Genomic DNA, 60,948 nt, shown 5'->3' on the forward strand with positions numbered 1-60,948 from the left:
TTGCAGAGCTTCTGCATGGGAAAGGACATAGCTAGCAAGATCAATAGAAAGCCCATGGATTGGGAGAAGATCTTCAGTAGCCATACAATGGACAAGGGTCTCATATCTAAAATATATCTGGAACTCAAAAAATTAAACCACCCAACAACAAATCTTCAAAGAAACAACTGCCCAATAAATAATTAGGATAAAGACTTAAAGAGAAATTTGTCTGAAGAGGAAAGAAGGATGACCAATAGACACGTGAAGAAATGCTCAACCTTCCTAGCCATAAAAGAAATGCAAATCAAAACAACATTGAGATACCACCTCACTCCAGTTAGAATGGCTAGAATCAAGAACTCTAATAACAACAGATGCTGGAGGAGGATGTGGACAGAAGGGAACCTTACTGCATTGTTGGTGGGAGTGTAAACTTGTTCAACCACTTTGGAAAGCAGTATGGAGGTTCCTCAAAATACTCCACATACAGCTCCCCTATGACCCAGCAATCCCACTTTTGGGCATTTACCCAAATGTTCACAAACAAGACCACACTAATGCTACCAGCATAACTATGTTTATTGCAGCATTGTTTACCATAGCTAAGATATTGAACCAACTCAGATGCCCCTCAGTAGATGAATGGATCAAGAAAATGTGGTATATATACACAATGGAATTCTATGCCTCCATCAGAAAGAATGACATTGCCCCATTTGTTAGGAAATGGAAAGACTTGGAAGAAACTATATTAAGTGAAGTAAGCCAGGTCCAAAGAAACATAGGTCCCATGGTTTCCCTTTTTTGCAATAACTTGTATATGTCTGAGTCAAGCAGAAAAGGTCAGATAAGTTGATGTTAGGGAAATGAACCCTAAGATATGTATTCAAATGTTTTTTTTTTCTTTCATGCGATTGTTTCTAACACATTTATAAGATTATTTCTTTGTTGCTTTGTATGTCCCTCCCCCACGGTATAACCCCTGCTTTCACTGTATTTGATATTGGTATAATTTGTGGAGGGGAAGGGAAAAACAAATCGTTTAAATAGGGATACAGGTGGTCCCATTGCAACAATGAGATGTACAAGTCATTTTGTCGAAAAACGAACTTTACAACTTTGGTGGGGGCTAGGAGGATTGGGTGGTACGTGGGGGGAAAATGGGAAGGGGTGGGAACGGAAACAAAGGAGGAGGCTACAATGCTTGCTAAGAAATGTACTCATTATTTTGCCCATGTAATTGTAACCCCTCTGTACAGTATTTTCACAATTAAAATATTTATCAAAAAAAAGATTTATGTATCAATTATTGTACTAAACATGTGCACTTACACTGCCTCTGGATTCACGTATGTAATGATGCAAATTAACCAAACAATTGATGTGGAGTTAATCCTTATTCTACTCTTAAGAGTTCACTGTCTAACCAAATAAAATTCCAAACCATTTTAAAGATATGGAGCATGTTTTGAATTAGTAAGCAGCATTAAGAGGGTGGCTTTAATGGGACAATCTTCTTTTGAAGCCTATTTCCCAGTTCATTAGTTGAAGATTAGTCCAAGGCTTTGTATTTGAGTCTCCTATATTACATATTTCATCTCCTGGGAGATAATGGTAATAACATAGGAATCATTTTTGAAATGGAAAAAAAACAGTTACAGAACTGAAAGAGATAAAACTCTACTCTCTCTCACTGTCATTTATAAATTTCTCTTCCATGCTTCCACAGAGCTATACAGAGTATAACATGGGTTACACTGCATTGTAATTGTGCAATTGCTTGCCTATTTCTTTGCTAGATTAGAGCTCCTGAATAGAGGTTGTAATTTCCCCAAATTCAGTTCTTAGTCTTTTGCCTGGAACCAATGATGCTGCTAAGAGCTCTAAGAAAGAAAAAGGAAGAGGAAATGAAAGAGTAAGGGAGAGACAAGGGAAGTATTGTGATTGTCATTAGTTGGGTGAGATTACTACACATAGTTGCTTTGATTATCTAGAAACTGTCCCTTTGAAAGTGTGGCTATCATACAGAGTATTTAGAAAGTTGTTAGATCCAGCTACATGGGTAGAACTAGCCTCCAAAATGAGGCCTAGTGGGCCTTAATCCAAACTGATTAGTGTCCACATAAGATGAAGGAAGTTGGATAAATAGAGATAGTACAGGGTACATGTTTCGAGAAGTCATATGAGGATACAGCTAGAAGGCAGACATCTTTATGCCAAGGGTCTCATAAGAAGCCAAGCCTTTTGATGGGATTCTGGCCCTGGTGTTTGGACATCTAACTTGTATAAGAAAATAAAACCCCACTATTTAGACCACCGAGCATACCACTGGGTATGGCAGCCATACCAAAATATTCTTAGCAGTAGTACTTCTCTCTAGCAAGAATCAGAGAGACTAATCATGGGTTTTCCAACTCTTAAAGTTTTAATGTAAGAAATTAATTGGATAAATAAATTAGATGAGTTACAAAATACAAAGGTAAAAAATGTATTATAATGTTAGGTGCCAGTGATTCACATATATAATCCTAGATAATCAGGAGGCAGAGATCTGAGAATTGTGGTTCAAAACCAGTCCAGTCAGGAAAATACCTGAGACCCTTCTGTCCAACTAATCAGCAAAAAGCCAGAGGTATGGCTTAAATGGTAGAGCTCCCCTATGACCCAGCAATTCCACTTTTAGGCATTTACCCAAACGATCACACAAACAAGACCATTCTAAAGCTACCAGCGTAACTCTGTTTATCACAGCATTATTCACCATAGCTAAGATATAGAGCCAACCCAGATGCTCCTCAGTAGATGAATGGATCAAGAAAATGTGATACACACACACACACACACACACACACACACAATGGAATTCTATGCCTCCATCAGAAAGAATGACACTGTCCCATTTGGTAGGAAATGGAAAGACTTGGAAAAAAGTGTATTAAGTGAAGTAAGCCAGGCCCAAAGAAACATAGATACCATGGTTTCCCTTATCTGCAGTAACTAGTACATGTCTCGGACAAGCAGAAAAGTTCAAAAGCTATGTACATATGACCATATAAGATGATGCTAAGTGAAATGAACCCTAAGATAGGGATACAAGAGGTTTTATCTTTCTTGTTGTTATTTTAATGTACTATGTGATTTTTTTTGTTTCTTTTGTATGTTCTTCCCCCATGGTATAACCTCTGTTGTCACTGTATTTGATTCTGATATGCTGCATCTTGTATATACAGTTTTCTAAATGGAGAGGGGAAGGGAAATAACAAAATGCTGAAATAAGGATACAGGTTGACCCATTATAACAATGAGATGTACAAGACACTATGTTGAAAATAAATTTTACAATTGGGGGGGGGCAGGAGGGAGGAGTTGGGGAGGTGTAGAAGGAAGGGATGGTAGGGGAAAAACAAAAGAAAGGGTAACAGTGCTTGATAGGAAATGTACTCATTACCTTACTCATGTAACTGTAACCCCTCTGGACAGTATCTTTACAATATAAAATATATTTAAAAAAGAAAGTCAAGTGATACTTGAATCCCTAGATTCAAGCTCCAATAAGGACAGAGAGAGAGAGAGGGAGAGAGAGAGACACACAGAGAGAGAGAGAGAGAGAGAGAGAGAGAGAGAATATGAAAATAAATGTATTTACAAAGAAATACATTTTCCTGGTCAAATCATACTGGTCACTATGAGACCCAAGATGTGGGGATCTATTCTCAATAAGCACATTGCCAGAGAAAAAAATGGGGAAACCAAAGCATAGTTCTTGACACGCTCAGAAGCAGCCATATGACATATTCATCCAGATTGCATGAGGAAAAGTAAATTAGATGTATGTGCCTGGTAAAAGAGTGGGTGGCTGTATAATTTCTTCTGAAACAGAAAGAGTAAGAAATAAAATCTTTGCCAGCAGTTGAGTGATGATCACAGCCCAAATGATTAAGGATGCTCACAAAATCTGATTGTGTTCATGGGTAAGAGAAATTATAAAAATCCCAATCTAGCAGGACCAGTATACTCTGCTTCAGAATAATGTTTAATCTGAAGAAGAGAAAAGGGAGGAGGAAAAAGGGTAGAAGGAAAAGGAGAAGAAAGAGAAAGAAGAAAAGGAGGAGGAGCAAGAGGAGGAAAGGTAGAGAAGAAAGAGAAAAAGGAAGAGGACAAAGAGGAGGGAAGAGAGGGAAAGAAGAAGAAAGGGGAGGAGTGAAGGAAGAAGAGGAGGAGGAGGAGGTGGTGGGGAAGGAGGAGGAGAAGAAAGAGGAAAAGGAAAGGTAGTAACAACTTATCGTGCAATTAAAATGTAAAATTTAATGGAAGGGGTAGCTCTGAATAGGAAGCACTTAACACTTAGGTGTAACCCTTTGAAAAAATATAGGAGTCTTTAACTCCCATTTTCTGCATAGAGAACTGGGAAGATATCTCTCTCAAACCTGTTATACTAAAATAAACTCCTCCACCACACTCTAAATCCTAAAAAGCTGAAATCCTCTTAATCACGTTAGTTTTTGAGATATCTAGCTTAAGCCCATTTGCCTTAATGGTTTTTTCCTCTCTCTTCTCTGTCTATCTCTGCCTCTGCCTCTGCCTTTGCCTTTGCCTCTGTCTGTCTCTCTCTCCCCCTTCCCTCCCTTACTTTGCAAAGGAAGGAAAGAAGGAGGGAAGGCAGGCAGGCAGGCAGGCGGGCAGGCGGCCAGGAAGGAAGGAAGGAAGGAAGGAAGGAAGGAAGGAAGGGGGGAAAAAAGAAAACAAGGTAAACTTCTGAAACACTTTAAGAGATGGTACAGACTGAAAAAAGGTTTTCAGAGAATGTCCAAATTAATACATAGAATGACTCCATGTCCGTTGAGATGGAAACTAAGTTTTAAGATAACTCAATATCCTAAATCATTGTTTCACTCTGTTGTTTTTATTTCCTTCAATGGCTGAGTGTGCTTGGTTCATGAGATTTAAACAGATAAGCTATTATTAATACTCAAATATTTGCTCCTGTCCTAAGTTAGTGGCGACAACACAACTGAATGCCCAAAGAACTGAATTTTCTTCCTGTATGTACTCTGTAAAAGAGGACAATAAGCTAGACATTGGTGCTAAGTAATATATGCAAGCCCCTTGCAATCTGACATATGTGAACACTGTAGCTGCTCTGAATGCAGACCCTTTTCATGTAGTATGGTGTCCAGGTTTCTGCTCACCCTAAAGATAGAGTGAGCAATGAGCCTTAGTTCTTACTACAGGCTTTCAGGGCCAAGACTGAGATAGTATTTGACATCAAATAATTCTCATTTGAGCAACTGTCACTTGTGATCCTAATAGAGAAAAAGTATTAAACAACCTTTCTTTAAAAAAAATTTCTTCTTTAAAAAATGTTTTTGTATATATTTTTTTATTGTAAAGATACTGTCCAGAGAGGTTACAGTTACATGAGTAAGGTAATGAGTACATTTCCTATCAAGCATTATTACCCCCTCTTTTCTTTTTCCCCTACCATCCCTTCCTTCCCCACCTCCCCAACTCCTCCCTCCTGCCCACCCCCAAGTTGTAAAGTTTGTTTTCAACATAGTGTCTTGTACATCTCATTTTTACAATGGGTTATCCTGTATTCTTGTTTCAGCATTTTGTTATTTCCATTCTCCTCCCCAGATTAGAAAAGTGTATATACAAGATGCAGGCCACCAGAATTAAATACAGTGAAAGCAGAGGTTATACCATGAGGGAAGAACATACAAAAGAAACAAAAAAATCACACGGTATATTATATACACATTAAAAATAACAGCAAGAAAGATAAAACCTCTTGTGTCCCTGTCTTGGGGTTCATTTCGCTTAGCATCTTCTTATATGGTCATACGTACATAGCTTTTGACCTTTTCTGCTTGTTCTAGACACATACTAGTTATTGCAAATAAGGGAAACGATCTTTCAAAATAATATTTAGGGGGCTGGGAAGGTGACTCAGTGGTAGAGCGCTTGCCTTGTATGCCTGAGGCCCTGGGTTCGATTCCTCAGCACCACATAAGCAAAAAGAAAAAAGCCAGAAGTGGCGCTGTGGCTCAAGTGGTAGAGCACTAGCCTTGAGCTGAAGAGCTGAGGGACAGTGCCTAGGCCCAGAGTTCAGGCCCCACGACTGGACCAAAAAAAAAAAAAAATTAGATAAGTGATAAGGAAAGGTTATAAAAGCATACCACAACTTTTCTTTTGAATTATTGCTGAGTCATGCCAATGACCTGTAAACTTGTGCAAATGTCTTAATTTCTGTCACCATTTTTGTAGAAGGAAAGTGTTCTTTAAAAAAACAAAAACCTATGAAAAATGAGTAAGAGAAAGAGACAGAAAGATGGGGAGGGGAATGGAGTGAGGGAAGTAGACGGGAAGGGAGGGGAAAGAGAAGACAAAGAGACAGAAACAAGAGGGGAGGAAGAGAGAAAAGGGAGAAAAACAGAAAGCAGTCGGAGGAGAGAGAGATTATTGAGAGGAGAGAAAGCCTTGAAACATATGGAAGAGATATTTGAAAAGACCACCTGATTATAGTATTGTGTTTTAGCATATAGTATTACATAAGTATATATAATGTCTGTAACTTCCAAACCTACACCATTTGTTTTATAAAAAGAACAAATTTGTCTGTTCATTACTTAGTGGGGAATGGGAAGAGAGTATTTCCTGATTACTGGCCAAGAATCCCCCAAATACTTGTCACCTGCTCCATTACCTACATGGACATACTAAGGTTCAGATAGGTTTAAGTCACCAGTACAAAATCCACTCTGACTGACTTTCCTTACTCACTGCTGCTTTCTGAATCCTCATTTCCCATGTTATTTCTTTCTATGTATTTCATATGCCTTCTTTTTTTCTGTTTACTTTCAGAATGTTGAAATCCAGGGTCAGGGAAGTCCCCAGTGTGCTGTCTTCTCCAGAAACAACTGGCACACAAGCTTTCCCACGCCCTTCACTTGCTTCCTAAGAGGTTCAAAAAGATCTTATTAGTTCATTTTAATCAGAACTCATATATTTTAACAAAACATGAGGTAGTGATTGATTTCATAAAACAAGGAATGTTTCACAGTGGAAGAAAAGAATTTCAGCAAGAGAAAAAAATGCAAGTATGGATAAAGATCTTGCTGGAGTTGTTTGGAAATTCTGCCATCACACCATGCCTTCATTCACAAATGATACTGCTTTGATTCTTTAATTCAGACACCAGAAATTTGCTATTCAAAGGTGGTCAACCTTGAAGAGGACCTAGAAAACTTAAACAGCTTCAAAATTAGAAGCATGAGGAAGAGGATTTCCAGTGTTTAAAGAAAGAGAAATTCTCTGAATCCTCCCATGTTTTATTAGCTCAGATGAATCACTTTGTTGTTTTTATCCCCGCCATTCCCTTAGCCCACAATTCTGTAAATTAAAACTCCTATAAATGTTTCCATAATGACTAGTTTTCCCCTACATCTGGCTGAATCCTTTTCTTCTGTATGTAGAATATGACCTCTTTTAGTTGGTGCTTGGTAGCATTTGAACCCAAGATTCACCTAAGCATGACTACAACTAACTATAACCAAGCCAAATATACAGTGAAACATACAACTTGCAAAAGAAATAAATACCTGTCAGAATTTTCTCAATAATTCAGTTAAAGAAAGTTAGGGAATCAAACAGAAGAGCTACATTCTATTCAGCTTTAATCCTGCCGATCTTTTCATATGGTCTCGGCACAAAGCAAGCACTTGGATTCAATTTCCTTGTTGGTACTTGCCCTGTCTCTTTTTGCCTCCCAATGTTGCAATTGCTTACCTCAGCCTAATCACCCTCTTAAGCAAGCATCAGTGGAAATTTCCACCACATATATTTCTAGAGAATATATGATGCTGATCACTGAATCAGAAGTAACTGTAAGGTTTCTAACGTATGAAAATGCTAATTAATTAACCTTCAATCTTGTATCCATGGTTGTTAATGCTTACTCCAAGTGATTGCACTAAATATATCCCCCATTCTTGAGAGCTTTCCATTAAGTGGGCCAACTTGTTTTCTCCATGTGGTCTGTATCCCTGGATTCAACCAACCATAGATTGAAAATGTTCAAAAAATATATTGTATCTATTGGATAGGTAATTTTTGTCATTTCTTGTCATGCATTAAAACAATTTACATAGCATTCATATTGAATTGGGCATAATAAAAATCTAAAGTTGACAAACTGTATTGGATATGTATATATCCTACTCAGTTGTATATAAAGGTATTAAACATTCACAGATTTTTGTATGTACAAGAATTCTGGAAGCAAGCCCCCACAAGCCCTCAGGGCTGAATGTAATAAGATGTATTAAGTAGCTAAATCTGATAGGTGATTTTAGTAAGTAGATATGACCTTGATATGGGATTTTGCCATGGTTTTACATTTTCAGTTCTCTGTACATTGAAAATCGGTCACAGCTTGACAAATTCCTATAGAAATCACTATGAGCCACTGATATAGTAACATGGATATATAAATTCAAAAGAGGAAAAGACCTTATGCTTTTCACAGTCTGTTGAAGAGAAAAGTAAAATAACTTGCATCCATATTGGTGACTCCAGGAGGCAGACATTTTGCTGGTGTGTTGCATTTCCTAAAGTAAGCATGTTTCTTTTGTATAATTATTTGCCTTTTTTTGTTTGTAATTTGCATGAGTTCCATATGTGTTATTTTAATAAAATGCATTATTTTAATAAAAATGTGTATGAAAATTTCTCATACTAATTACCTAGAGCTGGCTCTAATTCTCCCAGTATCATTTCTAAAAATCATCCAAGTGGTGTTTACTATGTGAACACCTCTTCAGAAACCAGGGGAGAGAAAACAGAAACAAATGAGAGAGTTCCTTATGTAAGGGATACTGTATGTCAGGTAATGATAAAGATTTTTTTTAAGTCACAGGGCAGAAGTTTCTTAACCACCATAACTCTGAAAAATGAGTTTCAAGGCTACCTGGCCTATAGTGCATTTTCTAAAACAAGATTCAAGGAAGATGGAGGTTAGAGAAAAAGAAAAAGAGAAAGAGAATTAGGGAGAGAAGGAGGGATGGAGAGAAAAGGAGAGGGGAAAGAACAAAGATAAGGGAAGGAAGGGAAGGAGGGAGGGAAGAAACTAAAGTGGTTTTTTTATTTGGTTTGGTTTTTTGCGATATTGGCACTTCATTCTTGTCAGGCAAGTACCCTCCTACTTCCATCTGTTAGACTCTTAGAGCCTCCTGTAACATGCTAGATTTGAGACAAAACTTGTATACATTTTAGCCCAATCCTCTCACTTAAGAAGTGAGAATGAACATACCCAGAGAAGTGGCATAGACAACCCTGTTTGAAAAGCCAGGTCAAGGGGCCTGCCTTCTCACTAACTTACTGTTCTTACTACTTAGGGTTTTCGAATTACCACTTAGGGTTTTCAAATTGCCCCAGCCAGACAAAATATTTCATTTTTTAAAAATTGAATTATATACTTTAAGTCTTTTATTTCCTTTTTATAAGTCAGTCTTCTTCTTTTTTTTTTTCAGGTAAGGGGTAGGTTTATTCAGTAGACCTGCTGGGACCAGGCCTGGTTGGCACTCCACACAGCTGGAAAAGGCCTGGGAAAGACCTGAGAAAGAGAAAGAGCTGGGAAAGAGCTAGAAAAGAGCATCTGGGCCTGGGCTAAGCCTTATCTAGGGTATGAGTGGAGAAAGGCGTGGCCACATCAAGTTCAGATGTGACCTCAGAGGATGTAGGTGTGACCTCTTCCAGATATGCCAGTTGCCTAGGTAACGCGGGTACTGGCGGAGACTTTGCTGTGAGGAGGGTGGAGTCTGCTCACCATCCAGGAGTGGACCTTACATTCCAGCCTTTTAATAATCATGAAATAGGGTGCAGATTCTCTCTGGCTACTTCCTTCTGACAAGGAACGTTGACAATAGGGGTAAAAGGCTGGAATTTGGTCCCCTCCCAGAGAAGGCAGCAAGCAGCAGCTGTCCCTTGGTGGTGTGAGTCCTTAGATGAAGTCTAGAGAACTCTCATGAGGCATTGAGGGGCTGGAAAAAAAATACTAGAGAGCAAATAAATGGCAAGAGGAAGGACTTGGGGCTGAAAAATGTTGGTAGAAATGTCCCTAGCTACTTCTGACATCTGGTGACTAACTAGGTAGAGGAGAAGTCAGGTAACAAAGGCAAAATATAAATTCCTGTCCAGTTAATAGGTAAACAGGTATGGACACTAGATGGGAAAGCTTCTTACTTCTATTGACCTCCTCTGGTTAATTTTGAAAGGGCAGGCACAAAGTTGCTGATGTGACATTATTTCCTCTTACTCCTCTCCATGGTCCCTTGTTCTTCAGACTGGCTGAGTCTAGGTGCTTGCTGCTGGGATGACTTGTCCCAGTTGGTATTCAAGGAGGATTGAACTCAAGGCCTGGGCACTGTCCCTGAGCACTTCTGCTCAAGGCCAGCACTCTACCACTTTAAGTTATAGTACCACTTGCAGTGTTTGCTGGTTCAAGATAAGAGTCTTGAGCCATGCTTCCAGCCTGGCTCTTTGCAGGTTAGTTGGGAAATGGAGTCTTAGGAATTTTTCAGGTCAGACTGGCTTTGAGCTGCAATCTTTGCCACAAAAGCCCTTTATTATTTCCAATTAAAGCAACAAGGAGATCAAATAGAATAGAGCTTACCTAGTCCTTATCAAGAATTGACCAACAACTATTCTGCAATGACAAAACTTGTTAGATTTGATGAGAATTTTAGCACAGATAGGCCCAGTATTTAGAACCACGTAGTCAAGTAGTAGAATATACAACACAAAACAAAAAAGGCAAAACTCAAAACCTAAAATTTTTGACAACAATGTGTAGATATCTTTGATAACAAAGCACATCAGATGGTTGGGCCTCACTTACTAGGGCCTGTGAAAAGAGCAACTTGTTAGCAAGGCACCTTAGAATAGATACATGGATTGGTAAGCTTGGTAGAAGGTTAAGGGTCAGATGGGGCCAAACCCTTAACCCACCATGTGGCCAAGATGGCGAACTCAAGATGGCAAATTTCTGAAGAATGCAAAGAAACCCTGAACAAATAGATCAAGCCTACATTGGCTAGCCTTTGAGAGGGAACCTAGAGTGGAGTCCCCAGAACCCAGCCTGCATTGTACTCTTCAGGGTGCAAGCTAAAATGTAAAAAAGAGAAAGGGAGAGATAGGGAAAGTTGGACATGACTGGCAGAGAGAGAGCAAAGAGAACCTGAAAGTAAACAGACTTCTGACCATTTACCATTGCAGTGGCAAAAACTGTCTACATCTGAGAATGGCATAAAAATTAGGTGCTCTGGCTTTCTGGGGAGCGCAGAAGGCATTTCAAAGGGGTTTTACCACTCGGGTGTGATTCGCAGCACCCCCATTAAATGTGTAGGAGAGTCAGTCTGGTGAGTGAAGGAGAGCTGACCAGGCAAAAGCCACGTCCCGACTTCCCCCAGAGCCCTCCAGAGAGAAATGGCCACGCCCCCAAATCCAAGTGTCCTCGGGGCTTCAGAGGTGACTGGCCTTTCGGCTAAAGGCTATAGGAGCTCTCTGGCATGCTACCACGTCTGGACAGAGAATGAGCAACAGAGAACTGTAGAGAGTAGTTTCACTCACCAGAGTAGAGAAGTGGTGTGGACATGGATGTGAAAGCCAGCAATGGTATCGATGTGCTGTGTCTGCAGCAGACAGATGGGTTCGCAAAAGGCTGTCTGAACTGTGGGTATTCCTCAGAGCAAAAAGGGAAGAACAAACCACAAAAGAAAAAAGAGGAAAAAAAATGGAGGAGGAATCCCACCTATCTTGACTTTAAGCCCTTTATCCGAATCAAGGTACCATTTATGTTAGGTTTTTAAAAGAGGTAGCCGAGTAAGAACAGCACCACGCACGAGGTATTCAGGTAAGAGGTAGGTTTATTCAGTAGACCTGCTGGGACCAGGCCTGGTTGGCACTCCACGTGGCTGGGAAAGGCCTGGGAAAGACCTGAGAAAGAGAGAGAGCTAGAAAAGAGCTGAGAAGGAAAGAGTCGAGGAAAAAGCATGAGTCGGTCTTCTTCCTGAGTGACCTTTTCTTAAACTTCTAGCTATTTCTCTTTTTCATTAAAGGTTTTCTGAAGGACTTATCTTTCCTAACCCTTCTCTTGATCAATAAGGAAAAAAAATACTATGTTAATAAAAGAGGGGTTGGAAACTCTAGCCCTGGAATGTGATATAAATTAATATGTAATAGAGGTAGAAAGGAAGTGTCCCAAGCTCCTGAGGAAACTAATCAGCACCTACAAAACAAAGCACAACAAGAACACCTGAGAAGTCTAAACATAAAGCCCAAAACACACTGTTTGCCAAGGAATGAAAACAAGAGGATGGATGAGCTAGCTCATCTGAAATATCTGCCCAAACCATCACTGTAACCAAGCCTACAGTTGGTAGATTCATTCAGGCAGGTAGTTGTGTAACTAATACTTACACAATACATTTCCTTTTCCTTATTATATTTCAGATAAAGGTCTATGGTGTAAAGAAACAAACTCTCAAAAATTTCATGCTGTGTATTTACCGTAGCTAAGATCTGGAACCAACCCAGATGCCCCTCAGTAGATGAATGGATCAAGAAAATGTGGTATAGATACACAATGGAATTCTATGCCTCCATCAGAAAGAATGACCTTGCCCCATTTGTTAGGAAATGGAAAGACTTGGAAAAAATTATATTAAGTGAAGTAAGCCAAGCCCAAAGAAACAAAAGTCCCATGGTTTCCCTTATTTACAACATCTAGTACATGTATGAGTCAAGCAGAAAAGGTCAGATAAGGTGATGTTAGGAAAATGAACCCTAAGGCATGTATTTTAAATGTTTTTTTCTTTCATGCATTTGTTTCTAATGCAATTATAAGATTATTTCTTTGTTGCTTTGTATGTCCCTCCCCCACAGTATAACCCATGCTTTCACTGTATTTGATGTCGGTATAATTTGTGGAGGGGAAGGGGAAAAACAAGTCATTTAAATAAGGATACAGGTGGAACTGTTGCAACAATGAGAAGTACAAGTTGTCATGTCAAAAACGAACTTTACAACTTGGGGGAGGGGGAGGCTTGGGGGGGAGGGAGGATGGGAAGGGATGGGAAGGGTAAACAAAGGAGGAGGCTACAATGCTTGATAAGAAATGTACTCACTATCTTGCCCATGTAATTGTAATCCCTCTGTACAGTATTTTCACAATAAAAAAAAATATCATGCTGTGTGCCTATAGCTTAAGCCTGTAATCCTAGCTATGCAGGAGACTAAGATCTGAAGATCCTGGTATGGAGCCAACCCAGGTCAGGAAGAAGAGACATCTTCAATTAACTACCCAAAAAGCCAAAAGTGGAGCTGTAGCTCAAATGGTAGATAGCCTTGAGTCAAAAAGCCAAGGAATCGTGCTTAGGCCCTGAATTCAAGCCTGGTTACTGATGTAAGAGAATTTCACTTTCAGAGACAAAGAAGTATTAAAGAAAATGGCTGGATTATTTGATCATGTAAAAGTTGTAGGTTTATGGTTGGTATATAGTAACTTCATGAGATAGCACTTACCTACAACGCATGAGGCTCCAGAGTCAACCCTCAGCACATCTAAGAAAAGAGTGGGAAGTGTTGGTGACTAGGTTTATTTCAAAGTTTTCATAAGAATAGGGGCTTTAAATAAAGTTCAAACCTTGCTTCTACTTAAAGAGTCAGAGAAAACTGCTTCACACACTCTTTAAACCTTGTGATAACTATCCTTCTAATTCCCCTAGAAGTTTGAGTATGTTGCTTGAACTGTGTGCAGTAAAGAATCTTACATTCCTATTTTGACTTCTACTGGAGCTGGGCAATGTATTTAGCTAAAAACTACTCAATAGGGTTATGAAAGGCTCTTTTGAAATGAATACAGAAGTCATTTGAGAAAATCAAAGACTGATTCCAAACTTTATGCTTGTAACCCTCATTGTCCTGGACAATGAAACTTATAGTAATAAGATAGAAAATACACCTAACAAGAAGAGGGACTCATAAATCCAGGAACATGGAGGAGACTGGAAGGAAGTACTCTGAGATTACCACATCCAGGTCAGTACTCTTGGAAAATGCTCTTCTGATTTTTCTGTGTCTAGATGAGCCACTCTTCTGGGGGATTCTTGGTGTGTACAGCTGCGAATTGCTACAGCTCGCTTGTCTGTGAAGCGGTCGTGAAACGCCTGTCATCCTCTCTCTGCCCTCAGAAAGTCTGTAAAATTATGAGAAAGACCACCTCAGAACAAGGAAGGTGATTACTGGTTGAAAATGGTGGCCTGATCATGCAGACCACCAGAGTGGCTGAAATACAAGCAGACTCAGTGGCAAAGGCTGCAGGACAGAGGGCAGCTGGGATTGAAGTGGTGCAGGCAATTCTAGACACTTGACTTTACAGTAAAACTAAAATAAAAATGCTGTTTTGATAAGATCAGTAGTCTTCATATCAGTAGGAATGTCTATTAGAGATTGTTGAACTAGTCCCAATATTGTTAAAAGGTTCTAAGATTCACACACATACATACACATTCAGTTTTCTTTAATTAATTAATTAACTAACTGATTTATTTATTTTGGACATTCTTTTTTCAAATTATATTTTTATTACTTTTAAGTGCTTGTACAAATGGTTACTGTTCATAAAATCAGTTTATAAGTACAATGCTTCCTGTTGTCACAGTTGAACTCAAATATATTGGGAAGTTAATTGGGTATGTCACCAACTGGTTAAGTATGTATCAAAAAGTGTCTTTTGCTTAGCCTTGAGAATTTTGCTTCTCAGTATCTAAAATTTCTCCTAAAACAGTAAAATATATTTACTGAAAATATAATGCACTCTAACTCTCCCATAAGTAAAAATAATAAAAGAAACTTTTTGTGACTGATAAGAATTACCACAGAAGCAAAAATAAGGCCTGGGCATGATGGTGCATGCCTGTAATTCCAGTCACCAATGAGATGGAAATGGTAGGATTGTAGTCCAAGGGTAGCCTAGGCAAAGTACATAAAATATAAACAAAATACTGAGGAGTGTTTTAGGTGCTAGACTCGACAAAGCCCTGAACTGAAAAAACTAGTAGAAAATGTCCACTATTTGTAGCATTGAATTATGAAGACACAAGATCCATACCTCCATGAGGAAATCATATGCAGGTGGCTGTTCTCTGCCACATATTAGCTGAATTCTCTTAACTTACAAGTTCTCTTGATGCTTGTAGCATTACTGGACTAATAAAAGTCATCACTAATCTAGTACTCAGACTGGGTTTCAATGTCTTCCCCAGCACTTAACCAAATTCTCCCGTTGGAAAAGTTTTGCATTTTTTTTAACATCAGCTTTTCTTTTCTTTTTCTTGATTTTTAAAATTATCTTTAAGTTATTGTACAAAAGTTTTTAATTCAACAAGCCATTTTATTAGTACCATACACCATGGTCAAGGTCACTCTCACCCTACCCATACCCTCAAGTCACATTTTCACATCTATCCAATGAGCATTCCCATTTCTGTAATAGGTATACCTTTCTACCTATTAAACATTGTTATAAAAATTACAAGGTTTAATATATGTAATGTAATGGGGTAAAAAATAAGCACCTAGAAAGTTATAATAATTCTTTTATCATTGTGATCATAATTTTTACAGTCATTGTGAGTGAATAGAATGTAATTCTATCCATTATAAACCAGAAATCTACATACCTTCAATTTGATCAAAACTTAATAGATATAGAGACCAAGAAAAATTATTTAAGATCTCTCATTTGAATTCCTCACTTATAAAGGTTTTGTTAACAACTAGCACAATTAATATGACCAAATGGCAAAGTTGATCCCTTAATGACATATCACACCTGCATTCAGCCCATGTTGGGAAATCCTTGTGCTAGAGATGAAAAAATTAGCATCCAATTGATTGGTCTGTTATTTTATGGTAAGTGACAGCTCCCTGGGACCAGCATACCATTCAGAGGTTAATCACATTACAGAACCTGCAAGTTTTTAGAAAATTAGTGACTCCTGTTTCTCCACTTCAAAACCTCTGCCCCCTCTTTTGGTTTAACCTGAATAAAACTATACTAAAAATAAACTATATTAAAATAAACAAAATATAAATTAGTGAGTTACATGTTTTATTCCTAAGAGGTGAAACTGTAGTTAGAAATGTCTTGTGGACCCATTGGTGGATCCTATAATTCTAGCTGCTCAGAAGGCCAAAATCTGAGGATGGAAGCCACATAGAGTTGGAAGTGAGACTCTCATAACCAATTAATCTGCAAAAAGCTAGAAGTGGAGGTCTGGCTCAAGTGGCACAGTTCAATCCCTGCACCGAGAGAGAGAGAGAGGGAAAGAGAGAGAGAGAGAGAGCAGGGTCTCATGAGTAGAATCCAGGTTGGGGCTACTCTGGCCTTCAGTTTTTAAAGAACAGCATCATTGAATGAGAATCTGACTCTCCATCACTCCTCTCCTCTCCTCTTCATATTCATGTCCTGTGTGTTCCCACATTTGCTCCAGGCTGATCCCATCTGTACTGCCTGCCATTCTCTGATGACTTCATGATTCTTCATGCTAATACCTTTGGGTCACCCAGTCCCTGTGCCAGCGATGTCAGGGTACCCCCCCCTCCTTGTGTACCTGTGTACCTTATACAACTCAGCTCAAGTGCCTTTTCCTCTGGAAAGATTTACTTCACCCAATCAACATTGCTCATCTGTTTCTCTGTAGGATGTCTTTTCTCTATATACATCCCAGGCAATGTGTGTGTGTGTGTGTGTGTGTGTGTGTGTGTGTGTGCACACGCTCACTGGTACTGGGGCTTGAACTCAAGTCCTAAGCACTGTCCCTCAGCTTTATCACTCAAGGCTACAGTTCTACAACTTTGGCCACAACCACAATCCTAGCTTTTTGGTGGTTAATGGGAAATAAGATTCTCATGTACTTCCCTGCTGGCTGGCTTCAAACTGTGATCCCCAAATCTCTGTCTTCTGAGTAGATATAATTACAAGCATGAACCACCAACCTGGGCTCAGGCAACATATTTTATTCTGCATCTCCTGTCAGTATTAAAACTCTTTGAATGCAAATACTTTCTCTTATTTGCCTGTTTAAAATTTTGTTGTTTTTTGAAAGTGAACTTTATCTCAAATGATAAGGCTCAGCTCAATTGACACTATCATTTTTTGTCAGTCTTGGTCCTTGAACTCTGGGTCTGGGTGCTGTCCCTAAGATCAGCTACTACCGTACCACTTGAGCTACAGCACCACTTTCAGCTTTTCTGTGATTAACTGGAGATAAAAGTCTCACAAACTTTCCTTGGCTGGCTTTGAACCATGACCTTCAGATCTCAGTCTCCTGAGTAGCTAGGATTACAGGTGTGACCTACCAGAACTCAGCTCAACTGACACTATTTTTGAAGCACTTCTATAGTAAGAAAATATATAGAATTAACAGTTTCTTTTAAATCGCAGTTCTTCAGCTGGGCATGGTAGCATATGACTGTAGTCTCAGCATCTTAGTCCAGAGGCTACATAGTAAGACTCTGTCTCAAAAAAAAAAAAAAGAAAACAAAAAAAAAAATCATTAACCAATTTTGATGTTCAATTTGATCATGAATTTTAAGGATTTTTTTTGTAAAATTGACTAAAATAGAAATAATTTTGTTTTCCAGAATAACTGTAAATGTTTGCTATAACATGTAAAGAACAAAATATCTAGTGTTCAATAAATGCTTAAAATATCGAATGGTTATTTCTCTTCTGTTCAGAATTTTGTTGGTACTTTCCTTTTACCAATCCTTTAACACATGACCATATTTTGCCTTGTGTTATTGGTCTCTCCTTGTCTGTGATTGTGATGCTGATCACATGCTCTGTGTGTGTGTGTGTGTGTGTGTGAGTGCACACTTATGCACGCATGTGGGGTGGGTGGGTGTAGGTGTGCATGCATGCCAGTACTGGGGCTTGAACTCAGAGACTAAACACTGGCTTTCATCATTTTTGCTCAAGGCTGGCACTCTACCACTTAAGTCACAGCTCTACTTTTAACTTTTTTATTTTAATTTATTTGTTATTATGAAGGTGATGTACAGAGGGATTACAATCACATGAATCAGGTAATGAGTACATTTCCTTTTGTACAGTGTCTTCTGTTCCTTCACTCTATCCCTCTTGTCTCCCTCTTATCTCTACCCACCAGTTGTACAGTTGTGGTGAACTCCACAGTCCAATGGAGCTCGATTGTTGCACTTCCAGCTTTTTGTTGGTTAAGTGGTCTCATGGACTTTCCTGTATGTGCTCACCTCAAACTGTAATTTTCAGATATCAGCCTCTTGAGTAACTGGGAGACATGCATGAACTTCTAGCACCCAACCCAGATGTTGTATCTTAAATACTCTTAGTAGAAAAATTCACTCATGACATAGACTCAATACAGGTGTGTTGAGGATCAACTCAGTAAAATAGTAGCAGAAGGTTGAATCTAATAAAATAAGTACCAAAAACATATAAACTTTCAACAAGAAATTCCTTCTATATTACCAAAAAAAACAATTCCTACTCTACAGTTACTATTAAGTGCTCATTTCATAGTTGTTGTTGTTTTCTATTGCTTTCCTTCCCTTAGCAAACAGGCAAAATGATTCCCTCTCAGGGGAAATTATATCCATTAGTCATTTACTACCAAAAAAATTACTTGATGAAACAAAGTAAAATGCTGTAAGTATCTCTGTTTTCTACATTTGATAGGGAATAGTCCATGGTTATCTGGCAAACACAAATAGAATCTTCAACATTCAGTACTGGAAAAGAACTAGACACAAGATTCTGACTAAGGTCCATAGCTCAAAATTGGAGCCTTCACTGAACACAAAGTCACACACATGGCCTTGTGTCCCCCCCAAACTCCTTCACTACAGGAGGTGATTATCTCTGTATTAGCATTTGTCTCTTGCTTCTAAATTTATTTTTTAGGAAGTTGATTTGTAGCTTTGAGGTTGTTGATCTTTTTGTGTTTCTAAGAAACTAAATATTACAGTATTGTTACTATCTAGAATAAAGAACTGAGGCTAACATAAAGAATAAAGACAGCTAAAAATGTTTTATGCCCTCATTTTTTGGAATCCTGAAGTTAAAACTTACTGTTAAAAAAAATAAAAGAGCTCAGGTTATGACCCTGAGTGGAAAATACTTCTGTCATTGCCTTTTATTCTATTTATCATTTAAACTAACACGGAAAATAGGTCATTTCTAATTACATAAAGATTGGGTGAGACTGAACCTTTCTGGGTTTAGAGCTCTCCCCTTTGCTCTAGGAATTATTGCAAAACAAATTATGGGAGAATCCCAAAGTGTTTGTTTCTTTAATAGAGATCCTGATAGCCAACAAGAATACATTTAAGACAGTGTGTCTACAAAGTGCTACCCCTCCACATGTGTAAACTGTCATCATTAAATCAGAATAATGAACTGTTAAACATATACTATATATGAGACACATTACATATAGTTGTTTTACAATTATACTTTGATTTATAAACAATTGTGCCTTAAGTAGGCATTTTCTCTGAGTGAAATTCTCTGCCCCTTACCCTACCCCATTTCACCATGTAACCTAGGATGGTCTTGATCTCTGAAATTCATGGTGTGGCTCAGAATTAAAACTCAAAATCTTCCTGCCACAGCCTCTTATATGCTAGGATTGCAGGCATGTACCACTATGCCCAGATTAAAACTAATTCTCTAGTTCTAGTGGACAGACATATAAATCAATTACCCTTCTAGGTACTCATCAATTTCCTTCTAGGTACTCATTTAAGATCTCTGTGACACTCTCTCATTCATTCCCTCAGTGTCATTCCTCTCCTTACTTTCCATCCATGGATGTATCAAATTGGCAAAACTAGTAGAAAGTGTATATTCCATAAAGTTCTTAAATTATGAATTTCCCTATAAGATGCAAAAGTCATGTGGACTCTCTTCCCATGGAACTTCCTTTTTAGTAGACAGATTCAAATTAACCATTTAGCTCAAAACTTATTTAGCTATATGGGAAAAAATAAGCTGCTGTAATGAGAAAATATTGTATAAGAGAGAATTCAGAGAGGTCTAACTTAGTTTGGAGGTGTGGGGTGGGAGACTGAGAAAATGTGAGTGAGAGGAATTTCAGGAAAAGATGCTAAGGAGTTTGGAGGTTGATCTGTGTGTGTGTGTGGTGTGTGTGTGTGTGTGTGTGTGTGTGTGTGTGTGTGTGTGTGTGTGTGTGTGCAAGGTGGGGCAGGGGAACTGCTTTAGGAAAGTCGAGGTAGAGAGGAATTTCCCAAGAAAGACTCTAAGGATGAGTAAAGATGAATAAGGTTAGGCCTGAGAAACCAGGGAGGGCTAGAAGAAAGAAGCAATATCCAGCTTGTACAGTAAAGAAAATACAAAAAGCAGAAGGAAAAGAAAATATCTTTTAGTATTGGACACTTTGAAGAAACTAAAAAGTCCTCTAGTAGTTTTTAACGTTCCACCCTGAGATGCCCTCCACTTTCCAGGCAGCTCCGATCTCCCCCATGTGGTTACAGGACCCACTCCATCCAGTTCTGCTCCAGTACCCTGGGCAGGCCTCCGACACCATCACAGTAGCATCGCCCCTACACGTCTTTCTCCACTCTTGGTCTTTGCTGCCCATTCCTCACCGCCAACTTCTCCTACCAGCACCTACAAACATGGACCCTATCTGGGATCCAGCTAATGTTGTTGGATTTAATTGCTCAGAAAGGAGAAGAGAAGTAAATTAAAGGAGAAAAACTAAATGCAGACAGGAGAAAGATGTAGAATGGGAAGGAGAAGAATAAAGATAAGAATGAAGAGAATGAAACATAGGTAAGGAAAACGTCCATTGATTTGGAAAGTAAGTGAACTCCTAAACTTAAAAAAGACCTGAGAGAATACACAGTCTAGTAATCGCTAAGTCTGATTGGATACTGGAATCACCTGAACTTTTAAATCTAATAATTACAAATGAGCTGTTGTCTTTTTATGGCATGATCTGATTTAAATGTCTATTTTGGTATTATTTTTATTTGTATATATTAATTGTACAAAGTGAAAGTTTCATTGTGAAATTTTTATGCATGCATGTTATATACTTTAATCCATGTCACACCTTTGTTTCTCTTTCTTATCTCTCTCTACTCACTAAACTTATAATTCTAAATGGGTTGTATTATAATATTTGAATAAGTACATACAAAGTATTTGATCATATTGTCCCCCTCCCTCTCTCTTTTTCCTCTCTCAACCTCTCATGCTTTTATAACTAGGCTCCCTTTTATTTTTATGTGTTGTAAAAAATTTTGGACCTCAATTATGCATATGAGAAAAAAATATGTGGCTTATTTTTCCTAACATGATGATTTCCAGTTCCATCCTTTTTCCTGCAAATGCCTTAATTTTATTCTCTTTCAAGGGCAAATGGGGGTCAACCCATCCTTTTCAGGTCTCTGCAGTTGCCTCAAACTTGAAAAGATTCTGTGTGTGTGTGTGTGTGTGTGTGTGTGTGTGTGTGTGTGTGTGTGTGTAATACACACACATTATCAGGAAAAGGATACCAATGAGTATAGATAATGAATCTCTCCCCATTTTCAGTACAACTAGGGTAAAATAAAAGTTCAAAAAAATTGTATTTGGCCTCCATGAATTATTTCGGCTCTTCTCCTTGAACACTAACACTGGGTGAAAGCATTCTATTGCATTATTTGACTACTTCTAATTACTCACAAAAGAAGTGACACATCAAAAAGACACAGTGACTAGTTTTAAATGGCTCCCCTGGACAAATTTGAAAAATCCAAAAACATGAAAATATGATAGAAGAGATTATAACTCCAAATAAGCATCTTTGAGACAGACTGTCATCAAACAGGACATTGAAAGGGGCTGCTTAGTAACACAGGTCTACAAGCTCTGCCTAGGTGTGTGAATGGAAAAGCAGCATTTGGACAAATCTCAGTGTACCCTACGGCCTTCAGGGTTGCTTGAAAGGAGATGATTTCCTTTTGCTTGAAGAAAGAAAGGCATACTGAATCTCTGTGCACATGATCTTCCTAAGATTGAAGACAACCAAGAAGTCTCTGCTTGTATCACAAGGTGTATACCCAGTACTAGTCTGTCATTGAAGAAGTGGTGAGAGTCTATGTGACACAGGAGTTCAGGCTTATGGGCAGTAAAAGTAAAACATAAATGCTAAGAGAAAACCTCTCATGTTCAAAGTTATGCATTAAAAAGGGGTAGTGAGAGCCCACTAGTAGGGGATTTGATGCCTGTGGTATATGGAGGGCTTTCTCAGAAAGGAGAAAGCCCCAAACCAGTTCAACCTGTCTTATCTTTTGCTAGTTCCTTGAAATGTAAAGTTAACTTTTTTTTTTGGGGGGGGGGGGGTAGGGGTCCGGTTGTGGGGCCTGAACTCTGGCCCTGGGCACTGTCCCTCAGCTCTACCACTTGAGCCACAGCACCACTTCTGGCTTTTTCTTTTTGCTTATGTGGTGCTGAGGAATCGAACCCAGGGCTTCATGCATGCAAGGCAAGCGCTCTATCACTGAGCCACCTTCCCAGCCCCTAAAGTTAACTTTTTGAAGGAGCTCTTTCTTCTTCATTAAAGTTTATTGTTATACATGTCCCACATTTTACTAGCCTATATTATATCACATTGGTTAAAGTATATTGTGTGTTCATTTACAATTATTTCAATTTTTTTAATTTTCTTTTAGATTTTACTTTTGCTTATATTTTATTCAGTCAATAATCCAAGACTGCATTATTTAATGTCTACATACTTGTGAAATTTCAAGATTCCCTTCTGTATTATTTTCTAATTCCATTTCACTATGATTGCAAAAATAATTTGGTGTGATTCTAATAAATCTTAATTTTTTTGAATTTTTTGTCATGACAATATATGGCCTGTTCTAGTCACGGTTCTGTGTGCAGTTGAAAAAGATTTGTGTTCTCTTGTAGTTGGGTAGACTGTTGTGACCTGTCTGTTATTCTGTGTGTATTAGAACGTAGTTCAAATCTACTTATTCTTCAATGACTTCCTATTAAAAGTTCAACTTTATTTCATTATTGTATCACTAGTTCTTTCTTTAAATCTGTCACTGTTTGCTTTACATATAGGTGCTCTGATATTAGGTATACACATATTTCCTGTTGAGTTGATTCTTTAATCATTACATAATGACATGTTTTGTCTGTATGACTTTGACTAAGTATAGTCATTGCTATTTGTGTACTTTTTTATTATAATTTCCTTTTGCTTCTGTTTACTTTCTATATAGTGTGTTTTTATTCCTGAAATGAATTTCCTGAAGACAACATATGCTAGACCTTATCTCCATTTATTTATCTGTTTATTTGAGCTCAAGGACTTATGCTTGTTCATCTTGCTAGCTCCCCTGGCACTCTTGAGCCATAGCTCCAACCTTGGGTCTTATTTTTCCTCCATTCTGCCATTCCCTATCTTTTTTTTTTTTTGGGGGGGTCCGGTCATGGGGCCTGAACTCTGGGCTTGGGCGCTGTCCCTCAGCTCTTCAGCTCAAGGCTAGCGCTCTACCACTTGAGCCACAGCGCCACTTCCGGCTTTTTTTCTTTTTTTGCTTATGTGGTGCTGCAGAATCAAACCCAGGGCCTCAGGCATGCAAGGCAAGCACTCTACCACTGAGCCACCTTCCCAGCCCATTCCCTATCTTTTCATTGGAAAGTTTAAACTATTTCACCCCTTATTAGCTTATTTGATGTAATTCTTAATGTTTTGGTGGTTGTCTTAGTGACTAAAATAAACATTTGAACACAACAGAAGGTTCACAAGGTCATGGGAAGTATATGCTCACAAGATTATTACATTATATGTGAACTAGAATGGTATTTAAACATTGGTACTAATAAACACATATATGCTTTCAGCTAGCATTAAACAATATTAACACAGTACAATGCAAGTACTGCCTAGTGTTGTAGAGATTAGGTTTTTGTTTTTTGACTGTTCTAAGACCAGTACCCCAATGCCACTCTGAGTAACAATGTACCATTTGGTTTTACTTTAATATTATTATATGCCAAACTTTGTCCTATCAGAATTTGTATGTTGAAACCATAACCTCTGACATAATGCATTGATGTCAGAGCCCTTGGAAGGTATGTAGAATTAAATTAGGTTTTGAGAATGAAGTCTTCATGATGGGATTAGTGTCCTAATTTGAAGAAAGAAAAAGAACACTTTCTCTATCTCTGATTCTTTTTAAAGCAACAATAGGAATTACAGATGTAATGCTGGTGAGATACTATTTGTAGTACTACACAGAGAAAAAGTCCACCAGCAAACTTTCATTTTGACCATGATTTGGGCAGGTAGAGATACATATTGTCATTTATGTCCCATACAGTAATTAGCATAGCATTATTCACATTTAACAACTCATTTCATATATTGATTTGATTTGATGTTATTCTTTACAATCACATGGCCTTGTATCCCTTTGTAAAAACAGAGTACTGGGCTTTACCTGGTGAATATGAGTATCAGATGCAGGGAGTAAAATGGAGGGGTAAAAATGATTGAAATACACTGTTACCATGTATGGAGATGTAACAATAGAATACCCCTCCCTGTAACTGATATAATATATACAATACATTACATGTAATAGATAACATATAATGTATATAACTGATTTAAATTTTTTAAAAAAGCTAGAGCTGGGAAGGTGGTTCAGTGGTAGAGTGCTTGCCTTGCATGCATGAGGCCCTGGATTCAATTCCTCAGCACACACAGCAGAAAAACCTGGAAGTGGCACTATAGCTCAAGTGGTAGAGCGCTAGCCTTGAGCAGAAGAGCTGAGGGACAGTGCCCAGGCCCAGAGTTCAAGCCCCACAACTGGCCAAAAAGAAAAATCTTATCAGAACCACGAGACAATAAAATGAACACAAACTTAAGACTTTGGTTGCGTCTATTTTGGAGATTATGAGCAAGTCTTTTCTCCTCTTTGGAGTTCTGTTTTAGCTTCAGGAAAGATTGGGGTTGCAAGGTGATCTTATACAATCATATATTTATTTTTTTACAGTGACAATTTATGAGCACCTACTCTCTTACAGCTACTAAATTGGGTACTACTAAGAAATTCGTGACTTTGTAAAACTCAAAAGCTCTCTTTTAATTTAGTTCATTCCATACAATCAAGAACCTCTCCATCTTTAAATGCAGTCTATGTTGAAAGACAAGGGCAGTGGTATGTAGGGTTCTGTAAAGGCTGGAGTGCTGAAAAATCCCATTTTCCAGATGGTTGAAGATGGATGTGTTCATGTTTCACCCATCAGTTACACACACATGAAATTTGAATTTAAGTTGGATGAAATAGGGAGAAAGGCCAGATGTGAGGCATCTGTTTTGCTGGTGTGGATGGCAGAGGATTGTAACTCATAGAAGCAGTGGCTCCATGATGGAAGCAGTGCCAAGGAGCAAGAGGGTTCTGTAATGTGATTTTTGGGAGACTTCATTGCTGTTCTGTCCAACTGCCTGTTATTTAAGTTCTTCTTTACTTAATATGAATATATAAATGTTTTCTTCTGGAATTAGTTTTGGTAGATCTAGTACCCTGCAAACAAACACTAACAATTCACTGATAAGAAGAGAAATATATCTAAAGTAGTTGAGACATAGTTTACGGTAACATTTCCCAGATTGACCAGAAAGAAAAAATACCTGGAGCAGGTATTTTGTACAAGAAATTTCTTTTCAGTTATGTTTCTCAAAAGCCTTGACTGGTTAGTTTGTGTCATAAAGCACACTATGCAGCATTTTCCAGTGCATCTGAATAGGAAATTAACTGTTCATTTCAAAGGAAACCAGTTATCAATTAGAGGAATACAATCTGAGTTTGGAAAATATTAGTGGTAAACAAAATATCTAGAAACCTGAACCAATGGTCTTTGCTTTTTTCCAAGCAAGATTGCTGTAGATATTTGGTGTCTTGCAATATAAGGTAACTTTTTGTATAAGAATATTAATACTGGGCTGGGAAGGTGGCTCAATGGTAGAGTGCTTGCCTTGCGTACATGAGGCGCTGGGTTCGATTCCTCAGCACCACATAAGCAGACAAAAAAAAGCCAGAAGTGGTGCTATGGCTCATGTGGTAGAGTGCTAGCCTTGAGCTGAAGAGCTGAGGGACAGTGGTCAGGCCCAGAGTTCAGGCCCCACGACCAACAACAACAAAAAAGAATATTAATACCAAACGTGTAGAAAAATTAAGCATTAATACATTGTAAGTTGGTGATCTGTTATTTATTCAAACAAAATAATTCCTCTTTAGCTAGCATAACGAAAATCAGATATAAAAGCAATCCCAGTATATTTTATGGGTCCAAAGAAAACACATTGAAATCAACAAGATTATTAATAAAGTGTGTCTTTATTCCCCAGTTTTTTTTTGTTTGTTTGTTTGTTTGTTTTGGGTCCGGTCGTGGGGCCTGAACTCTGGGCCTGGGCACTGTCCCTCAGCTCTTCAGCTCAAGGCTAGTGCTCTACCACTTGAGCCACAGCGCCACTTCCGGCTTTTTTCTTTTTGCTTATGTGGTGCTGAGGAATCGAACCCAGGGCCTTGTGCATGCAAGGCAAGCGCTCTACCACTGAGCCACCTTCCCAGCCCTATTCCCCAGTTTTTATGTAGAATTACATGAGACCAATGGGGATTAAAGTTTTATAAGAGCCAGAAGAAATTATGGAAGAATTTGAGGTGAGATAGATAAGACAAACTTCTAGCCGCTGGGCTCAGCCTCTTTAGTTGTAAAACATTAATAACATTACAGTGTGATCTGCCAAGTACTATAATTTTCTGAATAAGAGAAGAAATTAATTTAGACTACAGTAATAAGGAAAGGCATTGCAAAAGAAGTGATTTGTAAGAGATAGAAAGCTTGATTGAAGAGGCATGGATGAGGGAAAAGTGGAATTTAAATAAGATAATTGGGGGGGGTCAGTGTGATTACAGACATGGATATAATGTCTACAGATATGAATTCTGAAAGCATGGTTAAGTTTACTACCTAGCTATATGTCATGATGTCAATTAAATATTTGGTAAAAGGAGATCTTATTAGAAAATAATTATTATGATTATCTGGAATAAACACAGATGTTTAGAATCATAAAATTATAAAATATTAATATTACAACTAAAGAAATTCTTTAAAATCTATTTCCATCCAAGTACTGTATTACTCTGTCCCCCTTACAGTTCAGATTAGCTATGAATATTGTGTACTGAAAGCTGATCTTAACCTGCTGCCCTCACCCAACTGCTGCTATATTGGTGTTGTCTATGACATGTAAGTCCTTCCTTCTCTAAATAACTAATCCCCCTGCTCAGAAGGCTAAACAACTGAAGCCAATGGTCTTTCCTCATTCTTTGGATATTGGTCAATATGCAACTGATGATGCAGAAATACCAGAGGCCAGCTTTGCACTTCTAGGGACATTTGAAAAAATGAGATGTACAAGTCATGATGTGGAAAAACAAACTTTACAACTTTGGTCGAGGGGAGGAGGATTGGGTGGAGGGGGGGGGGGGTGGAGAATGGGAAGGGATGGGAAGGGGAAACAAAGGAGGAGGCTACAATGCTTGATAAGAAATGTACTCATTATCTTGCCCATGTAATTGTAACCCCTCTGTACAGTATTTTCACAATAAAAAAAGAAAAAGATACTAGGTTTGTGTTTCATTTTGTTTTGTTTTTGTTTTGCGTGTGTGTTTTGTTTTTGTTTGTTTGTTTATTTTTTGGACTCTCTTGACATACTGTGGGAGAAGGGTGATGCTAAGTATCCAATTGAGACAATATTTTCTTTGGCTCTTTTCCCTGACCATCTCCCTTCCTGTTTATCTCCTTATAAAACAGCAATCTTTGTGAGACTATGGAAGACAATGAGGATTGTATAAACTTGCACTGCAGAATGTTCATTTAGATAGTGAGGGAAGTGTCTGTGAGGAGGGGATATTTGAGCCTGGATTTGAGCCTTTTTGCTTATGCAAAAAGGAAGGATTTTGAGCAAGAGGAAGACAACAGGAAAGTGGAAATTTTACTGCATTCAAGAAATAAACATGCCGGTGGTATTGGAACAGCACAAGTCAAGAGGAAAGTGAGAAGCTGTGAGTACAGTGGTAGTCAGAAATCCCATATAGATTGAGGGCATGATAAAAAGTGTAGATTATATCCCAGATGCAATTAGAATTAGATGTGATTAGATAGCTTTAAATGGGAAATGACAGTCTGATCACAAACACACACACACACACACTATATGTATATATACGTAATATATGTATGTGTGTACACACACATATGTGTGTATATGTATGTATATACATATGTATATAGTATATACATATATGCATATATACATTCCATCCTCTTTTTTTTCCTGGGTTTGAGACTGGAACTCAAACTTGCACCTGATGTTTTTGCTCTCTTGCTGGAACTCTACCAACCGAGCCATACTTTCAATCCCATATGTTCCATTCTCTGTGACAGTAGTGCCCAAAGCCACAGGAGTTGAAGCAGCAAGACCATTTAGAATGGCTTGGATTACATTCCTAGCTACTCAGAAGACATCCTGAGGAATGAGCTTCAAGGTAAGCTCAAACATAAAAGGCTAACAAGATTTCATTTTAACCAATAAAAAGCTAGGCATAGTCACACACCTGTCATCCCAGCATAGCAAGATCAAGGACCAGGCCAGTTTAGGTATAAAAATAAGAAGAACCTATTCAATAGTAGAGTATCAGCCTAGCAAGCACAAGGTCTTAAGTTCAAACTTAAGTACCACTATAGATGTGGGAGGGAAGCAAAGGGGAAGGGGGAGGCAAGGTAAGAGAGGTAGGGAGAGAAGGAGGGGGGAAGGGTGTTAGAGAGAGAAAAAGAGAGAGAGGGAAAGAGAGATTTGAGAAACATCAACGTGCAAATAACTGTGAAAGCCCTTGGACTAGATGATATTTTCTGTGGGGAAATGTAGCTAGAGCAGAAGGAAAACTCCAGCCTGGATCACATCAACACTTAGAGATTGAGGAGGGCTGGAGCCAGAAAGAGACTGAGAATGAGTCCTTAGTGAGGCAGAAAAAGAATATGTTGTGCCAAAAGGCACAAAAAGAAAATGCTTCAAAAAGTGAAAAATTGTTGTTAGGAACTAACAAGAAAAAAGCCCTGATTTTATGGCTGCCTTAACTAGAGCTTATTCAGAACGACAGGAAGTAGGAGGATGTTGTGGAGGAAGATGGATAGAAGGGATCATTGAGTCCATAAAAGATTTATTCTGTTTCTTTCTTTGTTGTTACAGTGAGTTGTTACTACTAGAGTGTTTAGGCAGGATAATTTAGCAGAGTGAGATGGCTAAAGAGGGAAAAGCAATAGGTCAAGAGTAGAGAATCTGTGGACAGAATCAAGGGATCAAGAGGGAAATGGGCCCTTGATAAGAAGGATCATTCCTCTTTAATAAGTGAATACCAGTATTAATGATAATTTCTAAGTTCTCATTGCTATCATTATGTTTTATATATTGACATCAATATTTTCTTTTTGTTTGAATAATTTTTAATGGCCTAACTTCTAATTTAATCTTCTTTTCTCATCTATTTCTAGCCTGGTTATAAACTTCTTCACCTGAGATAGGATTTTTTTTTTATTTCTAGCATTTCTATTTGATTTTTTTTTTACTATTTTCATCATCTTTTGATTATTTTCATTTCCTCATCTGTGCATACATGATCTGCCCTTTGTTTCTTACTTCTTTTAATGTATCGATAATAGTTATTTTAATAACTTCCTGTGTGTCTCTGTCTCTGTTTGTCTCTCCCCCTACCACTTGGTTGTAAGTATCAACCATTTCTGAGCCTAGTTCTTGTGCTTTCATAATCTCAACAATACAGTCATTGTTTCTTGCTCTTCCATGTCTCAATAATAATTTTCCTTTGAGTATTTGTCATTGTTTGTAAAAGAAGAGTAGGGACTGAGGTAAGCATTATTTGTGCTTGGAAATAATGCACCTGTTCTGAGTTAAATAAGAATCAAACAAGATTTGGTAATTATATTTGCTATGGTTAATCCAACTACATCTTACAATTGAGTTCCTCCAGGGTTGGGATATTATGTTTTTTGTTTAAACTTATTTTGGGGGTATTCAAAAATTGTTGTCTGTACTGTGCATCCATTATTCTATATCTGTATCCCAGAGAGGATGCTCTCTCTATCTCTTATCTCATCTCAAGTAGTCAAATAATGCTGTTTCTAAACTAATCTAACAATTAAATGAAAGTACAAAAAGTAAAAAAGTCCAATATTCTTTCTGATATACTAACTCATTCAAACCTTAGTTCCCTTTCCAAATCCTCCTTCCATCAAAGATTTTATATAAGGAAAACATATCAGAGTGTGGTTATACTATGAAGAGATGTACAAAGGGCTAGGTTAATACAAAAGAGCTAGTTTTTCTCAACTGGGGATGAGGTTAGAGGAAAGCTGGCAGAGGGAGATAAGCCTGAAGTGCTATAAATCATGTAGCTTAATCTGTCTCCTAGAAAATGAATGATAGTAATCACACTTTATTGCTGACTTCCTTCAATCTTCTCAAAATATTTTACTCACATTAGCAGATGTAGCATATAAATGTCTTGATGATAGTTTGAAAAAGTATTAGGCCTTGTAGCAGAATTTTTTCCCATGAGAAAACTAATTGGTTCTGACTCAGAACTTTGTATTCTGCCATCTGTAGTAATAGAAAGGAGACTGACTTCTCCTTCAGTTGTCTCCTCTTAAGGAAATAATAGCCCGGTACTGGTTACTCATTCCTGTAATCCTTGGAAATCAAGAGACTGAGATCTGAGGATTATGGTTTGACGCCAATCCAGCAGAAAAGCCCATAAGACTTATCTCCAATTAACCAGCAAAAAAGCTGAAAGCAGCATGGCTCAAAGCTCCAGCTTTGAGTGGAAAAAGCCAAGCAAGAAGCCAAGGCTCCTACTTTGAGCCCCAGTACTGGTACAAAATAAAAATAAAGACAGTTGGATACCAGTGGATCACACTTGTAATCCTTGTTGCTCAGGAGGCTGAGTTCTAAGGATCGTGGTTCAAAGCCAGCCCAGGCAGGAAAGAAGAACTCAGGGACAGCACAGTTCAAGCCCCACAACTGACAAGAAAAGAAAGAGAAAGAAAGAAAGAAAGAAAGAAAGAAAGAAAGAAAGAAAGAAAGAAAGAAAGAAAGAAAGAAAGAAAGAAAGAAAGAAAGAAAGAAAGAAAGAAAGAAGGAAAGAAAGAAGGAAAGAAGGAAAGAAAGAAGGAAAGAAAGAAAGAAAGAAAGAAAGAAAGAAAGAAAGAAAGAAAGAAAGAAAGAAAGAAAGAAAGAAAGAAAGAAAGAAAGGAAGGAAGGAAGAAAGAAAGAAAGAAACTAATAGATAACATTTCTGCCCCTCTTATATTTCTTTTTTATACTGCAAAACATCTCTAGGTCTTTCAACCAACCTTCTGTTGTACAGTTTAAAATTCTAGAATTATTCACCATTGTGCCAGGCTCTAAATTCTCTGTTCTGGAGAAGCATGTAGAGAGGAGAGACAAGTGAAAAGATGTTTTCTCAGGAAGCTGTGGATTTCAGACCCTCCTTCCTCCAAGTTTTCATTTCTACACAAATACCAGTAAAATACAGCCCAGTCTCACTTTTCAGTCACATTTGACAATGTACATAAAATTCCTGGAAAATAAAGAAGCACAGAAAAACATTACAATGAATTATTCACCCTTGCCTCCCTTACAGACATTGAAGTTACTCATTATTCTCGTTCCTGAGTTAATCTGCAGGTAGCAGAGAGCAAAGCTCTCTGTTTTGCTGAGAATACAGATTCCCATGCAATCTGAACCCAAAACTAACTCATGTTTTGTTTTTATAATCAAGACAAGTATCTTCCCTAGCAAAGATAACTCTTTTTTAGTCACTCCTATGATCCAGTTGACTTGAATTCCTGAGGAATCAACATTATTCAGTTGGGTACCTTTGGCAGTGGATGTCAGTGTAATTTGATTCAATGAAATTACTTCATACACTCTTGATCCATCCATTCTAAATTTGTTGACTATATAGTACTTAGAGAAATAAATACATTGGCATATAATGCCATACCATGGGAGGAAAGGGGTGGAGGGAAATACTCATTTATGCTTTAAATATTCTTCATTTTTCTCACATGAAAGTAAGGTAAGATCATTGATGCACTGTCAATGTTTCCCCTGTTTTGTACACCTATGACTTTGCCCACATTTATGTGTGTGTATGTGTGGGGGGGGGGGCATTGTGGGGCTGGGCTCTGTCCTTGAGCTTTTTCCCTCAAGGCTAGCTCTCTACCACTTTGAGTCACATCTCTACCTCCAGTTTTCTGATGCTTAATTGGAGATAAGAGTCTCGTGGACTTTCTTGCCTGGGCTGGCTTCAAATCATGAGCCTCTGATCTCAGCCTCCTGAGTAGCTAGGATTACAGCTGTGAACCACCAGCACCCAGCAAGGCCCACATTTCTAAGATGGACAGTCTAAGTGAACAGTTCATTCTGTGACCACAGATGTGCATTTCTCTTTGTACATACCAAAACACTTTTTGTAGGCACCAGAAACATGTCCTTACTCATCAAGATCATTAACCAGCTCTGATTTTCTGACAACAGCAATCCTTCCAAATATAAAATCAGGAGAGATGGGAATCCCTTACCACGTTCTAAGAAAAATATGCTCTATTCTGGAGGGAAAGCATGGACAGGCTACAGGAAAGAACCAGCCCAGCTCTGACATCTTTTTACAAAATGCAGAGGAAAAAAAAATGGTAGCAGAACCCAGACAAAAGCATTTCTTCCAGACTAGAGCCAAATAACATCATTTTTGTTCCTCAGACCATGACAACCAGCCAATGACAGCACACAAGATAAATGCACACAGAACTCCTGACTGAACAAACTTGACCCAATAGTGAGGATTTTAAAATCTGGCCCTTTGATCCTTTATCCTAGTTAATTTATTAATGTCTCATATGGCTCATCAAAAGCCACTTTATTCAAGCAAACTACATAAAACATACCCTTTCTACACCTCTTTTGAAGAAACAGATATACAGAGAAATCAAATAGAAGTTGTATTCCTAAATATAGTGAGGCCAGGAAAGCTTTGAAGGGAAATTTGCAAGAAGGGTCAACACGGAGGAGTTGTATATGTGGATTCATTTACACACACTTTTGATGAAGCACAGCTAAAATATAAGAAAATTTTAGAAATTAAAGAAAAAGTTTTTCAAAAACAAAAATTTAAAATTCCCCCACTTAGTGATGTGAAGCTCTCGGGCTCAGCTGTATTTAAACTGTTGGGTGATCTGCTGAGCCTTTCCCTATTCTTACTCATATGAAATTTGACTCCCCCAAATAATAATGCATTGAATTTGAAAAAGAAACTTAAACAGTGTAATTCCTTAGACAGGCAAAATCATAGTTCAACCAAATAAATACCAGGAAACAGGAACTTGAAAAGAATGGATCAGGGTCAAGGAGAGAAGGGCAGAAGAATGAAGAGAAGAAGGAAGGTGGGAGGGATGCAGTAAAAATTCAATGTATATCCTACAAAATTAAGGACAGTGAAAGAAGGGTTGGGTTGGAAGGGATGAGTAAGAACATTAAAAGGACTGACATTGATCAAGGCACATTATACTCATAAACTGCTTTGTTGAATGGCAATTCTTTTGTACAACTACTTAAAATGATAAATGTATTTAAAAATAAATTTAAAGACATATCTAAAGTTTTTTTAAAATATGCTTTAACCAAAACAAATAGTGAAGCCTCCAAAGCAAGGTAAAAGTGAATATGAGCAATTAAAGTGAAAATTTTAGATTGGTTGAAAGTCAGTGTATCTTTAGAGGAAATAGCACTGAGCGCTCAGCTTTATGTATGATGAGCATTAAGTTTCTCCTCACTCTCCTTGGAACTATCTTTTAACACTCAGAGTCTTCTGTGTAGATTAAGTGTCATGAAAATTATGGAGAGGATGGAATTGTTGCTGCTGGTTGAGTAGGAAGAGAACCTCAGGGTGTCAGGATTTGAACATGGAGAAATGGGACACTCCAATCAAAAGAGATTATGCTTGAAGGTATGGTCCCTGGGACCATATGTTTTGAGGGAAACAGAAACAAAGATTTGCAAAGGAAATTGAGTTCAGGAATACTGAGCTAAGGCTGAGAATTTACCCCCAAGAATTGGAGTCAGGCTCATTTTTCTTTTTCTTTTTTTAATGTTCATTTTTTTTTTGGGGGGGGGGTCCAGTCATGGGGCCTGAACTCTGGGCCTGGGTGCTGTCCCTCAGGTCTTCAGCTCAAGGCTAGCACTCTACCACTTGAGCCACAGCGCTACTTCTGGCTTTTTTCTTTTTGCTTATGTGATGCTGAGGAATAGAACCCAGGGCTTCAGGCATGCAAGGCAAGCACTCTACCACTGAGCCACCTCAGGCTCATTTTTCATCAACTTGGTTCTAACATTAAAAACTTGAATTCTTTCTACTTCTCTGAGCTTAGTTTCTTTTGTATGAAATTCTAATTTTTTTATCCTTCCACCTCCTTTACTAAACTTAAACTTGTTCATATATTCTTACCTATTTCTCACCCAAATATCATTTTCTCAAGGAGGGATGTGCATGTGTGTGTGTGTGTGTGTGTGTGTGTGTGTGTGTGTGTGTGTGTGTGTGTATTTATGCCATATGTACCAATACAATACTGGGACTTGAACTAAGGCCTAGGTGCTATCCACTAGCTTTTTTGCATGAGGTGCTTTATCACTTGAGCCACAGCAACATGTAGTTTTGGGGTGGTTAACTGGGAATAAGAGTCTCTTGGACTTGTCTGCCCAAGCTTGGCTTTGAACCATGATCTTTAGATCTTAGTTTCTAGTAATAGCTAGGATCAAAGAGTGATCCACCAGCACTGCAACTGATCAAGTGAGAAGCCCTTTTTATTATTATTTGTAGCAGACTATAATTTTCCTGTGTAAGAAATACAAACTTTAACAATATAATCCTTTGTTCAATGATTATTCTCTGCTAGACACAAGACCTCATGAAGGCAAGATTTTTTAGAAATCTAATTTATTTCTTATTCACAGTGTCTACTAAACTATGTGAGAAATTAGTTTTAAATCAGTGTTTCTAGAACAAATTAAATAAACATGTAAAGATAGCAATACAATTACATAAAATCAGGGAAGATAAAAAGTTTTCATGATTCATTAAAGACCAGTGTAATGCATGTTATAGCATTTCACCACAGTTTAACTAAATACTAAAAAAATTCTCACATTCAAGCAAAATCAATTTCTACAATATACATTTGAGAAGATACTAAGAAAATAAATGGCCGCATATGGCTAAGAAAAAATGGCTGCATATATCAAGGACTTACTATGTGGTGGCTATATGTAACACCTCATATAGAGATGTCAGAGGAACTCATCACTGAGATTAACAAGGTAATGAGTATTGTGAATAATTAACTCTAATTTAATGTTTAAACATTATCTCTAATTTAGGATAGAAGTAATTACAGAGTGTTTCAGAAAACAGAGGGCATGGGAGAAACTTGTTCTGCATAAGGGCATCAAAGAGGGATTCAAAGAGATGGCATAAAGTGAGGGCCTGAAGTTTGGCTGGTAGCTTGGGACAGGGAGACATAATTAGAGTTATTAATAAAACTCTACGAAGCAGGTATGAAAGTTTCCAAGTTCTTGGTCATCTTTCAGGAATGAACACGTATTCTGCTGAAGGGGGAAGAGAATGGGGAAATAGTGTAAGACAAAGATGAAAAAATGAATTGGGGACTTTGAACTTAACCTTATTCTGTAAATAGTGTAGGAACCCCTAGAGCTGTTGTTGTTTTTAAGTGAAAGACTAGTTTCCATTCCCCCCCGTATATATATGTATATATATTATACTATATATAGTGTATACTATAGTATATATAGTATATATACTATATAGTATATATAATAAGTATATAGCATATAATAATATAGTATATAGTAACATAGCAATAATAATATAGTATATAATACACTATATTATATAATATATACTATATAACATAGTATATAAATCATACTATATTATATATACTACATATACTATATATAAAATATACTATATATACTATATAATATACTATACTATGTAGCATACTATATATAGTACATAACTATATATAGTATATATTATATACTATATTATATATAATATAGTATATTATATAGTATTTATATAGCATATTATATAGTATATATATACTATATGTAATATATACTATATTATATGTAATATAATATAATATATATACTATATAATACACTATACTATATAGCATACTATATATAGTACATAACTGTATATAGTATATGTATTATATAATATATTAGATGTAATATAGTATATTATATAGTACATATATAGTATAAAATATAGTATATTATATAGCATATAATATACTATATTATATATAATATAGTATAAGATATAATATATAGTATATATATAGCATATGTATAATATAGTATATTATACATAGTATACTATATACTATATAGTATATTATATAATATAGTATATAATATATATACTATATATAGTATATTATATAGTATATACTATGTAATATATATGATATACTTTGTAGCAGTCTAGGCTAATCTGAAATTCTTTCTCCTCTCAGCATTCTCATCCTGAATACTGGGGTTACAGGTGTTCATGTACCCAGTTTTATGTATTTGAGAAATTTGAGTGTATTTGAGAAATATGAGACATTGTGAAAAGTGAAAGCTTAAAAGAAGAGAATCTAATCAATGAGAGTCAGTCTGGTTAGCAACTATGGTGGGAATGTAGGCTGGGTGAATATCATGTGACCTTGCCTTTGAAAGATGGCTGATTCCAAACTGATGATTCACTCACATTCTTGTACAAATACTTTTGTACAGACACTTTTGACAATATTACCTGCAAAATCAAGGATAGGTACTTGGTTATATGTCCTCTCCTTTCCTTTAGTAGTATAGTCAAATTCACAACTGGGAGCAGTACTAGGGTTTGAACTCTGGACCTTGCAATCATTCAGCTTGCTTGAGCCATGCCTCCAGCCCTGGACATGCCAAGAACAAAACTGGGACCACTTTTAAGTATTATTGTATTACAGATAGCAATATCCATATGGCTAAATCAAAATACATGGAACTTTCTAATACTAGGACTGGGTAAGGCTTAAGCTTATGGCCTCCTACCCTCAGTAGGGTTTTTCCACTTAAGACTGACGACCATTTGAGCCATACCTCTGTCCACTTCCAGCATTTTGCTGGCTAATTGGGGATAATTGTTACACAGAATTTTCTGTGTTGGCTGGCTTTAAACCTTAATATAAAATCTCAGCCACCTGATTAGCTAGAGTTACAGGTGTGGACTACCAGCACTCAGTTAAAATATAGCTTTTAATTTTTTTTGTTTTTTTCTAAATGTTTTTTTCAAAAAAGGTATTTGACTTTATAAAACCACACAAGGGTTAATGAACTGCTTGATTTCCAAAGCTATAATCTCTAACACAAACTCTAATAACTACTTACTTAATTTAAAAAGAATTCAAACTCAGAGCTGGGAAGGTGGCTCAGTGGTAGCGCACTTGCCTTGCATGCTCGAGGCCCTGGGTTTGATTCCTTAGCACCACATAAGAAAAAAAAAAAAAAGCCGGAAGTGGTGCTGTGGCTCAAGTGGTAGAGTGCTAGTCTTGAGTTGAAGAGCTGAGGGACAGCGCCCAGGCCCAGAGTTCAGGCTCCATGACCGGACCCCCCCCCCCCCAAAAAAAAGAATTCAAACTCAATTTTAGGAGAGGTGGGGTTTTTTTGTTTTTGTTTTGTTGTCAGTTATGGGGCTTGAACTCAGGGCCTAGCACTCTACTACTTGAGCCACCCTGCCACTTCTGGTTTTCTGGTGGTTAACTGGAAATTAGTCTCCTTGAGGGCTGGGAACATGGCTTAATGGTAGAGTGCTTGCCTACCATTCATGAAGCCCCAGGTTCAATTCCTCAGCACCACATAAACAGAAAAAAGTCAGAAGTAGAGCTGTGGCTCAAGTGGTAGAGCACCAGCCTTGAGCCAAAAAAGCTCAGAGACAGTGCCCAGGCCTTAGTTCAAGTCCCATGATAGGCAAAAAAAAAAAGTCTCATGGACTTTCCTCATGGCTTTGAACTGCAGTCCTCAGATCTCAGCCTCCTAGGAGTACCTAGGATTACAGGCATGAGCCACCAGCACCTGATTTTCAGGAGACATTATAATTCAGTCAAACAGACAATTTTTTAACTGAACAACAGCTCCATACAGATGTCAACAATACAGGGAATTTCCATTATCACAGCAAGTTCTGTGGTATAATTCACCCCTAATTATGGCCAGTACTGAATGTTATTGGTCTTTCCACTTTCTGCAATAGTGTAAATTCAATAAGAACTAACTTTAATTCTCATTTCTTATTCAGATTCTAGAAGTTTTTCAAGTGCTAATATTGATTGTTTCTAGTCCTTCTTATGTTTTGAAGCTGCTCATATTCTTTCTACATTTTTCAATAGTCTAGTTTGACTTTATTATTAATATGTAAGACAAATGTTTGGCTGAATCAATGAGGGCAAAATTCAATTTTATAATATTATGGTAACATTATTTGCACATTAAAAGGGTTCTGAACTCATAGTGAGCAAGATCTGCATTTTCCTGCAAAGAAATTCCTCTTGATAAATTATAAATCACGTATCTATTCATCGTAACTATTTTTCCAAAATCCTAGTCTGTCAATGCTTGATAATAAGATTGTGATTTTGAACTGAAACTCACAAAACTACTTTTCTTGATAAAGAATTAAATACAACTGGTTTGTCTTCAATCATCCAACTTTTTGTTTTTAAAAGTGATGTACAGAGGGGTTACAGCTATATAGTCTAAGCAATGACTATATTTCTTTTTGAATAGTGTCACTCCCTTCTCTCCTTCTCTCGTAAATTTTCCCCTCCTGACTTCCCTCTCCTCAAAGTTGTATAGTTAATTTCCAACATAGTGTCTAGTAAGTTTTATTGCTGAGTTGGTTCACCCTGTGTCCCACCATTTCGTCTTTCCCCTCCCCAAATCAGATTAATTTATATACAAGAAAATGGATACAGAAATCAAAAACAGCAGCCCAAGGGAATAAATGAAAGAAAAAATGAACTACCAATGGTATAATTTTATGAAACCTTCCAACTTCCATTTCTTGTTCATCCCAATAAGCGTCATTTTACAATGTCTTATGCACATAGCTATTGAGCCCATGTGATTCTCTCCTAAGCATATTCTCCTTTGTTCTCACTGTTGTGAATGTTAAGATTGCAATAGTCCAACTTTATTTCCAGTTTTGCCTTGAAGATTTTACTGAGTAACAGACAACGTAAGTTTTCAAAAATACCAAAATAATGAGGAATGAAACCCTGTGGCCTTCACATTTTAAGTAGACGTGAATCTCTGTCTGCTGAAGATATAAAAGTATACGAAAAAATCAAATACAAATAAAGTTTCTAATACTCTGGTTTTGAAGATTATAGTTTAGTGCCAAGAATTTGGCCAGAAGATGAAAACCATAACAATTTCAACATTTCTAAAGCACTTCATAATTTCAAACATACCACATACATCATTCCCAGGGCATGAACAGATGAAAGACAATTAAGCATGGAGAAAGCTCATACATACAGGGTTGTTATGATTACAGAGGCACAAAACTTTTACTGGAAACTGACCTTAGCCAATGTGCAATGAGAGAGAGATTGGTTCTGATGGATTGGGAAGGCATTTAAAGAGTCTGTGCCACCCGAGACAGCAGGGAGCAGCTGAGAAAGTGATGTGGTCTGATGGTAGAAAGAGACCCAGAAGAAGCTGGAGAGTACACTTTAGGGAAATCCAGAGAGAAAAGATTTCATAGTAAGGTACAAATCAAGAAATGTAACACAAAATAGAACGTAACACATAGTACAAAACAAAAGTTATAAAGTTTTTTTGAATTTACTTTATTGTATTATAGAGGTAATGTACAGAGGGATTACAATTATGTGAGTCAGGTAATGAGTACATTTCCTTTCATACAGTGTCAACTGTTCCTTTGCTTTCTCGCATTCCATCCCTCTCATCGCCACCCACAAGTTGTTTCATTCAGTGTCCAGTAAGCTCCACTGCTGCACTTTTCCACCCTTTTTCTCTCAAGTTCTGTGGCATCCCCTACATCCTCCCAAAGGTAAAGAAGACAGAATCAACAAAAACTAAAAACTTAAAAAAAAAGAAAAATAATGTTTTGTTTCTTATGGCACTTAGGCATTGCACCTTTGTGTCTCTCTCCTAAGATTATACTCTTTGATCTCACTGCCTAGAATCCTGTATAATCTGTTATGCCCCAGTGCATTTTAGATCTAACTTCTGCATATTGGAAAGAACATGCATCACTTAACTCTATGAGCCTGGCTTACAGCACTTAACATGATTTGTTCTCGTTCTATCCATTTCCCTGAAAATGACATTTTATTCTTACTAATGGTTGTGTTAAATTCTGTGTGTATAGGTATCACCTTTTCTTTGATCCACTCATCTATTGTGGGGCATCTGGACTGTTTCTATATCTTGACTATTGTGAATAGTGCAGCAATGAACATGGATGTGCAGGGCTCGGAATGTGGCTTGGTGGCAGAGTGCTTGCCTCACATATATGAAGCCCTGGGTTGGATTCCTCAGTACCACCTACTATACAGAAAAAGCCAGAAGTGGCACTATGGCTTGAGTGGTAGCTAGCCTTGAGCATAGAGAGGCTCAGAGACAGTGCCCAGGCCCTGAGTTCAAGCCCCAGGACTGACAGAAGGAGGAGGAGGAGGGGGGGGAAGAGGAGGAGGAGGAGGAGGAGGTATCCATATAGGGAAGGTCTATGCTTAGTTTTTTGAGAAACTTCCAGACTGCTTTCCACAGTGGTTCTATTAGTTTACAATACAATCAACAGTTCAGCAGGGTTCCTTTTTCCCAATCTCCCTACCAACATTTTTAGCATATTAAAACTGGTTTTTAGACTTCTGGCCTAATGTACAGTAATCCCAAGTTAGATCTGGTAACTTGCCCCCATATAACCAATAAAAACAGTGAAGAACAGTGAGGGAAGTTTTATTCCATGGCAGCCATGGAATAAATGAAGACAGCACTTCAATATATTTCCTGCCATGCTGAGAGTTTCAGGTATCAGCTTTAGGTAAAACAGGAGAATTGTGGGAAGGGGATAAGAAGGATATGCAGGTTAACTCAATCTCAGATCACAGGTATGGCCTGATTGGCCATTAACTCAATCTTTGACCCGGGGAGACATTTCAGAGAAGTTGTTATCACTTTATTACTGGAGAACAGGAACAAGGTGGTTTCTTTTGCTTGGGCTATTTGCATTAAGTTAATAGTAAGAAGAGATAGCTTGTTTGAGGAGTATGTGCCTTCCACACAGCATGGTTATCAAGGAATCTGGTCTTTCTTGAGGCCCATGATGTTTGTAAAGCTGACCACAGCAGAGAATAGCTCTGATCAAAGGGCACAGATTGAAAGCTGAGGGACTTTCAGCTAACTTACCAAACCCAGAAAAGCATCTTCAAAGATAACAGTGTGAGTGATTGGCAGTAGTAATCTAGTTATACTAGGTAGCCACAATTAATCTTCACAATATTAAAAAAAAATATTTATTAGCTTTCCCATCCCCCAAAATTTGCTCAGATAGATATTATAAATTGCCAAAAATCTGAATCTAAACAGACCCATGAGTCTGATCCAAATCATTGAACTTGAAATTCATATGCTCAGAACCTGGAATATCCAGCACGTAGAAACCCTGAGGTTCTGTCTATACCCTAAGGCACATTGAAATGCCTGACAAAAATGAGTGTTATTGTACTAATGTTGTAGTGTCACTGCAAGAATTCAAAGGCATGTACATTCCAAGTAGTTGGCTTATAGGAGGAGCACAGAGCAAAAGGTATTAGTATAGTTATTTCTGCTAGGATTTGCCTGTGGAGTAGAGTTCTTGGGAAATGTCTCTTGAACTCATTCTAAATTTCCTCTTATCATTCTCAATGACTTATACAAAGACAGTAACAAATAATTAGGTTATCAACTTAGACATAGTAGCAAATAATTAGGTTATAGGTCCATTAACTGATATAGAGTAGATATATCCTACATGCTCAACTAGAGAGAAGTAATTATGCATATCTCTGGGTTTCTCTTTGATAACATACTCAATACAGATGTTAGGTAATATAACATTCAGCAAATAAGTAGTATGAGTTCTATGAAAACATGCACATACGTGCACACAGATAAAATGTGTTAGTTCTGTGAAAACAGGGACATGAGTTTGTATGTGAGGAGCATTGGTCACTAGCATTAGGAAATTTCATTGAACATGGCTCAGCAGGTAATGCAAAGGAACTTGGTGACCCTGAAATGGTCTTAGGAGTGTTGGCATAAATTTTAAATATGAGTAGAACAGTTGGGAAAGGGTAGAGAGCTCAGCATAGTTAATCAGAGACTAGGACAGTCACAGGTGAACTCAGTAGTAGTCAGCCAGGACAGAGTAGCCACAGGTGGTCTGTCAGCTCATTGTCTCAAGATCAGACAGATGGGGCCTTGTTACAATGGAAATCCTGGCAGCACCTTCCTGAATTCCAAGTAAAATGCCTGCTACAATGATATACATAGATCATCATCCTAGGATATTCAGGTAGTGTCCTGTTATGATAAGAGGAACACATTGTTTTGACTTTTTCACAAGGGTTTATTCATTGATCCTTTCCTTCCTGAAATCCCAAGGTGTCTGAAGAAGAGGGAGTCTCAAAGGAAAGAAAATCAAAATAGAAGAAAATAATAAACTGTAGGGATCTGTACTTTCCTTCAAGCAATTCAGATGATAAAAATCATAACTTTCTAGAATATTAGAAGTAGTTCCCTTTTAGAGCCTTGAGGTGTAGAGATCACAGCACCAGCCCTTATGCCTACCTCAAAGCAACCATTGTGAAGAATTTGCAGATGATCTGAGACTATTTATACATATTTTTACACCAGACCACTCTTTTTCCTATCATGAATTTTTTGTTTTGTTTTGCTTTGCTTTTAGGTCATTGGGCTTGAACGTAGGGCCTGGGTACTGTCTTTGAGTTTTTTTTTGCTCAAGGATAGCTTGCTCTCACTTTCAGCCACAGTGCCGCTTCCAGTTCTCTGGTGGTTAATTGGAGATAAGAATCTCACAGACTTTGTTGCCCAGGTTGCCTTTGAATCATGATCCTCAGATAGTTTCCTGAGTAGCTAGGATTACAGGCTTGAGCCACCAGTATCCAGCCTATTCTGCATTTTTTTTGAAAAAATTAATAAAATTGACAGACCACGTGTGAGATTAACAAAAAAAGAAGAGAGGAAATTCAAATAAAAAGATAGGGATGTCACAGGAAACATTATAACAAACATCCAAGGAATCCAAATGATTATAAATGAGTACTTTCTTTTTTTTTATTGTAAAGATACTATACAGAGGGTTACAGTGACATGAGTGAGGTAATGAGTACACTTCCTCTTGAACATTGTTACCCCCTCCATTGTTTTCCCCCTACCATCCCTTCCCTCCCTACCTTCCCCGAGGTTCTTTTTTTTTTTTTTTGATTGTGATTAAGTGATTACATAATTTCTGGAATTTCACAGTATTGTGGAATAATGATGCTCATTTAAAGTCACAAGTTCATTCTAACTTTCCTGGAGCAAATTGTCTATCACAGTCTATAACATATAACGGTGTTCACATGTTATACACCATACATGTGATCAGCAGCATGGGGATATTTAGTAGTGGTTCGACCAGATGAGTGGGAGTTCTTTGTTTCTTAAGTCCTGTTAGTTTTGTCGTATCACCTAACATTTTGGATTTAGCATCCACTTATCAGGGAGACCATGTACCGTTTGTCTCTTCTCTCTTGGCTTACCTCGCTCAACATGATTCCTTCTAGCTCCATCCATTTCCCTGCAAATGCCATTATTTTGTCATTTCTAATGGCTGCATCTATTCTGCATTTTTGCATAGCAATATATTTGCCTGTATTTAATGCTCTTTTATTTTTGACATCTTCATAAATATTCCATTGGATGAATTTCCATTAATTTTCTTTATATTATTCACCATTCATTATTTCAAGCAGTCCTGTAATGAACCGTAATCCACAGTGTTTCACTTACAGAGTCAAAGTACTTACATAAATTTACAAGTTTGGGGCTGGGAAGGTGGCTCAGCGGTCTAGCCTTTGCCTTTCATGCATGAGGCACTGGGTTCAATTCCTCAGCACCACATAAGCAAAAAAGAAAAAAGCCGGAAGTGGCACTGTGGCTCAAGTGGTAGAGTGCTAGCCTTGAGCTGAAGAGCTAAGGGACAGCGCTCAGGCCCAGAGTTCAGGCCCCACGACTGGACACACACACACACACACACAAAATAAATAAATAAAATAAATTTACAAGTTTGATGAATATCAATATCAATATCAATCAAATTGCTCTTCAAGAAAAGCTATGTCCATCATTGTCCTCATCAATAGTACATCAAAATGCTTAATTCTCAAAAATCTTCCCCCAATTGGATATTGATCCCGATATCACATATTTATCAATTTTATATGTTAAGTGAATATATGTGCACTTTGAATTATTGATCAGACTCAAAATATTTTAATTCATTTAAGCTGCCAAATTTTATCCTTGATTAATTTTTGTGTTGGGCTCTTTTTTTATTATTAGTGAAGAGTATGCATTTGTTCCAATGAAAGATTGAAATGAAATTGCTAGTCTTGTGAAATCTCATTCTTGTCCTTGGGAAAAAGAAATCACATCTGTATACAGAACTAAAGCCCTGAGGGAAAGAGAGAGGATGAGAATTCATATTTGACAACAGCTAGAACTGGCCTTGTCCCTTTTCCTTTCTTCAAAGCAGAGAAAGCTCTGGGGGTGGGGATGGCCAGGAGAAAAAAAAACAACCAGCAAAAAGCCAAAAGTGGAAATATGGCTCAAGTGATATAGAGTTGATATAGCCAGAAATATGGCTCAAGTGGTATATAGTTGATATATCCTACATGCTCAACTAGAGAGAAGTAATTATGCATATCTCTTGGCTTCTCTTTGATAACATACTCAATACAGATGTTAGGTAATATAACATTCAGCAAATAAATAGTATAAGTTCTATGAAAACATGCATATACATGCACACAGATAAAATTTGTTAGTTCTGTAAAAACAGAACACCCTTGAGCAAAAACATTAAGAAACAGTGCCCAATTAAAGCCTCAGAATCCATACTTTTTTTTTTTTTAATCAAGCATCTTCAGCAAAACAGGACTGACAAAGTTTATCTAAACTTTGGGAAAGACAATTTCAAAAGCTACATCAGCTACTCAACTTAAAGAAACACACTCTAATTTATACATTCGAAAAGTTAATTGCTGGTTAATGGAAAAGATGATTATTCTTTTCTTCAGTGGATATTAATTACTGATGCTGGTGATAGATGGGGTGAGAAGGTGGACCAGAATGGACGCACACATGGGTTTGGGGAACATGTTAGAATATGAAGATAAGAATATAAAGGACTGGTGGTATGTGTTTGGGTTATTATTTAGCAAACATAACAATGATTATTTGTCAGAGTATTCTTTTACCTGGTTGGTTTCTCATTACAAATCACTTAGAAAAGTTAATAACTGAAAACAGTTCCTGCATTGTTCATCTCTTTGCTGACCAGTTTTCTTTTAGTTCAACCTCTTTAATCTGAGAGATGATGAAATCTGGATTCAATAAGCCAATACTTGGATTGATTTTTTGTCAGTTGTGGAGCTTGAACTCAGGGCCTGGGCACCGTCCCTGATCCTCTCTGTGTTCAAGGCTAGCACTCTACCACTTGAGCCACAGTGCCACTTCTAGCTTCTGAATGTTTAGTTGAGATAAGAGTTTCATAAGGAGGGGCTGGGAAGGTGGCTCAGTGGTAGAGCACTTGCCTTGCATGCATGAGGCCCTGGGTTTGATTCCTCAGCACCACATAAGCAAAAAGAAAAAGCTGGAAGTGGCACTGTGGCTCAAGTGGTAGAGTGCTAGCCTTGAGCTGAAGAGCTGAGGGACAGCACCCAGGCCCAGAGTTCAGGCCCCACGACCGGACACCCCCCCCCCCCAAAGGGGGGGACTCTTCTGCCCGGGCTGGCTTCCAGTCATGATCCTCAAATCTCAGCCTCCTGAGTAGCTATGATTATATGTGTGAGCCAATGGTGTCCAGCTAGGCAGATACTTTTGATAGCAATATTAATCCATGTAACTCTACTGGCTTGTTACAAAACCAATAAATGAAGAAATAAGTCTATTTCTGTTTCTAAAAATGCTAAATAGTTCAAAATAATGCAAAATAAATTTCTAAATTTAAAATGGCTATTTCCAGATATCAAAGCTAAGAGAGTAAGCATAGTCAAATTCTCAACTTTTAGAAATTAAAAATAATCTTTTCCTACAGAACATTTTGTTCCTTTCTTTCAAACCCTTCATTGGTACAAAAGGGAAGAAAAGGGAAGGGGAAGGGAAAGGAAAAGGGAAAGGAAGAAAAGAGGAATAGAGGAAGGGCAAAAGAAAGGCTAAGCGAGGAAGAAAGTACAGTGTAAGTGACTACCCACTTGGCAGGGCAAGTGTATTCTGCCAGAGTGTGTGAATACTTGATTAATAGCTATAGAAATCATTTCTGTATCTCATGGGGCCACACCCACGTTGGTCTAGAATTCCTTTACATTATTTCTGCATCTTCCACCTCTGTATCCACTTAACTCCTTTCACCACTGTACTCCTCTATAAGCTGTAGGAGCCATGTAGACACTAGTTGCTCCTCTTTTGAAATAAAAAAGTGTTGAAAATGACAATCCACAAAAGGTAACAGCTCTTATCTTGTGGATTTGTGAGATTATTCATCTTCTTACTCAGGCTTTCCCTGGGGAGTGAACTTCTGTGTTATGGGGCTTCTAAGGCCTGCAAAATCATTTGGTCTGACCCTGCCACATCAACTGCAGACAAAACTTGAAATTCACTTAATCTAGGCTCAGGAATAATGTTAGAACCAAATGGCCCTTGGAAGAAAAGACGCTGCCTACCTGGTCTAGAGATGTTTGTTGATGGCTTTTTTTTTTTGAGTTGTTAATATTTCACAGGTGGCTAGCAGCTGGTGGCTCATACCTGTGATTGTAGTTACTCAGAAGGCTGAGATTTAAAGATTGCAGTTCCAAGCCAGCCCAGGCAAGAAAGTCTGTGAGACTCTTATTTCCAATGAAGTACCAGAAAACTGGAAATGGAGCTGTGGCTCAAGTGGTAGAGCTTTTGCCTTGAGCAAAAGAGCTCAGGGACAGTACCCAAGCCCTGAGTTCAAGCCCTACAACCAACAAGAACAACAACAACAACAAAAGTTCACAAGAGACAACCTACAGTGGGACAATAGTGGGTCATGATAATGTTGATTTTTCAGGTCTTAGGATATAGGAGTCTTTTGCTTTATTTTTGTACAACATTTAAAAAAAATGTAGTACTTATTGTGTGGTGTGCCAGCATTTGGACTCAAACTTGGGTTTCGTGCTCTTGTTTGGCTTTTCACTCAAGATTGGTGCTCTACCATTTGACCACAGTTCCACTACCAGCTTTTTGCTGGTTAATAAGAAATCAGAGTCTCATGGACTTTTCTACACAGGCTGGTTTTGTACTATGATCCTTAGATCTCAGTCTCCTGAGTAACTAGGATTACAAGTGTGAGCCCCCAGCACCTGAAAAAGAAAGTGGTACTTATAACACATGGCATACTGAAGCAGCAGGGGACATCAATCTGTGAATATGAAGGCTGCATAGCTACTTAAAAAATTCTGACTGCCTATGAAATGGGTAGCTTGCATTTGAATCAGGAACACTTTGATTCAATAAAAAGTAATTGAAGGCTATTCTAAATCTGTGTTTGATTGGTTATACTTCCCCATCAGACCCAACAGGTAGAATTGTGCTCAGAGAAAGACAAATCAGTGAATTAAATAAATGGGGTTATCCACATGGTGAGGGGAGATGGTATGGCAATTGTACAGTCAGTAGTCGTACAGGAGAAGAATGAGGACTGACATATATTTGGTACCACAGGGAGACTTTTCTTAATAATCCAAAGGAATTAATAATTGTCAAAGGGAAATTTCAGACATCAATGATCAACTAGTTGGGATATTGCTACCACCACAGAATTATCATTTCTTGTCAAAGTAAAAATGTTACCAATGAAGTACGAATTTTCATGCTTCTTTGGCTAATTTTTCCCATCGTAAACACCCTAAGTAAAACTGATTCCCCCTCTTCCTCCTTCCCTCCCTCTGTTTTCTGAAACCCATGATCATCAAAGACTAGCTGTGGATGGAGTTAGGAGAGATGGGGGAAAGATGGAAGGAATGATCAAAATGCATTATACTCAAACTGGCATGTTGAATTGAAACCCCTTCGTACAACTACTTAAACATATTTGTACAACTAGTTAAAGATAATAAGAAGTTAGCTATTAGCTCATTCCATCAGATTAGCCTTCCTTTACATTCAGTAGAATAGGGGAGTTAATGATTCCTCTACTCTGCTTTCTGTATTTATAACTCACAGCCTAGTTTATCATCTCTTGCATATGAATTGCCACTCAGTTTAACAGTGAATCTTTACTTTTCTAATACACAGGTTAAAACTTGCCTAGTATTTTCACATACAATTGTATTCACATACAATCCAAACAGCTCATAAAGTGAGAATTATCTTTGAAAACAGGAATACCTAAACTCCAGAGAAATTCCCCAAAATAACACTCTGAATGAGCAGCTGCCAAGTTATATCTTCTAATAACAATGTCTCTCCCACAATGTAATTATGAGCTCACATCATTATCTTGACTGAAATTGTTTAAGTGTTTAACAATATTGGGGGAGAGTTCATACCAAAATAAATCACCCATCAATTAAGTATTTGTGCATTTCCAATTTTTTACAATCACTGTGTTACTGTGTACACATACACTGAGATGTTTTCCAATAAATTGTCAGGGAGTCTGGACCTTTAGAAAAAAGGAACTTTTTTTGTTGTTGTTGGTCACGGGCTTGGGTGCTGTCCCTGAGCTCTTCAGCTCAAGGCTAGCACTCTACCACTTGAGCCACAGCGCCACTTCGGGCTTTTTCTGCTTATGTGGTGCTGAGGAATTGACCCAGGGCCTCATGCATGCAAGGCAAGAGCTCTACCACTGAGCCACCTTCCCAGCCCCAGAAAAAAAGGAACTTATGAGAACAATTTTACATAATGGAAAAACTTTAACCCCAGTACACTTAGCTGTAGAGTCCACATGCTTATCTAAACAGAAAGAATAAAATTACATTGTTGTCACTCAAAATAATGTCAGAAAGAAACCACCACAATTTCTCATCTTATCATCAGATTTGAACCCATAGTCTTCATGTAAAATCGTACAATGGAAATCACTTAGGGTCTGAATGGAGAAAATAATAAACTGTATACCTGTAAGCCTCCCTTACCTATTCTTCAATGTACAATGTTTGTAGAGATTTTTACTTACTAAAATTTAGAAACACGTTTCTCCAAAACAATTCTCTTTTGGTTCCAGAAATATTCGGTGGAATTAACACAGTCATAGGTTCAAACTATTTAAATTTTCCTTTATAGTATTTTATAAACATCAGTCTGCCCACAGGTAATGGTATTAGATCACTTACCTTGATTAATTGGACTATCTACTTTGAAGATTATAGCTGGCTAAATTCCTTCAAAGAGAATAATTTGAATGCTCATTGTACTCCTTTGTAGTTCTTTTTACTCCTGCAAGAGGAATGATTAAATCCTATAATTGAAAGTAGAACAGACTTCAGATAAATGTGCCCTGACCTGTCATTTAATGGAAACTGGCCCAGAGAAGTTGCTCCATCTAGTTAGTGTGGAAACCCCCCTAGATTGGCTAACACTGTGGGTGATAGGAAAGAGGAGTATGAATCATTCTGTAGTCAGCTTTTCATTTCTACACTATTATGGATATTGAGTATTTGTTACAGTAATCCTTGCTAAAACCAACATTAAGAATTACTACTAATAAAAACATTAAAAAGTTATTTAAAACCTGAAAAAAAAAAGACTTTGGAGAGACAATTCTCCATGGCATTTCTCTGCCCCCATGTTCCCACAGCAGAGCCTTTTTGGAAGTTATAGAGTCCACTTGGACAAAGGACAGATTTATTTGTTGACTGGGATAATAAATGTGAAATGATTCTCTTTTCTTTCTTGAGCTATTTCAGGGTAATAGGAATAGTATGCTTTTCCAGAGAAGAGCAGAACAGAAAACAATTTAGAATATTGGGGTTAGGTCTTTAGATCAGTAGTCAGAAGGCTTGTGTAGTAAGTACAAGGCCGTGAATTTTGTCCTTAGCAGAAAAAAAAGAGGAGGTAGAAAGGAGGAAGGGAAAAGGGGAAGAATCAGCAGGGGAGGGGAAAAATCTGGATATCCTCAGTGGTGAGTTCCTCAGTTTTGTTAGTCAACTTCTTATCAGTATCAAATGCTTGAGAAAATCCACTTTTCAAGAGTAAAGATTTAATGTGGCTCACAGTTTTTCTTTTTCTCTTAAAAAATTTTATTAAAATTTTATTGTTAAGGTGATATACAGAGGGGTTACAGTTACATAATTAAGGTAGTGCATACATGTTTTGTTGAACTTGCTACGCCCTCCCTCATTTTCTCCCGCTTTGCCTCCCCTCAACTCCCCCCAAGTTGTACAGATCATTTCCAACCTATTGTCTAAGATACGGAACCAGCCCAGATGCCTCTCTGTAGATGAATGGATCAAGAAAATGTAATTCTATGCTTCCATTGGAAAGAATGACACCACCCTATTTGTAAGGAAAATGGAAAGACTTGGAAAAAATCATATTAAGTGAAGTAAGCCAGACTCCAAGAAACATAGGTCCTATGGTTTCCTTCATTTGTAATAAGTAGTATATGTCTAGGATTGTCCTAGCCGAGAAGCAGAATAGCTCAATAGCTAATGTACCTATGACCATATAAAATGATGCTAAGCAAAATGAACTCGAAGACATGGAAACTAGAGGTTTTACTTTGTTGTTTCTAATGTACTATGTGATTTCTTTTTTCTTTTGTGTTTTTCCCTCTATGTGTTATCCCTTGTTGTCACTGTATTCGATTTTGGTACCCTGGGTATTTTATCTATGTTTATCTGAATTAGGGAAGGGAAGGGGAACAACAAAATGGTGAGACAAAGGACAAACGGGGAGTTGATGCAACCACAATACTCACAAGACAATATGTTGGCTCACAGTTTTAAAGATTTCTTTCCATTGTGGATAGGTCCTGTTGCTTTGAGTCTGTGGTGAGGCAGAAAGTCATGGTCACTTCATAGAGTCTGGAAGGAAGAGGGTGGAGCTTGAGTCCTGCTATCCTCCAAGGCCCTAGGAGAGACTGGAAGATTAGGCCCCACCTCTTAAAGGGTCCACAGACTTCCAGGAGTGTCAGTCAGGGACCAGACCATTACCACATGGGCATTTAGTTGATATTCCAGATATGACTGTTCCATAATTGTAACATACATCTTCAATGTGATTATTCACCTGAATCTACCTCCAAGAGCCCCATTTCATTCTTTTAGTATTATAAAATAAGTTATTATAAATATTCCCTGTATTATTATGAACTCCATATATGGGCTTTTATTAGTTATATATTTCCTCAATTACCCAAATTGCTTTTATTCATTCTTATATAAACAGTTTTTCCCCTTATTTTTTCCTACTACAAATTTGTATTAATGAGTATCTTTGATCCTGTTTTCTGAATTTCATTTGGTTTTTAATAAGATACACATGCAGATGTGATTTGTGTCAAAGGCAAGAAATATTTTTGAGGCTCTTATTTCATATTGCCAAAGTGCTTTCCAAATTGTTTCAACCAAGTTATATTCTCACTAGCCTTGTCCCAGTGTGTCCTCATAAATACCATTCTCCATGTATCCCAAATTACTCATGATTCTAAATCTCTGAATTCTTCATACTTCCTGAACTACCAATAGACTTTTACACATATTCTGTCCTCTATTAAGGATACTGTTAGGCCACACAATACTTACCTGATAATATGATCCTTTGTGAAATCCAAATTCCATATATTACCATTGCATTAATACTTGTCTTTGTGTCATTTATTTCAAATGGAACTAATGTTTGTATTTTTAGCTTAAATGTACCCTCCATTAAAGAAAGGATCTCAGAAATATCACTCTTAGACATTTTCCAAAAGACTACAAGTCAGGATACACTAAAGATACTTGGACATCCATGCTCAATGCTGCACCATAAACAAACATATTCACCATAAACAAGTTGTGGAAATAGCCCAGATGCCCTTCAATGGGCAAATGAATCAAGAAAATGTGACATATGTATGCATATATATGTATGCTTATATATACTTATATATATAAATACTTATATATATAAATAATATTTATTTATATGTATGTATCCACATATATAGGTATACATACATATAAATAAATAATATGTATAAATAAGTATATATATACATATATGGGATTTTGCTTGTCCATTAGATAGAATGATATGCCATATTCCACTTTCAGGGAAATGGATGGACCTAGAAAAAATTATGCTAAGTGGAGCCAGGCTCAGAGACAAAGGGTGCATGTGTTTTCTCATATGTAAAAGTCTAAATTATAAACACATATAAAACATAGTGTTATATACGTATATACACACCAACACGTTACCTAAAGTGTGGTTTATGCAAGGGAGGATTCCAAAAGTGCAACTTATGTTTCTTTGGGTCTAGTTTACTTTACTTACAATTTTTTCTAAGTCTTTCCATTTTATATTCTTTCTGATTTGGTTAAGCAGAATCTCTCAAATTATTGATTCACAGGTAATATAAATACAAAACTGCATTATTTAGTGATTACTAGAGATTACACATTAATTAGTCTTTCTATTTCTCTCTAAGAAAGCAATTTGCATGATTTTTTTGTCAGTATTGTGGCTTAAACTCAGAGTTGGGGTGCTGTCTCTTAGATTTTTTCTTCTTCTCTAGGCTGGTGCTCTATCATTTGAGCCACAGCTCCACTTTTGGATTTTTGGTAGTTGAGTCTCCTAGCAACTCAACTAGACTCAACTCTTACTTGGCTGTAATGAATATTGTAACAATGAATGTGGATATACTGGTGACTCTACTGTATCCTGACTTGAAAATCCTTCAAGTAAATTCATTCTGGATCATAGGATAGTTGAGGAATTTCTGAACTGACTTCATTAGTAGTTGCACTAATCTTCATCCCATCAATATTGTAATAGAGATGCTTTCTCCCACATCCTTATCAGCATTCATTATTGTTCATATTCTACATGATGGTCACTCTTAGTGGCTTTAGATGAAATGGTGTTACTTTGGTTTGCAGGGATAATATTGTAATTTGCAGGGAATTGGATGACCCATTCAAAGGCAATAAGGCTAAAGAACAAAGAATACACTTTTTTTCACAAATTGACCCATGATTACATCACTGTTAACAGCTATTTAATCTTTTATTTAAGTAAACTCTTGAGATAAGCTTTAATATTTACAAGACTACATTGCCTTCATACATTTAGCCTGTTTTCCTGATGCAAAATTGTACTTACTATTCAACTTTATATAGTTAATAGTGCAAATAAAATATTGGTTATACTTATTTCTGTTGAATAAAAGTAATATCTTTTGAAAAGATAATTTAACATCCAAAATTTAGATAAACCAAATGCACATCACATAAAAAACATAGGGAAAGAGCTCAAAAATATGTAATTTTCAAAGTGCTAAAGTATTTTGGAAACAAGTAGAGTGATAATAAAATTCATTTGGAGAGAAAAATATCTGAGAAATAATATGAAAAGAAAATAGTGAGAGAACATACCTTTAAGTAAATTGGTAGAAGGAAAGAAAACCAAATATCCATTATTCCTGGGAATTCAACAAATATAAATTTGGTATTGAAAGTTGAAAGACAATAAGGCTTACTTATGAAGTGCTTAATGACTGGATATGTTTAGGTGCTGGTACTATTGACTAGATGAAAATACAGTTGAATTAGATCACCCCTTACACCTGTTCATTGGTGCTATGTAAGCACAGATAAAAATTATATATTTAAATATTAATCACTAGACACATTTCAATGTATTTTAAACAACTTGACTTTTAATATTTAAAATATTCAGAAGAAAGGTTTTCAGCACTGAACAACATAAGGTTTTGCAATTTAGCAACTAGTTACTATAGAAACAAAAGTAGGGTATTTTACTATAGAAAACAAAGTAGGGATTATGTTGAAAATTTCTTAGCAAAATGCCAGTGTCTCAAGTGGCTTGTCAGTGGCTCATGCTAGTAATCCTGGCCATGTGGGAGGCTGAAATAAGGAGGATTGCAGTGTGGGGTCATCCAAGGCAGAAACATTCAGACTGCTTTCAACCAAGAGCTGGCATAAGGTTCTGAATTTGTTATTGTAGCTATTACAGGAAACCTAAAATAGCCAGATCAAAGCTCAGGCACAGAGTCAAGCAGGAAGTGAGACCTGATGTCAAAAATAACCAGTTAAAACAGGCTTGCTTATGGTAAACTGCCTGCCTAGTAAGCACAAAGGTCCTGAATTCAAACATCAGTAATGAAAAAGAAAATCATTGCTATATTGTTTACAGTATCAGAGAATAATAATCATGTTAAGTATTTGGAAAAAATATCCATTAATGAGAAAAGTGTTGCATAGATTTGTTATAGGCCTTAAATACCATGCAAGTGTATTCCATAGGTTAATCCAATTTCTTGAAGTAAAAGGATCTCTGTTATGTATATTCAAGAAAATATCAGGTTGAGGAAAATGACATGGCATCATGAAAATGCAATTGAGAAGAAATGTAGATAATTTAATAGAAATAAACCCTATAACACATTCACACACACAATTATGTGTCATTAAATATAAGGACCAAAGGAAAAAGAGATAGGAACAAATGAGAATTATCATAGATCAAAGGTCCTTTCTCCCCCCATCCCCAGTTTCTTTAATCTTTATCATAAGTACTAACATTATTCATCTGAATAACAATCTAATCTATGTGTTACTTACCTATCTTCTATAAATCTAACATCTATCATCTAATCTATCTACTCTAAGAATGTTAAAAGGTGTACAGTGCAAACAAAAGTAATATATAAATCATCTATGTCTTTTTGACTTCAGATGTAAATGGAATATTTTAAATATTTCCTTATTATGACCTAAGAAGTTATAGATCTGATCTGGAAAGAAAGAAAACTTTGTGTGTGTGTGTGTGTGTGTGTGTGTGCGCGCGTGCTGTATTGTTTACAGTATCAGAAAATAATAATCATGTTAACTATTTGGAAATAATGTCCATTAATGAGAAAAGTGTTGGATAGATTTTTTTATAGGCCTTAGATACCATGCAACTATATTCCATAGGTGAATTCAATTTCTTGAAGTGAAAGGATCTCTGTTACGTATTTTCATCTCTGTTATATATTTGTGTATGTTGTTGTATTGTTTATAGTTACCAGAGATTAATAATCATGCTAAATATTTGGAAATAATGCCCGTTAATAAGAAAAGTGTTGCATAGATTGGTTACAGGCCTTAAATACGATGCAACTATATTCCATAGGTGAATTCAATTTCTTGAAGTGAAAGGATCTCTTTTATGTATTAAACTCAGGGCATTGAGTATTGTTCCTTTGTTTTGTTCGCTCAAGGTTGACACTCTACACTTAACCCACAGCTCCACTTCCAAGAAAACACTTTAAGTTTAGTGTGGATACCTGCCACTTAAAGTCAACTGATTGTTTTTGCTCTCTTCATGCCAAGACTCCACAGTTTTGCTCTTTTTGGATTACATCTTGTTTGACTTTTTTTTCCTTCTTTCAATAAATAAGATATAAAGAAAAGGGAAGCAAACTCAAACTGCAAAGCTTTAAAAATAAAATGCTGATGTGTATTTTAGACTTCCTGTTGCCCAATATGTTTGTAACTTGGTTCAAGCTGGCTAAAAATTTACTACAAAAATAAGGGTTAACTGGCCCAGCCTCTAGACTAATCCACAGAAGTTTAATTTATTTTGTTTCTGGGGCTCATTTGTCAGTCCTTTTTGGTAGATGATTATAGCTTCCCTATGACGGAGAAATCCCACTTCTGGGCATTTACCCAAATGACCACAAACAAGACCACACTAAAGCTACCAGCAAGACTATGTTTATTGCAGCATTATTTACCATAGCTAAGATATGGAACCAACCCAGATGCCCCTCAGTAGATGAATGGATCAAGAAAATGTGGTATATATACACAATGGAATTCTATGCCTCCATCAGAAAGAATGACATTCCCCCATTTGTTAGGAAATGGAAAGACTTGGAAAAAATTATATTAAGTGAAGTAAGCCAGGCCCAAAGAAACATAGGTCCCATGGTTTCCCTTATTTGCAATATCTAGTATATGTTTGAGTCAAGCAGTAAAGGTCAGATAAGTTGATGTTAGGGGAATGAACCCCAAAATAAGTATTCAAATTTTTTTTTGTTTTTTTTTTTCCTTTTATGCAATTGTTTCTAACATATTTATAAGATGATTTCTTTGTTGCTTTGTATGTCCTTCCCCCACGGTATAACCCATGCTTTCACTGTATTTGATGTTGGTATAATTTGTGGAGGGGAAGGGAAAAAACAAATCGTTTAACTAGGGATAGAGGTGGACCCATCGCAACAATAAGATGTTAAAAGATGTTATGTCGAAAACGAACTTTACAACTTTGGTGGGGGGTGGGGGGAGGATCGAGTGGGGGGAGGGGGGATCATGGGAAGGGATGGGAAGGGGAAACAAAGAGAAGGCAACAATGCTTGATAAGAAATGTACTCGTTATCTTGCCCATGTAATTGTAATCCCTCTGTACGGTATTCTCACAATAAAAAAGAAAGAAAATCCAAATTAATCATTTATTGGTACAAATATTCAACAGTGAAAATATTGCTCTCAAATAAAATTGCTTCTTACTTTTCATTTTTTATTGTTTTGTGCCAGTACTGGGGCTTGAACTCAAGGTCTTTCCCTCTCAGCTTTTTTGCTCAAGGCTGGTACTCTACCACTTTGGTCACACCTCAACTTCCAGCATTTTGCTGATAAACATGGCTCTTAAAACTAAAAAGTAAGCATATAGTAAACTGAAATTTAATAGTATTTATTCAGCATCAATTAGGTGCTAGAAATACAGCAATGTGCAAGATCCACAGGGCTCAAGAAGTGTGGAGTCCTTCTGACAAGGGGCAGATATATAAAACATAAGACAATGCATTGATTATAGAGAATTTAAGAAATGTTTGGTAAACTTGTTCTGCCACTCTGGAAAGAAGTATGGCAATCCCTCAAAAGATTAAACACAGGACATTTAACCAATTGACCACAAACCAGGTTATACAAAAGCCACTTGCACAACCATGTTCATTGCAGCATTGTTTACCATAGCCAAGGCAAGGAATCAACCCAGATGTCCCTAGTGGATGGGTAAAATAATGTATATTTAGGAAGTTTGACCTGGCTGAGGAGCCGTAGCATATCCCCTATCCCTTTCTGGAATATTTTCAGGGTCTCTGCTCTTACCTTGAAGTCTTTGATCCATTTGGAATTGATTCTGGTGCAGGGTGATATATAAGGATCTAACTTCAATTTTCTACATGTGTATAGCCAGTTGCACCAGCATCATTTGTTGAAAAGGCTGCCTTTCTTCCATGTGACAATTCTAGCTCCCTTATCAAAAATTAGCTGGCCATGGGTCTGTGGGATTATATCTGGGTCTTCAATTCTATTCCATTGGTCCTCAGACCTGTTCCTGTGCCAGTACCAAGCTGATTTTTATAACTACAGCTTTATAATAGAGTTTGAAGTTTTGTATTGATATTCCTCCAGCACTGTTCTTCCTGCTAAGGATTGTTTTTGTTATTCAGGGTCTTCTATTGCTCCATATGAATTTTTGGATTGCTTCTTCTATTTCATTAAAGAATGTAGTTGGGGGGGGGGGGGTGGGAAGGTAGATCAGTGGTAGAGTGCTCATTTACCATGCATGAAACTCTGGATTCAATTCCTTAGCACCACATAAACAGAAAAGGCCAGAAGTGGCACTATGGCTCAAGTGGTAGAGTGCTAGCCTTGTGCAAAAGAAGCTCATGGGCAGTGCCCAGATCCTGAATTCAAGCCCCAGAACTGGCAAAAAAAAAAAGAATGTTGTTGGGATATTGATAGGTATTGCATTGAATTTGTAGATAGCTTTGGGCAGTATTGCCATTTTCACGATGTTAATTTTCCCAATCCAGGAGCATGGGAGGTTTTTCCACTTCCTTAAATCTGCTTTGATTTCCTTTCTTAAGTTTTTAAAGTTTTGATCATAGAGGTCCTTGACCTCTTTGGTTAAGTTTATTGCCAGGTATTTTATTTTTTTTTAGAGGTTATTACAAAAGGAGCTGCTTTTTAAATTTTGACCTCACTCTTCTTATCATTGGCATACAGAAAAGTTATGGATTTTTGTGGGTTTATACCCTGTTACTTTGTCAAAGTTTGGGATCAGCTCAAGTAACTTGGAAGATGAGTCTATGGGGTTCTTTAAATACAGGATCATATCATCTGCAAAGAGGGAGAGTTTTACTTCTTCTTTAAACTATTTGGGTCCCTTTTATGTTTGTCTCTTGCCTTATTACTCTGGCTAGGAATCCCAGTACAATATTGAAGGGAAGTGGACAGAGTGGACATCCTTGTCTCATTCCTGATTTTAGAAGAAATGGTTTTGACTTTTCACCATTAAATATAATGCTGGCTGTAGGTTTGTCATATACAGCCTCTATTATATTGGGGAATGTTCCATGGATTCCTAGTTTCTCCAAAGCTTTCATCATAAAGGGGTGTTGGATCTTGGCCAATGCTTTTTCTGCAGCTATGGAGATGATCATGTGGTTCTTGCTCCTATTGTTGAATTACATTAATTGACTTGTGTGTATTGAGCCAGCTTTGGATCCCTGGAATGAATCCTGTTTTGTCATAGAACTTCCTAAATAAAAACCCAGAAATGCAACAAATCACATAAAGGTTGGATAAATGGGATCACATTAAGCTACAGAGCTTCTTCATGGCAAAAGACATAGCTAGCAAGATGAATAGAAAGTCTCCAGATTGAGAAAAGATTTTCATTAGCCATACAACAGACAAGGGCCTCCTATCAAAAATATACCTAGATCTCAAAAAACTACCTCCTCCAATAACAAATCCTCAAAGAAACAACCACCCCATTAATAAGTGGGCTAAAGAATTAAAAAGAGCAATGAGAAGTACAAGTTGTCATGTCCAAAACAAGCTTTACAACGTGGGGGGGGGGGAGGGGGGAAGGAGGAAAGGAGAAGAATTGGGATTGGGGGGGGGGGAGGGGGGAGGCTGGGAAGGGATGTGAAGGGTAAACCAAAGGAGGAGGCTGCAATGCTTGGTAAGAAATGTACGCATTATCCTGCCCATGTAATTGTAACCCCTCTGTACAGTATGTTCACAAATAAAATAAAATTAAATAAAAAAAAAAGAATTAAAAAGAGACTTCTCTGGAGAGGAACTAAGAATGGCCAATAGACACATGAAGAAATGTTCAATATTGCTGGCCATAAAAGAAGTGCAAATCAAAACCACATTGAGATTCTATTTCATGCCAGTTAGAATGGTCATTATCAAAAAAACAAATAACAGATACTGGTGGGGATGTGGCCAAAAGGGAACGCTAATTACATTGTTGGTGGGAATGTAAACTGGTTTGACAGCTCTGGAAAGCAGTATGGAGGGTTCTCAAAAGATTTACCTTGTCCATAACAGGTGCCAGACTCCATGATTTGAGGCATTCTTTTTCTGTTCCTGTTCTCTCTTCAGTTTTCTTCTATAGGCATTCATTTATTATTTGTTCCTAGTAAAGTGTATGAGCCTAAGTTTTATTAGAGACAAAATGGAAATTAGGCAATACTTTTGGCATTGAATTGTGGGATAATTAAATGGGAACACATATGCTTATTACCTTCCTAAAGTGTAAAAATGCTCAAAACACAGAATGATTATAGTTATTTTTACTACCATCGCCAGAAGTATGCATGATGCAAAAAGCTTTGTAGAGCTATGGGCTGGTGGCTCATGCCTAGACCCCCACTCAGAGGATCACAATTCTAGACTAGACCAGACAGACAAATCTCAGAGAGGCTGATCTTCAATTAACCATCAACAAACTGGAAGGAAGGAGACCAGTTCAAATGGTTGAGTGCCATCTTGACCAAAAAGCTAAGTGATAGCACAAGGCCTGGAGTTCAAGCCTTAGTACTGGCACAAACTAAAAACATAACCATACAACACTAACACATTAAGATCTTCCTCTGTTTCTAGGATATTAATTTTGATATGTAATCCAGAAGAGTGTTTTTCACTGTTATTCATGAAGTTCTCATCAATTTATAATTATTATATATTCATTCCTTCAACAAATATTGAGCACTGAAAATATGATAGGAATTACATGGGGTACTAAGATTGCAAACAACAGGATTTAGAACCTATTGGTCTAATGAAAAAGGAAACGTTCT

General features: G+C 37.3%; 1 long non-coding RNA gene across 1 annotated transcript; it reads right to left on the bottom strand.

The window, feature by feature from the left end:
• Nucleotides 1-14,103: 14,103 nt before the first annotated feature.
• LOC122116901 lies at nt 14,104-51,628 on the bottom strand. Its single transcript, XR_006149033.1, has 3 exons — nt 51,550-51,628; nt 49,964-50,066; nt 14,104-14,236 (listed from the first exon to the last, which is right to left on the bottom strand). It is a non-coding gene; the product is annotated as an uncharacterized LOC122116901 (long non-coding RNA).
• Between the last annotated feature and the right edge of the window lie 9,320 nt (nt 51,629-60,948).

The sequence above is a fragment of the Dipodomys spectabilis genome, unplaced genomic scaffold (genome assembly GCF_019054845.1).
Source record: "Dipodomys spectabilis isolate Male_0828 unplaced genomic scaffold, ASM1905484v1 ptg000003l, whole genome shotgun sequence".
NCBI lineage: Eukaryota > Metazoa > Chordata > Mammalia > Rodentia > Heteromyidae > Dipodomys > Dipodomys spectabilis.